General features: G+C 37.6%; 6 protein-coding genes across 12 annotated transcripts in view; 5 read left to right on the forward strand and 1 right to left on the reverse strand.

Annotated features, from left to right (window-relative positions):
- Positions 1-1,800: 1,800 nt before the first annotated feature.
- Positions 1,801-9,398, forward strand: LOC103719734 (ADP-ribosylation factor 2-like). Of its 2 annotated transcripts, XM_008809111.4 has the most exons (8): positions 1,801-1,959; positions 2,273-2,366; positions 2,489-2,648; positions 4,616-4,686; positions 4,875-4,994; positions 6,147-6,265; positions 8,613-8,694; positions 9,100-9,398. In XM_008809111.4, exons 3-8 carry the CDS (start codon positions 2,501-2,503, stop codon positions 9,103-9,105), a joined length of 546 nt encoding a protein of 181 aa, XP_008807333.1. In that variant the 5' UTR covers positions 1,801-1,959; positions 2,273-2,366; positions 2,489-2,500; the 3' UTR covers positions 9,106-9,398. The 2 variants fall into 2 exon arrangements, with proteins under 2 accessions (XP_008807333.1, XP_008807332.1); XM_008809110.4 differs by lacking the exon at positions 2,273-2,366 and having other exon boundaries at positions 1,803-1,959.
- Positions 9,399-13,337: 3,939 nt separating this feature from the next.
- LOC103719735 (vacuolar protein sorting-associated protein 36) lies at positions 13,338-23,241 on the reverse strand. 3 transcript variants are annotated; one of them, XM_008809112.3, is made up of 8 exons: positions 23,184-23,241; positions 22,391-23,093; positions 20,498-20,698; positions 17,864-17,957; positions 17,729-17,786; positions 17,449-17,518; positions 14,733-14,868; positions 13,338-13,952 (listed from the first exon to the last, which is right to left on the reverse strand). In XM_008809112.3, the coding sequence occupies exons 2-8, from the start codon at positions 22,988-22,990 to the stop codon at positions 13,801-13,803; spliced, it is 1,311 nt and encodes a 436-aa protein (XP_008807334.1). In that variant the 5' UTR covers positions 22,991-23,093; positions 23,184-23,241; the 3' UTR covers positions 13,338-13,800. The 3 variants fall into 3 exon arrangements, with proteins under 3 accessions (XP_008807334.1, XP_008807335.1, XP_026665284.1); XM_008809113.4 differs by lacking the exon at positions 23,184-23,241 and adding an exon at positions 14,559-14,643 and having other exon boundaries at positions 22,391-23,120; XM_026809483.2 differs by lacking the exons at positions 17,449-17,518; positions 17,729-17,786; positions 17,864-17,957; positions 23,184-23,241 and having other exon boundaries at positions 22,391-23,124.
- Positions 23,242-25,196: 1,955 nt separating this feature from the next.
- LOC103719736 (probable ADP-ribosylation factor GTPase-activating protein AGD14) lies at positions 25,197-34,997 on the forward strand. Of its 2 annotated transcripts, XM_008809116.2 has the most exons (13): positions 25,200-25,855; positions 26,010-26,071; positions 28,403-28,490; positions 28,566-28,627; positions 28,738-28,834; positions 28,997-29,443; positions 29,556-30,137; positions 30,313-30,450; positions 30,531-30,647; positions 31,034-31,111; positions 34,019-34,148; positions 34,223-34,268; positions 34,352-34,997. In XM_008809116.2, the coding sequence occupies exons 1-13, from the start codon at positions 25,760-25,762 to the stop codon at positions 34,404-34,406; spliced, it is 1,998 nt and encodes a 665-aa protein (XP_008807338.2). In that variant the 5' UTR covers positions 25,200-25,759; the 3' UTR covers positions 34,407-34,997. The 2 variants fall into 2 exon arrangements, with proteins under 2 accessions (XP_038988259.1, XP_008807338.2); XM_039132331.1 differs by lacking the exons at positions 34,019-34,148; positions 34,223-34,268; positions 34,352-34,997 and adding an exon at positions 33,704-34,012 and having other exon boundaries at positions 25,197-25,855.
- A 1,597-nt stretch (positions 34,998-36,594) lies between these two features.
- Positions 36,595-44,613, forward strand: LOC103719737. 2 transcript variants are annotated; one of them, XM_008809118.4, is made up of 9 exons: positions 36,599-36,901; positions 37,048-37,546; positions 37,628-37,716; positions 40,159-40,268; positions 40,353-40,429; positions 42,640-42,712; positions 43,035-43,125; positions 43,204-43,266; positions 43,521-44,613. In XM_008809118.4, the coding sequence occupies exons 1-9, from the start codon at positions 36,830-36,832 to the stop codon at positions 44,043-44,045; spliced, it is 1,599 nt and encodes a 532-aa protein (XP_008807340.2). In that variant the 5' UTR covers positions 36,599-36,829; the 3' UTR covers positions 44,046-44,613. The 2 variants fall into 2 exon arrangements, with proteins under 2 accessions (XP_008807339.2, XP_008807340.2); XM_008809117.4 differs by having other exon boundaries at positions 36,595-36,901; positions 37,048-37,716.
- Positions 44,614-46,026: 1,413 nt separating this feature from the next.
- On the forward strand, positions 46,027-56,267 carry LOC103719752 (bifunctional aspartokinase/homoserine dehydrogenase 1). Of its 2 annotated transcripts, XM_039132333.1 has the most exons (13): positions 46,027-46,330; positions 46,481-46,631; positions 47,207-47,284; positions 47,553-47,668; positions 47,823-47,876; positions 48,990-49,077; positions 49,166-49,258; positions 51,471-51,511; positions 51,937-51,990; positions 52,237-52,400; positions 53,268-53,337; positions 55,119-55,229; positions 55,900-56,030. In XM_039132333.1, exons 1-12 carry the CDS (start codon positions 46,235-46,237, stop codon positions 55,188-55,190), a joined length of 1,077 nt encoding a protein of 358 aa, XP_038988261.1. In that variant the 5' UTR covers positions 46,027-46,234; the 3' UTR covers positions 55,191-55,229; positions 55,900-56,030. The 2 variants fall into 2 exon arrangements, with proteins under 2 accessions (XP_038988261.1, XP_038988260.1); XM_039132332.1 differs by lacking the exon at positions 55,119-55,229 and having other exon boundaries at positions 46,033-46,330; positions 55,900-56,267.
- Positions 56,268-57,982: 1,715 nt separating this feature from the next.
- The window catches only part of LOC103698772 (mitochondrial import receptor subunit TOM40-1-like), a 13,506-nt gene continuing 1,711 nt past the window's right edge, over positions 57,983-69,777 (forward strand). Inside the window, exons 1-9 of the mRNA XM_039132334.1 lie at positions 57,983-58,348; positions 62,019-62,100; positions 62,186-62,285; positions 62,412-62,507; positions 62,592-62,642; positions 64,314-64,379; positions 66,199-66,300; positions 69,482-69,550; positions 69,635-69,718. Coding sequence (XP_038988262.1) covers positions 58,183-58,348; positions 62,019-62,100; positions 62,186-62,285; positions 62,412-62,507; positions 62,592-62,642; positions 64,314-64,379; positions 66,199-66,300; positions 69,482-69,550; positions 69,635-69,718 — 816 coding nt within the window. The 5' untranslated portion in view covers positions 57,983-58,182. The remainder of the gene's footprint in view (positions 58,349-62,018; positions 62,101-62,185; positions 62,286-62,411; positions 62,508-62,591; positions 62,643-64,313; positions 64,380-66,198; positions 66,301-69,481; positions 69,551-69,634; positions 69,719-69,777) is intronic.

The following is a 69,777-nucleotide window of genomic DNA, read 5'->3' on the forward strand; positions in this document are numbered from 1 at the left end:
AGCAGCAGTGTGGAAGTAGATGATTTACACTCTTCTAGGTTGAATCCATGAAAGGTGTGTCGGAAATATTTTGCCTAGAAACTATTATATCTTTATTTTATAGAAGTATTATAAAAGAATAATCTACTAGAATAAAATTAGAAGATTGAAAAGAGTTGTTCTGAATCGATGCGTGTGATATATACTGTCCTAAGAATATGATTCGCCTTCTACGTACAGGTTTGCGGCGATCTCCCTAAGGTGCAACAATCTGACTCGGTTCGATCCTTCTCTAATGAGCACGGTCGTTGAAGAAGCTTGACCTGACCGACTCCTTTGGATGCCCGGATGAAAAGAAAAACTTAAAAAAGATTTAAAAGAAGAGAAAAAGAAAAAAGGAGAAAAGAATTCTCCATTTCATCTCAGAAAATAGAGAAGTAGTAATTTAGATTGAGTTATCCAAAACATAAAACTCAGAGCCTATTTATAGACTATGTCCGGTGACGATAAGGTGCGGTATTTCCGAAGATACGATGTTTTAGAAACAATGCATCCATACAAAAATCGGAACTAACATTCTTTAAGTTTTTAAATATCTAAAATTTAAGAAATAAAGTTGATATTTTTTTAAAAAAATAAAACCTTTTTTTTAAAGTTAAAATTCCAACAACGTGCAACTCTAGTCCAACAACAAACCCTTCTATGGCAATAACTCCTTTACTTTCTCCAAAACTGCAGCCTTCCACAATGCATAACGTGGGCATCACAAGCCTCAGCCATTGACGACCTTATAGAAGGAATCCCTTACCTTTGTTTAGCTTCAGCAGAACTTGCTGTTAGAAAACTAAATTATTTCTATCCTGCCATTAAAAACACAAGATGGCATGCATAAATAAAGCGTTCCATCATCCATGAAATTGTTTAGTACAGATAGTTACTCTTGGTATTTCCTCCACGCGTATTGGCTATAATTAAACTAAACAGGCACTACTCGGAATAATAAACTTGGAACAATTCCCTTAAATGCTCTTAAACAGTCTCCTTAATCTTGTAAGCAGCTAATCTTGTTTGATGGTAACAAAATCAGCAATGCAAGCCGCTATATCTCAGCCATTATAACTCATAGCAATAAACCGAATTGGGTTCTCTCCTGCTCTACGCTGCCCATTCAAAAACAAGTATATGCAAACTATTGAGATAGTATGGTTTCTATTAGGTTACGTATGTCTATAAAAAAATTAATGGTGTCGCAGATTGGGTTGCCTCCATATTTTATCATTACCATAATTTTGTCTGGACCAACTACGGGTCCGCGCTGGAGCTACTATGTGATTTTTTTTATTTCTAAATTTTGTTAGCCCCGCTCACGTTAGTTATGTGTGAGCTCTTTTATTTATATAAAAAAAAAACAAGTCAAGCCTTACTCAAAACGCGTCCATCTCGTGGAAACCCGAGCCTGGAATGTTCTTCGTGCTTTGTTGACGCCAAAAGCCCATTTGGTCGAACCAGACCGGCTTCGTCCACTTTGGCTGCTTTTGGAAATGCGACCGTCGCGCTGGAGGCAGCTGGTCTCTTGCACCGACCAGACGATGGCATTATCGTAATATCATCCAAATCGATGGTTGTTCATATAATTGTACTAGGAATTATGTTGATCCGACGGTTCAATGATCCTGTAAGATTAGTGAAACCCGTATAAAATAATAAAATATCTTACGTGGGCCCGGGTGCAAGGAGGAGAGGGCGGTCGGTCGGTCGCAAGCGCATGGTCTTGATGCGGGATCCCATACTTCGCCACTTCACCCTATAAACCATTGTCCTCTTCCGTCGGTTTTTAAACTATCTGGAGAGAAGAAGCCTGGAGAAAGATTTGCATTTCTCGAACCCTCACCGCTCGCTCTCTCTCTCTCGCTCTCTCTCTCTCTCTCTCTCGCGCGCGCGCTTGCTTGCTCGCAGCTCTTCTTCTAAGAGGGTTCCCTGGTAATTTCCCGATCTCTATTTCATCTCGATCTCTCTTTTCTCCGACGGATCTGAGATCAATTTCTTGTTGCTCGCTTTCTACTTATCTTTGATTCGTTTTTCGTTGTTGCATGCAATAGATCGGTCTTTTTTTTGAAGTCACCTGTGAGATAATTTGATCAATTTCTATCTCTTTGATATCATTTTATCGATCTTGAAGTGTTTTTTCTCTGGATCTTGTCGATCCAGGTTTGGGCTCCTTTTCTCTCATAGATCTTGGATTCTTTTACCTTGTTTTTCTTCGATCGTGGGGTGATCTCTTTCTTTTTAACAGATTAATCCTTAGGTTGTTCCGTTTCGTAAGTTTTTCGTCCCGATTTCAACGCTTCTTGCCCTCGGATTAGAAGTTTGGGGTTACCTATCGAGAGGTGCGATTTCTTGTTGCATATCGATTGTTTGTCATGTCAGACTTTAGATCTTTGTCGATCTATTCGATTTTCGTTTTTATTTTCTGTATTTTGAGTTTGAGATGTGCGATTTGGCGTTTCAGAAACGGAGAAAGATGGGGCTTACCTTCACGAAGCTCTTCAGCCGTCTTTTTGCGAAGAAGGAGATGAGGATCTTGATGGTCGGGCTTGATGCGGCTGGTAAAACGACCATCCTGTACAAGCTCAAGCTTGGAGAGATCGTCACCACTATCCCGACAATCGGTGAGCGCTTGGTTTCTTGTCTATTTCTTTTTCCCTTTTCCCCAAATTGTCCGTCTCCTTTTTCTGTTTCTGGCTGCGTTCAGACGAAAAGGAAGATGATTGATCTTTCTGATGGATAAGCGATTTAATTTCGAGTTTTTTTGGTAAACTGATTCCTCATACATATTTGTTTATTTTTTTTTCCTTTTCCGAACTTGCAATTGTTGAAATGTGACGTTCTGGTGGTATATTATGTTGGATCATATGCATGTTCGATGTGATCTGCGCTGTTCACTATTTGGAGCTTTTTAGAAATTTTCAGGATCCCTTAAATCTGGTTGATGCAGTGTGTTTGATTACCTGATTGCTATCATATACTTATGATGCTGACATGGATGGTAAATTTGTGTGCATTTGTTATGGGGATAATTAAAATTGAGGGGATAAATGAAATTGAGTTGGCTTATGGTCCTTCACATTGAAGTTCTAGATATGTTCATAATTGTCCTTTATGGGATCGGCAAACTTGGAGGTACAAAAAGAACAATCTCCAAGTATTATCTATTGAGGCTGGTTTATACCAAAAGTGCAACATCTGCATGTTGGGAATGGTAACTTGAGGGCATATGGAAGGCTGTGATGCGGAAAATTACATTATGGAATCTATATTGGTTCTTTATTACCTAAATTAATGGTGTCATTACCTGTTTAGAGCCCTGTGCAAAGAGGTGTCTAGATTTGCCACCAACAAATTTTGCATTTTGGCATAAAGCAGCTTCTCTATGATTGGTAGGGCTGCAAATGACCCAAGCTGCTCCTGAGCAGCTCGGATTTGGTCGATTGAGGCTTGGTTCAGGCTCGGATCAGTTAGAAAACCAGCTGAGCTCAAAAAGTTTTTGGAGTTCAGCTCATAAACTAGCCATGTCTGATGGGGGTTAGATTAGAGAACTAAAGGGAAGCTTGGCTTGACTTATTAAAAACTTGGCTTAAAGCTTATATGAGCCAAGCTTGGACAGGATACATCAAGCTCGGCTTGCAGTCAAGCATTAGCTTGAGCATCTCCTCATACACTGAACCAAGCCCAAGCAGCGTGATACTTCGCTCAGCTCAGCTTGACTAGTTTGCACCCCTAATGATTGATGGGGAAGTGATATTCCATTCTAATCTTGTCACATATGGCACTACTGGACAATTCTGGTTGCTATGGTTTGGTATCATTGCTATTCTTTGGTATCGACAATTGATTTAGAGTCTCATGTATGCTATGATATTTTGTTATGTGCAATCACATGCATATTCATTTTCCATGTTCTTGTATGACTATATTAGGTAATGCAGGCTGCTTCTAGCTTAGGTTAGATTCTTCTATTTCAAGCACTTAATGGAAAAGAAAGGTTGATAGGATAGATTTTTTTTGGTGGTTGTAGTCTTGAAATAGGCATTTATCTCTCTCTCTCTCTCTCTCTCTCTCTCTCTCTATATATATATATATATATATATATAAGTATCATTCAAGATATCATCTCACCACCTTATGTGGAAATAGTTGGCACGACACAACATACAGCAAATGTACAGAAAATAAAAACAGGTTTCTTCTACCCATTTTTACCTTTCAAGAGAGATTAACTAATCTAAAGAAAAACAAAAAAAGGAAATTCTTGGAAATGTATCTTTATTGACCAATCAGAATTGCCTTCCAAGACCTTTATATATATGCAAAATAAGCTTGTTGTAGGGGTTTAAATTTTAGTAGTGCCAAAAGTGCTATACCCCCCCTTCGCGCTCACATTGCCCCTCTTTTTCTCTCTTATGCACATGTATAATCTTTTTCCCTTCTAAGACTTTTTAGTCTCTAAATGTTGCTAATATATTAGATTAAATATTCATAAAATCAAATATCCTATATTTTAGGAAATATGCTACAGCTAAGCTAGATGTGTCACAAATGCTTGTACACTCAAAAATTGATATCCAAATTTATGCAGGATTCAATGTGGAGACTGTGGAGTACAAGAACATTAGCTTCACTGTTTGGGATGTTGGTGGTCAGGATAAGGTAATGTGCATAATGCAAGCCTTTGTGCTGAAGCATGGGTTGTATTGCATAACTAACTAGAGGCAATCAAACTATAAACATGATTCTATATAGCAAATAGCTGATTATATCGCCAAATAAACTAGTTATTTTCATGATAGATGACTCGTGTTTTGATAATGTTGATGTGTTTAAAAAAAAAAAAACAGATCAGACCTTTATGGAGGCACTACTTCCAGAACACTCAGGGCCTTATCTTCGTTGTTGATAGCAATGACAGGGATCGTATTGTTGAGGCAAGGGATGAGCTCCATCGGATGCTAAATGAGGTAGGTTTAGTTATCTTGTTGACAATCCATTAAGATGGTTGCATGATTATGTTTGTGTGCCTGTCTCCTCAAACTTGACTTTAGGACATGCATGGGTTTATGTAAAACAGTATTTAAATCTGTGTAACCTGTGTATTATATTTCTCCTAGTGCACAAATACAATCTTTCAAGCACAAGAATTTTTGGGATATGTCATTTTCAAAATATTAGAAAATTATGCCTTCATGTAATCAATTGGCTATTATTGGGCTCGGAACAATGTTAGATAGTTTGCTTGTCTTCATGTTTCTTTGAGCCAAATTTTGAAACTATGCAATGACCTGTTACTGAATTGGATATCTACGGAGTTATATTTGGAGCTATTTAACCTTAAGTAGGAAGATTATTTTTTTAAGAGGCGTAACTGTTTGTAAAGTTCTTATCTGATTACCAATAGTATGCAAATATGTGGTCATATGTGGTGTTTCTTCACCACGTTATAATTCAGGTGATCATTTCTTGCTTTAAGTACTAATATCATGCATTTACATTTGTTGATTTAGTGACTCCTAGAACTTAGGCATCAAGTAACCATATTCTGGAGTGCTCATTAGCAAACATACCAATTAAAAGAATCACAGTAACACAGTGGATCAGGTAAACCTGTTTAAAAATTAATGAGACAAGCAACAGGTTTTGGCTGTCATTCTATCTCTATACACAGCTAAAACATTAGTTGTATCTTTAATTGACACGATAGGTTCCAGTAAAATGTTTGGTTTGTGATTCCTGTCATGATTCAAGTAACATAGACTTTAGAAATGACAGGACCTTTATAAAAACAGACCAAATTGTTTAGGTAAGATTCAATAGTTTCCTAGTCTGATAATATGAGGATGACTTTATCAGCTCAACTTGGGGTACTAGGGGAGTTATTGCTGACCGCAACAGTTCGGGCAGATATCTGTTCCTGGACCTGCTGTAGAAATATTTAATTTATATTTTACTGTAACCTCTCGTGTATTATCTTTTATATAAAAAAGTCAACCTCTTTTTTATTAATATGCTTCATGTTACTCAAGTTGCTGTTGAGACTTGCCTCATTGAATTAATAATTTCAATTTAGATGAAATTGGTAAATGGTGACTGATGTTTTTGCGGGATGGTGGCAGGATGAGTTACGTGATGCTGTTTTGCTTGTGTTTGCAAACAAACAAGACCTTCCTAATGCAATGAATGCTGCTGAAATTACTGATAAGCTTGGCCTTCATTCTCTGCGTCAACGACACTGGTATAGTGCTGGTCCATTTTATCATAATGTTCTATGGATCTTGATTTATTTTCCTGGTTATACAAATTAAATTGGTGTTATTTGTGTCTATAGTGTTCCTGTTAGGAGGATTGTGTGTGGTGCTAGATGACAGGCCATTAGTGTTACTTCGGTATATGGGAAAATTGAGACAAGGAACCCCAGACATGATTATCATTATTTATGCGAGCATAAGCTTGTTAAGGAAGGTCTATGAGATTGTTGCTGGCTAAGATATAGAAGATCATGTATATTCTTGTACTAAGGGAGCTTGATGTATCAGTTGCATTAAAAAAAAAAAAGAGTACCAGCTTTGGTCTTCTTGGTTAAAAAAATTACTTTTGATCCTGAATAAGCATAACCATGAGTTAGCTTCTGAAGTTACAGAAGAAAACAATATTATTCTTTGATGTCTTGTTTAGCTTCCAGATTTCTTTTTGACAGAAGTTCTAGTTCTGTATACTATGTTGATTTGTTGTCACTAATCTATTTAATCAGATGTTTCTGTGAATTGATGCAGTTACATGTGTGTGCATAATTGTAAACATAGATTCGACAGATTGAAGAATTATAGATTAAGGATGCTAAATTTTTAAATTAGCTTTAATGGTAATTGTAAGATATGTATCCATAATGTTGGCTGTAGTTTGGCAGAAAATATACCTTCTTTCCCCTGATTAAGGTGTTCCATATGATTGGTTGAAACAAGGCCTATTTGCTTGGCAAGGTTCTAAACAGGTTAGGAACTTAGATATATGCCCTTGTTTTCCTGTTTTGTCCATATCCACAAAAATGCTGGTATGTTCTGTACGGTTTTGTTGTGGATGAGATTTTTAAATTCTTTTTGGTTTCTAGTATGCATGTATTACATGTGCTCTATTCTCTGTTTCATACATAATCAAAATCCCAGTTTGTTGATATTAATCATATGAATTTGATTTCATGCTAGGCATTGGGTGACCAATGGATCCTACTAGATTCATCCTTCCGATCTCGTACTTTGACATGTGTCTTACATTTTGGCATCTATTATAGAAATTATTTTCTGGTTGTCTGTGGGCATTTTACGCTGTCTGAATGTCTTAGATATGGATGAATAGTCATACTTTATGAATGTCATGGGTGGACTTTCACAGTTGATTTGATGGTTGGAAGAAGGATCCAAGATAGTTCAATTTCCCTAGCATCTCATCTCACGTCTCATGTATGACTTAAATTACAAAATATCTGGGAACCAAAGAACATTCGCAAGATGACTAGCAAAACATAACAGCTCAGCTGCGTATGCGATGAATCAGTAAGATGTGTTGTAAAGGTATAATATATTTAGAATGGGATTTTTGGAAACAATCATGTATTCATAAAATTAAGCTTCCCTTCTCAGCTAATATTTTTTTACCCCCACATCTGGGCCATGATTTTGTGAAATTTATCTTTTATCTATTTCATATTTTATGATTGCTCAAGAAAACTTGAGTATACCTGATAAAAGTTTGTTGATTTGTAATTTGGAGCTTATTTGTTTAGAGAGTGTGTGTAGATGATCTTGTAAATGCTTGAGTGTGAATAGCAAATGAGTCTGTTTACAGCATTACATGGGCAAAAGCGAATATACTAAATATAAATGATTTAATAGTTTCTATCTGGATTTAGTACATAGCATACAATAAATATCAATGCAAAGTGAACTTGCTCACAATGTGAAAGTAAAGTAAATCAATTTTTATCATTTTTATTGATTAATTGCTATAGTCTAGCATTGTTTTTCTCGTGGGTAGGTCTATTTTTGTTTTTACAACTTGACCAGGCGTTCTGGAGGATTTTTCTGATATACAGATTTTTTCCTTCCCGTATCGATCATCTTGAAAAGGATTTTGCATGTTGTATGGTGTTGCTTAGTATGCTAAAATTCAGAGTCCAATACTGACTGGCATCATTGGAGGGGACTGTGCATGCCCCGTGCGAGTTGCCTTTCTGAGTAGGGAACTGCCTATATCTTGACATACCCCGAACATGTTTACTTAATACTGACAAAGTTTGAGCTGGTTGCTTATTGGCTACATTATGACATACTCTGGAGCATGTTTAGCTAATACTGACAAACCCCAAGCTGGTCATGTCTTGCTATGTTGTATCACCTTTAATGTTTATTACCTTTATTGCCTTAACCTTGTTTGTGCAACTGGATTTTGCTCTTCCGCCTTTTATTGTCTCTCTCTTCTATTTTTAAAGCATATATAGATGTTGTTTAGCCTGCCTGTTCATTTATTTTCTTCTGCCCAAATGAAGCAATCAGCCGCTTATCCAGGAAATGTATTTGTGGTTGCAGGTACATACAGAGCACCTGTGCAACCTCTGGTGAGGGGTTGTATGAGGGGCTGGATTGGCTCTCCAACAACATTGCCAACAAGGTGCACATCCATTGCCTCTGTAATTATTTATTATTTGAATTGTATCACTTAACTCTTTAATTAACTCACATGGTAGGGCTGCTCGCACAGCCTTGTATGTGGAGGCATGTATCTATCGAGTGCTTTGAGTCTACCCTTGTATGTTGGGCTCGCTTATTAGGATAATGCTATAATTCACATGTTTGCATAAAATTAGATTTGTGGGCCCTGGTCTAGCATATCAGCATTGTCCCTTTGAAGCCTCCCCATCCACTCATGTATGTGGCATGCATTGGAATGCATGCATTGTGATGTGCACAAGATTTACGTGTGGGCGCCCTGGAACCTTCTTAGGGTTGTGGAAATTTCTACTTGGTATTTTCTAAGTTGTGACGCATTCTGACTGTCATTTTTGTTTATTTCCAGGCTTAAAATTTTCAACGTTGCTGGGCAAAGCGTTTGAAATATAAATCTGGGTTATATATGCTTCTTGCAGTTGTGGTGGGTGTTTGGTGTATGACAGTCTTTTAGCCATCAGTTTGTTGGCCAAGGATGATTTACCCTCTTTTTTCTAGGTTTCTTTCATTTTATTGTACCTTTTGGGAACCTTTCTTTTTCCGTGAGCTTTGTAGTATTTGACTTATGCAGTCTGCAGAGTAGTGTTATATGTTCTCATTACATTTTCAGTGGTTATCGTACAGGGCTGTGTTCTATTTTGGGTTCTAGTAGTGGCTCTGCATAGATGTTGACCCTGCTATTGTTTGCCTTATCACAGTGGCTGCGCTGACAGATGATGTGCTCATATGCTGCGCCAAAAGATCGTGTTATGGGTCTGATTCATGTGTAGCCAATCTGTGAACAAATATTTCCACGCCATCTTAAATTTCAGGGACTGGATGTCTGCCCAACGAGTTGTGCATCAGACCTGTTAATATTCTAGATCAGCCATGCCGGATCCCTGAAACTCGGTTTACCTAGGTAAGGAAGAGGGTGACGGCGTGCAGCTCAATCACCATGAGTGTGAACAGTTTACGTCTATAAAGCCATGCACTGAAAACCTGCATCTGTGCGCTCTGACAAATGATCATGATCATTAAACTTTTTTACTAAGATGCAGAATTGTTCTGGATAAGAGTAACGACTTATCCCGTCGGTTGCATTCTTCCTCCATAAGGAGAAGGTTCTAAGTTCAAATCCTAAGCGCTGTTCCCCAGCTGTCTGACGTGGATAGTTTTTTCATCATTTTTCATGGTGTTCATGAAATGATTGTTGGAGATACTGGCTGTTCCCCAGCTGTCTGACGTGGATAGTTTTTGCATCATTTTCATCATTTTTCATGGTGTTCATGAAATGATTGTTGGAGATACTGGCTGTTCCCCGGCTGTCTGACGTGGATAGTTTTTGCATCATTTTCATCATTTTTCATGGTGTCCATGAAATGATTGTTGGAGATACTGGCTGTTCCCCAGCTGTCTGAGGGGGATGGTTTTTGCATCATTTTCATCATTTTTCATGGTGTCCATGAAATGATGAAATGATTGTTAGAGATACCGCCACCGTTGTTCTCATTTTTTTTTTAAAAATAATATCATATATTTCAAATATTATAGGTTTTAAGGGATAATGGTAAGAAGTTGCAAAAATGCAACATATCCTATTTAGCAATTGTAATGTGATTGTTTCTTGGAATTATATTTGACCATTCATTTGACATAATTATCGTTGCTGGTGCTATAAAAGCTTTGGATGAGGCCGTGGCAATAATCAAGCTTTCAAGTCATATATGAGTTACTGAAATATATACTTATTTTATATAACAACTAATATGAGAAAATCTGAAAAAGCTTGTAGAAAATGAACAGATTTTGAAGAAAATCAAGGCACTGCTTGAAGCATCAGTGTTGTTTGGGTATTTATAATGAAGAACAAAATTTCTATCAATTAGATTGTGATAGAAGTCAAAAAGGAAAATACGGTGGATTACGTGAGTTAAATAGATAACTTTAGCTCCATGCAGTCTTGGCTTGCGAAACCAACCTAGCAATTATTCAATAATTTCTCTCTCCACCTCTAATCTATCAGCTTCCTTGTACCGAAAAAAATCAATCAGCTTGCAGAATAGCATTAATGGAACTCCCCTTAAGATGGATGTGATCCTTGAACATGCCTACGAGGGTAAAATTTTTTTGGTGGAAGCGGCTATGGAACAGACTTCCATGAAAAGATCTACCTCACTAAGGGGAATTATCGAGGGCGGAAACAATTGCTGTGATTTATGCCATGATGTGGTTGAGGCCAGCAATCATGTGCTGAGTGAGTGCACGTTTGCTTCGAGTTGTTGGCACCAGCCGAGAAGAACCTTGGCAATCAGTTTTGTACCAACTTCTCTACCGGGTCTGGTAGATGTTATGTCTGCTGCCGGGGTCGAGGGGGAATGTAAATCCTTAATGGTTTTAATGGCTTAGACTGATTTGGACAGCTCGAAATGAAAGGATTTTTCAAAATGTCACACAGTCCCCTGCTCATTTAGTGACTAAAGCCTTCAGCTATCGTATTCCAAATGGGAATGCAAATGACCACACCAGTGAGTGTTCGTCCGGAACTGGGGAAGCAGTATTCTGCTAAATAAAGGCAGAAATCCATCTTCCCTTGTTACATGGCTACCTCCTACCCCTGAAACCTTAAAGGTGAACTTTGATGCTGCTGCAACATCAGATAAAGCGCTGCTGGATTTATCATTAGACATAGGGAAGGCCAATTAATTAGAGCTGGTGGAAAGATGCTGCCGCCCTCTGCGATCCCCTATGCTGAACTTGTTGCAGCATGGGTGGGATTGCGAACGACGTGTTATCGATTTAAATGCATCAAATATATGGCTGGAGGGCGACTTTATAAAGGTGATATCATGGCTTGCTAACTCTTCCTTGGGCAGGTCCTTGCAGATGCCACTGCTTAAAGATACTTTACACTGGAAAGCAAACTGGAACAGATTCAAATCATCATACGCATTTCAGGAGGCAAACAGGGCGGCGACTTCATTGCAAAATTGGCTCTACAAGGGGACTGCGGTTGGGGAAGTGGAGATCCTATTCACCGAGATTTACTGTTTATTTTGCAGGATGACGAGGTTGGCATAGGCTACCGGAGATCATAGCCGATAGCAAGAGGAGAAAGGATCAATACTTGCTGCTGCATAGCTCGTTTACTGTAGTAGACGGGACGATACAAGGAATTCGTTACAAGATAGGTTTGCTCAATGGATGGTGACTCGCTAAACACTGTATGAAGAAGCGGTAACAGGTCCACAGAAGCTTCTTCGTCCAAAGCAGGAACCATTATACCTGTAGACTGTTACATTTTGCTAGCAGATCTGATTTAATCTGTAACTAAGACAGTGGGGTGTCGATTAGCAGTGAATGGATTGTAAATTATAAACATGGGTTGTAAGAGTGTATGGACTGAGTTGTATGTTTCTATTACTAATGCAAGCGTCAGCTCCTTCCGTCACCAAAACACACACACACACACACACATGGTGGTCGTTTTTATTGCTACACTTGAGAGAGAGAAAGTCCTTTTTAGCATGATATTTTAATATCTTATCAATAACAAAGAGGAAAATAAACAATGAAATCTCTGTGCTCATGGGGCGCGCATCTCTTAATTACTCAGGGATGTTTCTTTTTTGGCGGGCAAATGTGCTCTTTTGAAGCCCTTGATTCTCTTCCAACCTTGAACTCCAAATGGTTTATTCTAATCTAAATCATCTGAACTGGTCACTAATATAGACAAACATACAAAACCTCATTTGTCCACGTTTCTAAACTGGTCACTAAGTCATCAGCACTCCTCATTTGTCCTTTCCCCCTTCCTTCCAAGGCAAAGGCCAGTCCCAATACTCTAGAATATAGACAAACATACAAAACCACTACAAAACAGTCGAGGTCCTTGGGGAGAAACTCAGTAATCAATTACCGGAAGGCAGTCAGATCATTCTTGGATTAGCTTCTCGTTTGATACTCCTCTTTCACGCAATAAGCTCTCCTGGTTGATTCTTTTTTGCTTATTGACACCATCCAATTAATTTTATCATACTTCAAAATCTCAGATAGTCTTGTAAGCAGAACCACTGATTGATCGTACAGATAGGCAATGCTAAACACCCACTGAAAGATTTATTCCAAAAATGGGCAAAAATGTAAAAGATGGTAACACTAATTTTTTCATGATAGAAACCCGGAACATAAAGCAAGCCTATTTGAACGATTATCTTCAGCTTCAAGAGACGCGCTTCAATTCTTCCTGTTCCTAAGTCAGATAAATCCCAAATACAGATCACCATACACAGAAAGAAACGACCAAATCCAAAAAGAAAAATGTCTAGTCGCAGTCAACAATTAGATATAATTTATATACCCTTTTCCTCTCACATAGAAGGTACTAGTTTCATGTATTGGTTGGCTGTAACCAGTAGATTCTTTTGGAGCCCCCACTCCAGTTGCTAATGACCAAAACAGAACTCAAACCTGGAGCTGTACAACTTGAAAGAGTATATACCAGTGCACCTTCTAATATTTAGCCATATAACTACAAACTTATCCCACCATGCAAACAAGAATGTTCTTTAAAAAAATCAACATAAGAGCCTCTATGAAAAACCACGGTTCCAACTTCCAAGTCATTCAAAGACCAACCAACTATTAAAGAGATAATTCAATCTAAGTTACATACAAACTAGAGATTGGAAAGAAAATCCAACTAGAGAAACACTCTGCATGCTTGGATAGATCACATGCACTGATATTAGTTTAACAGACGACAATGTTTCCTTTCTGTTTCTAAATCTACCCATTGTTAATGTAGACTCATGTACACTGGATATCTGAATTATACTTAATTTTACAAGCTTACAATAATCAACACAATGACTATTGACATAATATTGAGAGGTTGCAGGTGCTTCGAGCACAAAATGTGCATGCAAATATTGGGCAGCCTTATTTCTCGAATCTAATATTCTTAGTCTACTTCATGCAGTGAGCAATGAGTGTACCTGCTCCTCGCCTCAATATGAATGCTGTCATGAAGACAACAAAAAATGCTGTGAAACCAGTAAGACCATGTGCTTCAAGTCAACAACATTACTTTCACCAATTGCTGCCTTCTGGTGATCAAAAAAGATTCATCATCTGAAGAAAAATTAATTGACAGAATGTTATGTCTATCCAGAGGTAGACGTAGCAGAAACCCAAGCACCCACGAGTCCAGTAGTCTTAATCCTGCAAATGAACCAAGTGTCAATATATATGATTGTATATGATCCATTTTTCCTGACAATAATATAAAGCTGGAGGGTCAAAAAAGAAACACATCTCATCGATGATGCCCAAATAAAAACATAGGAAGATGAAAATTCTACCCAGTAGAAACTCATCTTTAAACAATACAAACTACTTCAGATGAATTTTTGGAATAGGTTAATGGGGTCAGGCTTTACTAGAAGACGGGTGACAAAAAAGAATGCAAAGCATGCCATCACATTCATGCATATTCATCATGTTAATCTGAACCACAAGCTACCACATGTGATGAAAACATGAAATTTTAAACCAGAATGAAAGGATCCACAAAATCTGTATGGTCCTCCAAATAGGAAATATGATTTTTGTCTCCTTTTAATAAATTGATCTCTATTGTCTGCAGAGAAAAGTAACCACTCCCAATGGATGTTGACGAAACAGGAGGCAACAAAAGATGCAGTCCTCGAATGTATAACTTGTAGCTTTTATAAAGATGGGGTGCCCAAACTTTAGTATACAAGTCAAGCACAAGAAACCTCATAGCAAAATTAAGATGGTATCTGAATTCACCATAACCGTACTTACGAATATATATCACTTGGATCTATTTCTTTGAATAAATTAATGTAAAAGCGGAAGCCATCAGGGCTAACATCTCTGCATAAAAGACCTAAAAAAATATTGATGTTAGCTAAAGCCTCGATAATTTTGAGGAAATAAGAATCTTTTGGGAAATATAGGCAATTCAACTATGCATACCTTTGCTTTCAGCAGTTAGCATGTGTTCCTTGGCCAGAGCTGGTGCAATTCCTAATGTCAATGCAGCATCGCTGGGGCTTATTCCCATCAGGAGGGCATCTGGCTTCTGTGCAAGGGATGTGATTCTTGCAAAAACCTATATCAGATAAAACTTATAACCATGAACCATGAACCTGCGAGCCAAGAGTAGGAAAGGCAAAGATACAGGAGAAGAAAAAAAAATAAACAGACAAATATATGATAACAATATCTACTCAAGTATGTACATTCTAAAAAAAATGAGTTAAAGATATGCTGGTTTCCCAATTATTTTCAAATTTGATGTTTCTCATGCCACTTTGTCTCTTTATCAGTATATATATATGTGTGTGTGTGTGTGTGTTTAGATATATATGTATATATATGCATGTATATGCATCTATGTATATATATGCATCTATGTATGTGTGTGTGTGTGTGTGTGTGTATTATGTATGTATGTATGTATGTATGTATGTATATAATCTGTTGGAAGTGTATTTACACACCAAAAGATTAAAATCATTAGATCAGCATGGTCCATCAAATCTACCATTTGATTGGCATATACATGGTATCTCGCCACATCAAGGAAAAGCTTTTCTCCTCACTGGATAAGTTGTGCCATGATGCACAGTAAGTGATGCAGCAATGGATCATTGAGTCATCTAGCATGTGAGTAGGTTGAGGATGGTGATGTTACAAGAGGGGAAATGTTAAAATTGTTTAAGTAATTATATTGCACTTAGAAATGGCAGTTTTGTAATTTCCTCATCTCTTCCTAGAGCCCAAACGGGAGTGAACTTTTGCCCAACAACCAGCTGGTATTTGAAACTGTGGATTTTCTCTAATTTTGAGCATAAATGATTAGCACTAGAGAAGGAAAAAAACAAATTAACTTGATTAGAGTCTAAATCTGATATGGTCGATTGGTTTCTCATTGGATCGAATAAAAAAGCACGGTTCTAGAGAGGTAAAATGCTACCCAACGAACCAGTAGCAGCCAAAACGCCTTCTCTTGTGCTAGACCTTGAAGGAAATCTTGCCTGGCCTCTTCTAGACTTCGGATTGATATGAAAATTTCTCGGGATAAGCCCATTAAAATTCGTATATGAGCAACATGGTCAACAGCTAGCATCCATCTGGGATCCCATTGCCTCTGTCCTCCTCTATATAAAGTGCTAGAGGCTGGGCTAGAGAGGCAGTGATCCAATCCAAGGTTCCGATGCCAAATGGACACTCTGTGCTGAGGTTGTTAAGGGTCACAAACAGCTTAACAAGAGAAGAAGACAAGGTTCTGCCAAGAGAAACCACTCAAGAAGGAAGCTGTGCACTCCCTGTTTTCGCAACTTAGCGAGGATGAGTTCAAGGAGAAAACAGATCTGGGAGATTCTACTCTCTTGTGAGTTCAAGAACAGAAGAAGAAGAGGGGGGGAGGGGGGTTGTTTCCTTTTATTCACACTATACATTTGCTTCTTCCAATTCTTTATGTTATTTCCCGCCCAATCATCTGCACCTTTTTTAAATCTAATATACAATACACTATTCAGCTTTTCACCAACAACATTTTAGCTACACACAAAGAAAATCATCCTAAATGTTAGCTCTGTTCACTTGGATATACGATGCTAAATAATTAATGTCATCAGATGCTATATCCACATTGGCTGAACATATGAACAAATCTATGAAGCTAATTGCTTGTTGGAGTTATCATAGATATAGCCAGGAGTAATGACTGTTTTAGATCCTGTCGTTTACTTCTTGATAGGCCCACACAACTGATCATTTTGTTGTTATTCCATGCAAGTCTATGAGGGCCATTGCTTGGTTAAATGGTAAAAGGCCTGGGCATACAAGTGCAACAGCACAGGTTCGAGTCCTAGGTTTGTCCCTAGTTTGCCCCTCCCAGGACCCCAGATAGCTATGAGCCTGAGATCTTTATTGGGTAATGGCCTTTTTCTTTTTTTTTCCCCCATGCAAAGTCCATGGTCTCATGTGCTTTCCTTGGACCCAAGATAATGAATTTGCATTGCTTGTTGCCATCCGATGTGCAGTTCATGAAGATGGCATGATTGAGTTGTAATAACATACCAATAAGCTATAACCCATGTTTGACAAGGTCCCACCATATATCAAGCATATTGAGCTCTCAAAGCAATAGTTGTTGTCATCCTAGACCCTATCAATTAGGGTTTGCAGGTTTAGCTCTTGCTCTACTATCTATTTAGATTGTGTCGTTGCAGAGTTGACATATGTAGAACCACACATGTCCATTTTCACAATATCTTTTGTTTATCAATTACTTTTGATTTTATTATGTGCAGTACATCACATGTATTCTATCATATTTTATCTACCATAGTTGCTTGCATAATAATAATTTGTTAAGGGATTCTTGATCACTTAGTTGTAGCTGTTCTTAGAAAGAGAATGTAAGTAACTGAGATTTCTTTAGAAGCCTCAAGAAACAGGTCACCCACACTACATATTCAAGTGATCAAAACAGGTTCAGATATCAGAAACAAGTGACTATCAAGTTCAGGCCATAATTATTAAGACAATAAGTACAGAAACAATTTATTGATCAGAAAATAACCAGCATTAAGTTATGCAAATGATACATGGGACACGAAAGTAGAATATTTGTACTGTAATCAAAACATGACAAAATATGGAAGAGGCAAATATGAAATACCTCGTCATCACTGTGGGCCTTATTCTGAATAACCATTACGCCACTATCAAATTTCCTAAGCATTACTGGGCTGTTAATTAGAAATTAATAGCTATAAGCACAGGCTGAAAATGAAAAAAAATAAAGGATACTTCAGGGAATCTATCACAGTATAGTAGCGGGTGGTAAAACCGTTGGATTTGACAATTTTGATTGTTTTGTATAGCTTGCTTAGTATGATGTCATTGAATCAACAGCAGTTTCGGAACCTGAAAAAGATTGAAGGTTCTGTCGTGCATACACATCAAATTTTTCCCAAAGTGCACAGGCTTGTAAAAGGTCCTCTGGCGAAATCAGTTCTAGAAAGAAGAGCACAATAATTAACTTTGGGAAACTACAGAACTATAAGAAAGGAACAAGCCAAAATCACAAATACCTGTTCCTCTTGCACGATTAAACAGACAGTAAACATCTATCAATGCAATCATCCCTCCAGCCTTTTCAAGTGGTAATTTGACAAAATCTGCTAGCTGACAGAAAATTAAACAGAACTGTTTCACGAAAAATGATCTGGCTTCTTATTACAAGTGCTTTCTACCCAAGAAGAAAGGAGCAGCTGATAACTGAATGATTACAGCAGGAAACATAAGCATTTTGTGCTTGAATTTCCAATTGTCTGTCTACCAAATTCCTTCGTGCTGGCAAGTCATTCACATAGGAATGGATGTTTATCCATGTCCAACTCAAGGATTTCGTATTCTATTCCAGCACGTGTAAGAGAGAAATTGAGCATTTATCGATCAGACTCAAACCACGCATATCCTGAATTTTTGTTAGCAAGAATAGCTAGGTATATATCTCACGCTAGGTTTAGTATTCAAGTATCTCTAAGAATCAAAATAATCATATATTCGCAAGAACAGATGAGCCATTGTGCCAGCTTGATAGATTAGAATTGGCATAATCATTTGACACCATACTTATGTTCTTCATCTACTAACTGCCACCTTAAGGCAATCTTGAATCTTAACAATATGTTCATCATTCTCAGATTAAAGGCCTTGAACTGGAATTTAGGAGGAAGAAATACTCTGAACAGCCAAAATTTAAAATTTAATTATTACTATCAGTTAGATAGGTACTGGATAAGGCGGTTAATCATTTGCATTGTTTCAGCACAGTGCAAACTCTCAGCTACATAGCATTCAAGTGGCATTTGCTATGAAGGATTCAACATACCAACTTTAGACTTTCATTTCAAGAAATGCACTAAAGGAACAAATTTTCTTAGTTGGATTTGTTGGATAATGATTCTTAGAAGTCAACCTGAATAAAGTCAAAATAACAAACTAATAAAGTAGCTTATATTGGAACACCATATGATAACATGACTGGAAATGTCAGTGTGAGTTAGAATATAAGCCTCTTCAGTTCTATTAACAAGTAATGTTTATCTGCAAACATCTGAAAATGTCATATCCAAGGTTTCAAAAACCTATAACGGAGGTGGTATCGGATTTTTGCTAGACCAGCAAGGAAGCAATTTGTCCTGTGCCAACACAAGATACAGGGCAGCATCCTGGTCTCATACCGGGACACCCAAAGTCCCTCCTTTTTCTAAATTATTACTTCTTTTAAATACTTTAAATAAAATATTTGTTTCTTTTGAAGGTATCTCCTCTCTTGCTGTCATGGTTAAAACGAAGACCCATGCACACAAGTGCATGGATTTGAATCCCATGTGCAACATTAGTTTTACCAGCCCTTAAAAAATAAATATTGTATATTTTTATCCTCACTAAATATACATATATTTTCTGCACAGAAAAACAAATATTATATATTTATCTCCTTACAATATATATAGATATGTATATTTTCCACACAGAAAATATTATATATCCCTAAATTAACATTTATATTGGTATTTTTGTTCAAGATATTAATACATTCATGTTAGCCCACAAAAGTAATTTTAATGATATGCCTTTTCCAAACTATTATGTATACTTTTCTGAAATTAGTACATTCATGAAATTGTTGCAAAATATACAGGAATTAGAAATGATGATAAAAATAATCTTAATGATTCATCCAGATAGTAAAGTAATGATTTTGCTGACAAAAATAACTCATCTAGACAGAAAAAAAAAATCATTATAATTTTACTGATGGCATACCAAAAACTATTGGGCAAAATACTTCTTCCAATGGCACAAAAATATGAAAACATGCAAAAAATTTAAATACGATCAGACAGAAAATAATAATTTTATTGAAAAATTAATATATCAGGATAATAGAAAATATTTATTATAATTTTAATGATGACATCTGAAAGGAACTCTCCTTTACTCCTCTAGCCCCGTGCAAGCATGTTACTTAAAATTTAAACCTATATATTTTCATAGCAAACATAAACCTCCAACCCTTGGGCTAAATGTCCAATACTATAATAGTTTGGTACTTTTTATGTAACTTTATTCTTTTACTGATTTATACTTTTTTTTTAAAAAAAAGGAACACTCTTTTACTCCTCTAACCTCATGCCTTAGCCCCTTTTACTCCTCTGCTCCTCCATTCACCGCCTTATGCTCCCCCTATCTGCTTCCATCCACTGTTCCCGTCTAAGGAGTCGTCGCCCTTCACCATTGTCTTTGACATCATTGTAATTGTCCTCTCAACGCCAACATCATGAATGAGGTCTACCTGCTTCTTCTTCTCTCTCTCCCTCTCCCTCTCTCTCCCCCACAATTTTTTATATATTAAGCCCCATCATGCCACCCTTCGAATTGGTTGAGCCAATCCCGGTACCCGCTAATACCAACTTGTTTCAACAAAGTCACACAACCCAAGCATTGTACGCAGCAAAACGGGCTTTGCATCAGCAGCCAAGATGCCCTATTTTTCAGATTTCAGCGATCCGGGGGCATCCCAATGCCAGAGTCATGCCAGAATGGTATAGTACCAGTTCTACCTCCCATTCCGATTGTATTTAAGTCCTTGGTCTCATCCAAGCTATAACAAATGAATGGAACTAAAACAAAGCTCTAAGTGTGCATGTAGGTACCTGACGAGATAATTGTTGATGATATAGAGCACCTGCAGACTCTTTTGTAACTAGTGACACAATACCAACACTTAGTAGCCAATCCTGTATCTCTTGCTTAGAACCCAACTCGTCATCATTTGCACTTGCTTGAGCATTTGAACCTAATAATAGCTTTTGCCTCATGTTCTCTGCCAGCTGCACCATCTCCTTAGCTTTACTCTGCACAAGTCCCTCGCCTTAGTCCTTCTAGAGGATGTTGGAATAGCAAAAAAAAACCCATGAAAGAGCACATAAAAAGCTATAGCAAACAAAACAACCATTAAAAGAGTACAATGGAAGCTTCTATTGAACTAGAATTTGTCTGGAGAACCTACAGAACAATTAAGAACTACCATTTTGACCCAAATGGGCTCAAACATTGGTAATGCTTGTTGAGTGCTGGCACTCAAGTCTCAGGAGGAGATGCTGCTATAACTGTTATTGAAAAGTTCTATATATTCTTATAATTCACTAGAAAAAGAAGACAAATCAAACTTGATTAACTCTTGTACAAATATATGCAACAGTTGTTTTTAGTCATCACATGATACATGGTTACATGAACAACCATGTGAAAAATATCCAAATGTTCAGTTTTTATGTCCAATAAACTACAACTACATACAAGTTGACAGTCATGTATGCACCTAAATTCCACAGCCCACAAAAAAGTATTGCAACATGCTATTTATAATACTGCCCATAATTAATAATAGTAGTTTAGCTAACTATGATGACAAAGACAGCACATGCCCAAAAAAGTGTTATGGAATTGATTCTTTCAAAATTAAGAAAAGAAAAAGATAACAAAAAAAAGAAATGACATGAGACTAAAAACAATAAATGATGTTACTGTTTGGCAGGAATATGAAAGTGTATACCTCTAAAGGCAGTCTCAAACATAATAACAAATTGTTGCCCTATCACATTTTTGAAGGTGTATTGCATCGAAAAAGTTATTGCTTCTCCTTTGGACTTATGTCAAAGATTCCAAAGAAATGTTATCAGAGGCGAAATAGTGCAATTTTATTAAAAAATTATATGACTCACTCATCTGTTCCATTAAGCATGTGTGAGGCAGTCAAATCATGTAGAGACAAAGGTTAGCATCTAAATGCATAGGAGAAGAGAAAAGGCAGACCACAAATGAGTGTCTGTAAAAAGTTTGTCAGTTTTCAAGATCGTGATTCACGCCCGTCTGTATCACATGGGGGGAGAAAAAGAAAAAGAGGAAGGAGGAGGAGGAGGAGGAGAAGGTGAAGTTAAACTGTAAAGAGGTTGAATTTTGCATGTTTCATCTGTTTTTACTGTCAGAAGAAGTTTAACTGGAGTTCTAGCAGCCATAATACGTTGTCATAAATTCGCACGTGATGTATTGAAGACAGTAAGCAAAATCACATGAGGATCTGGAACTAGAGAAGAAATTTAAAATGTGCATTAAAGGTGGGACGAATAATCTGGGATTCAAGAGTCTTAAGACATGTATCCTTAATTAAAATGATAAGGAGGGCCCAAAATCATATGTTCTAACTTATTATGTCCTGGAAATAGCTGCCTCAAATATATCAAAAATGTATTTCAACTTCAATCAAACATAACAAAGCAACGTACATCATTTCAGAACGTACCAGTGGAAAGGAACGTATAATCCAATGAAAGCAGAATACGGAAACAATTTATTGCAGCTTTGCATCATACGTCATTCATATAAACGAATAGCTATTACATAAGCTTCTGGATATAGAGTAAAAGATCGCAGCTTTGTACATTCAAACTAGTAAGATTACAGAATTCGGTATTCCAGTGGCTATGAGCTCTAACTTCAAACCAAAAAAAAAGGAAGAAGAAGAAGAATGGAAGTCAATTACGAACCATGAGAGCGTTCAGGTCGTGGAAGGCCTCCTGCAAGCTCTTGTCCGTGCTCTCCCACATCTCCTGCTCTTTCCTGAGAATCCCCGAAACCCCCACCACCGGCATCCTCACCCTCGCCGAACCCTCCCCCGATCCCGATCCCCTCTCCCTCCCCTCCGATTCCTCCGACGCCTCCCACGTCCTCGACCTCAGGACCTCCAGCAGCCTCCCGTAGAACACGTCGGGGTCGGTCTTTCCCCTCATCACGATCGTGACCATCTCCGACCGCGTCCCCTTCTCCCCAACCCTACCGTCCGGCGACGTTGACACCTGGATCCGGACCCTAGGGCTCGCGAACATGTTCCGCAGCGACTTCTTAGGGTGAAAGACGTGGACCACGGCGGCGAGGGGGATGGCGCAACCCGAGGAGGAGGATTCGTCGATCCACAGGATCCGGTGGGAAGTGAGGACGAGGAGGCCGGATCGGAGGGTGGGCAGGGCAGGATTCTCCTCGGCCTCGAGGTCGACAGCAGACAGGAGGCAGCGCTCGATCTCGCCGGGAAGGAAGACCGGTCGTCCGGAGGCAGTGAGGAGGACCGGCGGGAGCCAGTTCGCAGCCATCGTCTGTGTGAGGAGATTCGCCGGAGGCCAGGGAGAGAAGGGTTTGGATTCGACGAGAGGAGAAAACAGAAGCGGCGAACTGATCAGCTTGGAATTGGATTGCCTGTTTCACGACATGGTTAAATTGAGATCTAAATTTTTGACCCGCTTAATAAAATAGGTTCAGATTGGCAGATTTTTAATTTATTTGTACCCAAACCGATCAATGTCTGATCCTCCCCGACTTGGGTGCCACCCCGAGCAGTCCTGCCAGTTTCCGGCACTCTACATCTAAATTTTTATAAAAGCTCTACTTTAAAAAATTCTATTTTCAATGACACTATTTTCAAAAATTTTACTGTCAAGCATTTTTTTTTTTTTCAAACATAGCCTAAACATTGAAAATGTGAAAAGCACCCAAGACATGAATATTTACTACCATAACTTTGTCATATAATTAATATAGTTATTTTAATTATTTTATTTTTTTCAAATATATATAATAAATTTGAAATTTCAATGTAGTATTACATAGGGGCACCATATTGGTATAGTATTATTGTGCTCGATATAAGTCAATTTAGCATACCTACACTCGGTATGCATCCTGCACCGAATATCAATTCAATATTATTATGGTGCAATGCACAAATAAACCTTGAGTATATATATTATGTAATTAGTATTAAGGGGATCTTGGGATGGACCTGAAGAATTTGTTGTTTCGTTAGTTTGTAGTGTGGTGTTTAAAATATAAATAATAAAAATATATTTTAGTATATATAAGAATAAATATTTTTCTTTGATACTAGTTTTAAAGAAGTATACCAGCTTCTATGAATTTTTCACTAATTATTTATCTTTTGTGGTAGATTTGAGCTTGATAATTCTATCAACATCTACTATTTGTCTATAACATGCCTTATAAAATATTGGGCACGTGCAAGCCACCTAAGGTATGAACATATACTATGATGACTTGCTCGTACAATTAATATAGTTATTTTGATTATTTTATTTTTAGTCAAAATATATATATAATAAGTTTGAAATCTAGATATCAAATTATATATTGGTACAGAATTATTATGCTCAATGTGAGTCAATATGGTATACCAACACTTGATATATCCCTTTACCGAATATCAACTCAACATTGTTATGGTACAGTATACAAGCAAACCTTTATATATATATATATATATATATATAGTATTGAGTGGACCTTTGGATGGACTTGGAGAGTTTGTAGTTTCATTGATTTGTCATGTACTATTTGAAATATATACAAAAAAATATTTTAGTATTTGAGAGAATAAATGTTTTTCTTTAGCACTAGTTTTAAAGAATTATATCCAGCTTCCATGATTTTTTCACTGATTATTTGTCTTTTTTGATAGATTTGAGCTTGATAACTCTAACAAAGTCCACTATTTGTCTATACCGCTTAAACATTTTTTATGAATAAATTGATAAATAAATATATGGTTACATTGTTCAGAAACTTGATATAATTATGTCTAAATTGTTCCTATCAGCTAAACATGTGTTAGTGTTTCATGAAAACTAAAAGTTTTTGCTAGGTTCAAACTGAGCTACATATTTAAAAAGGTATGGTAATCAACTATATCTGGTAGGTGAGGAAAGAAATGGGGAAAATATAAGTATTGCTCTGGTGATTAGATGTGTTAATTTGTTTTGCAATTGAGCGGACTTCAATGGAGAAGATCTTTCACCAAAAGATCTAAATCCATGAGTATTATTTCTTAAAATATATAAGATCACTGAAAGGCCACTTAGCTATGCAAGTGCCAACAAATTTAGTTAACAATAATGCATTATGTACAACTACAAAGTTTGGAACTATATTGTTCTATGGTCAAATGATTCTATGGAATACCAAACAGATTATTTGTGAATATTTAGAAATTTTTAGTTACTAGAACGTAGTACACCAAATATGATGATCTTGAATCATTGAGAATCTAATTACTCTGAGATAAAAATTATCAATGATCTAAAATTATTTCGATGATCCAATCTAGGTCATCAAATGCTACCTCACAGAAATTCATAGAACACTGATAGGGAGACCTAAGAAGGGCCAGGACCGGACCGGTCCGGCACGGTAAAAGATTTTCCGGTCTCGCCCCGTCCGTTCTCTCACGACGAGAAATTAACGGATCCAACTCATAGAAACCCTCCATGTTCAAAACCATCGTCAGTTGTTTCTGTTCTTTGCCAGCGTTCCACACAAATTTCTCCCCTCTACTATTCGAGCTGTCCATCGTTGCACGACCACAGAAATAGAAGAGAGAGAGAGAGAGAGAGCGCCCATCGGAAGCCCCTCTGCTCTCTCCTCTCCTCTCCCTTCAGGCTTTCTCCCCGTCGATCACGAGCTCCCTCAACCCTACTTTCCATCCGTCGAGCTGGCGATCTCGGCGAGAATCCTCAAGAGGAAATTCTAGATCTTTGGGGCGGAGAAGCCCCCTCCACGCTGGAATCGTTGGAAGGGGTGGCGGAGGGGATCGGGTTTTAGGGTCTGATCGGATTCGCGCCTGGAAGCGACGCCAGAGATTTCAAATCGTAACTCTTTCTTGGTTGGATTGAAACCAAGGTTGGAAGCTGGAGGGTTTGGGTTTTTTCTAAGATCATCGTTTTGGAACCCTAGAGTTGGGCTCTGGGTGCTTGGCTTTCGTAGAATTAGGCGAAATTGGTTGAGATTTTTTTGTTGAAACTGGGAATTGCTATTTTATTGGAATTATTCCTTTTGTTATTGTTCGTGGAGAAATGAGTAGTAGAAGAGAGGAAGAGAGGAATGAGAAGATTATTAGAGGTCTCATGAAGCTTCCGCCAAACAGGAAGTGCATCAACTGCAACAGCTTGGTATTTCTTTTATTTTCTCTTCTTTTTGTATGTTAAATTCCACATACTATTTTTTCCTAAATTTGTTGTGCAATTTTGGATGGCTAATTTTGTGTTTATTTAATATATATTTTATCAAGGTAGACTTCTAAATCCTCGTTCTTTTCTGGTATAGGGTCCGCAGTATGTCTGTACAAATTTTTGGACCTTCGTCTGTACAACATGCGGCGGGATACAGTGAGTATTTGGTTTACTTTAGTACGAGAAATTAGATTTTTGATTCTTTTACCATCTTTTACCCATCGCCAGATTCTTTAATCACCAATTCATTCTTTTCTTTAATTATATTTTGTTGCAAAACATTATGTATTAAAAAGGTGAGTAAGCGATGAAAGTAAAGGATATTTCATGCTTTTTGTTTATTTTTTCCTTGATTCTGAAGGAATAGCTTTTATCATTTTGTCACTGCTTTTAGATTTGGTTAAGAGACATCTGAGAAGGTTTTCATATTTCCTTTTTATTTTCCTGACATGGATTTTAGACATCCTCTTCTCATTCCTTATGCAAGGTCACCCAATTCTATATGCCCTTTTGTGCTCAGTCAAGTCCTCGGACCCATTTGCAACGCAGCAAATTAGGGTTTTGCAAGGGAAAAGCAATATCAAGAATCATTCAATGGTTTTCACGTGTGACCCCTGTGTATACACTTGTTGCATAATGAAATCGACAGTAACTCTGAACTGAACTCTAAGGCTGTTAATGAGCCGAGCTGCTCGGGCCCGGCTCGGGCTCGGCTCGGTAAAAGCCCGGCTCGGGCTCGGCTCGTTAGTCAAACGAGCCCGAGCCCAATATGAGGCTCGTTTACATCCGAGCCCGAGCCCGAGCTCGAGCCCGAGCAGCTCACGAGCCCAAACAAGCTTGGACCTTTCGCTATTTGCTGAATGCTAATTGCTAAACAAGGAAACAACTCCCATTCTCTCATGACCCACGGCCCACGGGCCCACCCAGCCAGCCCCCTTTCGAGTGTGACTCCCGAGTCCCGACTCCCATGGCTAATAGCCAAATCCCATTTTCCCCAGCCCCCAGGCCCCCACCGTCGACCTAAATGCTCATGCCCTAATCTCCCTCAGACCTCAGTCCCTCTCGAGTCTCGGCCTCTCCCACTCCCAGGCTCCCAGCCCTCCCCCGACTTGCTACGGCTGCCCTAGTTCCTGGATCCGGCGTCCGGCGATCCCCTTCCGGCCTTCCCCGACTTCCTGAAGCCCTAGCTCCGCCGCGCTCCGCCTTCCTTTGCCCGCACGCCGCGCCGCCGTCCGTGAATCCCGACTCCACAGACAGCAGTCACAGGCTCACAGCACCACCGAAACCTCCCCTCCAAACCCTTCAAGGCTTCAAACCCCCCTTCACCCCTACCTCCCTCCAAACCCCTCTCACCCTCCAAACCCCTCCGCCTCCGGCCCTCCCTCTCCTTCGAACCCCTCACCCCTTCCATCATCTGGACCTCGACGAGACGACGACTCGACCCCTCGACTTGCTCCTCCCTGATCTTTTCCGACTCCGACTTGCTGAGTTGCTGCGGTGCTGACCCCCGACCGGCAACCGGCCGACCCCGACTTGCTGGTGAGTTTCCTCTTCTTTCCTCACCGTCCATCATCTCTTTGCTCGGTTGCTCCTCAGTTCTCAGTCCGCGGCCGAGCCTCCGGCGCCCACAGCGCCTGCGGTCGACCCGCGGCCGAGCCTCCGGCACCCGCAGCGCCTGCGGTCGACCCGCGGCCGACGTCCGTGCCGGTGGTGCTCGCGGCCGCCCCCTTCTTTCTTCTCTTCTTTCTTTTTTTCTTTATTTCCTTCGTTCTTCTCTCCTCCCGTCCTCCGACGAATGATAGGGATGGGGCGCCGGCCGCCGGAGCAGGCTCGGGCTCGGGCTCGGGCAAACGAGCCTCACGAGCTCGAGCCCGAGCCGGAGCTGTGCCAGGCGAGCACCGAGCCCGAGCCCAGTACAGGGCTCGGTACCGAGCCCGAGCCCGAGCCCAGACTTTTATAGAACGAGCCGAGCCGAGCCTGCTGTGGCTCGGGCTCGGCTCGGCTCGTTGACAGCCCTACTGAACTCGCATATTTGAAGCCCTTAGTCATCTGATATGTGTTTTTGTGGTCCGTATTTTGATAGTACTGCAACTCCACTGTCACATGAACTTTCTGACAATTTCATCCAAGGTCTGCATACCAACCTGTACCGTTCTGCATTGACCGCACCGTAGTGTTTTGGTAAGGTAGTATGTTACCAAGGCTTGCTTTGGTATATGAGCCAAACCAATTCATACCAGTTTGAACCGAACAATACCATCTTGTATCATCTGGTATTTACTCATACCACCCGATTTTTGGCGGTATTATGATTGGGAACGAGAAAAAAGTGTTGGGAGCATATTTTTGGTTTGGGTGCATATTGTACTTTACATCTGTACCATATGGAACTTATAATGTACTGAACTCGCATATTCTTGGTACCAGTTTTGCAGACTTTGATTTCAACTCTTGGTTTTGATGTAAATTGTTTTCTATAACATACAGCCGCGAGTTTACTCATCGGGTGAAGTCGGTATCAATGGCTAAGTTTACCAAAGAAGAAGTTGATGCTCTTCAAAGGGGTGGCAATCAGGTAACTGCCAGCCTATGTCCTTTCCGTCTAGGATGAGTTGTCAGTTCTACTCTCATGTGATATTACTTGTTGTAGCGTGCGAGAGAAATCTTTTTGAAGGACTGGGACATGCAGCAGATGAGATTGCCTTATAGCAGGTAAAAAATGAAATATTGTATTACTTGAACTAGTTAAACTTGAAAATTATGTTTTGTATATAACAGATGATGCGGGTTAGTAATTTGGCTTTTATGTTTTATCATTCCAGTAATGCCGATAGAATTAGGGAATTCATAAGAAATGTTTATGTGAACAAGAAATATGCTGGGGGGAGAACCTCTGACAAGCTGTCTAGTAATACAGAGGTAATGTTTCTGATCGAACCTGTACTTCAGGCTTGAAATTTTATTCTTTGTACATCCTATATTTTGAACTTTGCTTCTGTTTTCTTTCACAGTACTATATGCTGTTCATGCACCCAGATTTTTGTTCCAATTCTAACACTAAGGTGTTCATGCTTTGGACAGAGCCTCAAGAATCATGAAGAAAATCAGAGGAGGGCTAGTTCTTATCATTCTTATTCTCAGAGCCCACCTTATGATTATCAGTATGAGGATAGGCGTTATGGAAAACAATTTAGCATGCTTGCTAGAAGGCCAGGTTCGGATCGAGGGCATTATGAAGGGAAAATTAATCGCTTCATTTATAGTCCAAGTCGCTTACGCGAGCAGATGTATGATGACAGATTTGCTAATGAAAGTTCTGGTTCGAGATCATCGGACTTCTCTGTATCTAGCACAGGTGATCCATTCAGATATGATGGCCAGTCACCAAATTCTCAGGACGCTGAATATTGCAGCCCTCGTTTACACCAAGTAAGGAAAATCTTAGTTGAAGAAGCACAGCCCCAGATATTAAATAGGCAATCAGAAGCAAATGTTCAGGGGAACTTAGATGGGATCACACGCCCACAGGTTATTGATCTTTCTTTGTATTCACTACTCATGTTTATGTCCTATCCTATCATTTTTCATGTCATGGATAAAGTAGCTTTGGTTATAAATGAGAAATCATTTCTTTGTTCAGAGAACTGCATCTACAGGCAGCTTTGGATACTCTAAGAGCTTCTCCTTGTCTCATAGATCAGTTGATTCAGGTGGTTTATCAGATGATGTTGTTGAGCGTGTCCGTTCTACTGAAACTCATCAGGCAGTGCAATCTGCATTCACTTCTTCAACACAAACGTCTACTTCTTTGCATGCTACAAAGCAGGATCCCTTCAACTTAACATTTGTTGGATCACCAATGACTTCTTCAACTTCATCTATAGATTTGTTTGCTGATTTCAGTAATCAACATTCATCTGTAACTCCTCTTGATCAGAAACCATCCACAGCTCCCTTCTCAGAAAATGAAGGATGGGCTACATTTGACCTACCTCACCATGCTGGAGTTGCTTCCGAAACATATGCGATGGTCCCTGCTTTAGTTTTTCCTGGTGTTGGAGCATCCAAGGGGACTGAAAATGCATCAACATTAATGCAAAACAATTCACAGTGCTTTTCAGTTCAGAGTTCTGTAGCTCCTGCACCATTTACACCAACAGATGGTCAGTGGCATGCAGGTATACATGAAGATAAAAGCTCTGCAGATCAGAAAAGCTCCCAGGTGAAGAACTATTGACATAACTGCTTGCACTAGTGATGATAGATCTATTGTTCTTTCAGAAGGCTTCCTTGGGGTAAATGTTGGGCAAGCATTGCACCGTTGCCTCATGTATAGTAATAGAGCCTAAGACCTCTGTGATATTCTAACAATTTATTGTTGTTGTGGTTTGTTGCAGTTGTGGAATGCTTTTGATGATTCTACTGGGAACATGTCTTGTACTTTGTTTGGGAGTCTACCACAGAATAATAATTCACAGGTTACAGTGTCCACGTCTAAATTGGGTGATCCACATATTGGATTGAAACTCCCAGAGGTGCTACCATGTCTGTTGCTTTTTGTTCAGGTTATATAAAATCTCTGCATTCTATTCTTATAATTTTGATTCAATTGCAGAGCACTATTAACGATGGGCTTCAGAAGCCAGCTCTGGATGGTACAGCTACCCATTTTAATCTGCCACCTAGGGATGTCAATGGATCACCATTTTCTCTGCCAGTTCGGCCTTTGATGGTTTGTATATTTTCAAGCTTTCATCATGCTAATTTGGTTTTTAGTTGTGTGCCCGAGTGGTTGGTAATGCTATGTAGATGGTGTAAATATTCACCTACCTTATATTAGTGCAATTATGCCTGCCCTTGTCTTCATTCTTCATGCCCTACTTTACATGGTAATTGTTTTCTTTTTAGAATAGGAAAATTCTCATGTTTTTTTTCCCTTGCTTGTAACACATGAAGGACATGGGTGAAAGTATTGCAGTTGTCTTAAGTTGAAAATCCAAAATCAAATTCTGGATACACTCACACGCTCATAGTGATAGGCACATGCATATCTAGTATAAGAGGCAAATGCCCATACATGTTGCTCTGTCTTTTAAGTTGTTTATTTGTGTTTTGCAGGAAGGGTCTACTCAGGCAAAAAAATCAATAAATCCTTTCGATCTTCCATATGACTCAAATTTGGAAGCCAACAATTCGGTATGTTGAACTTTTGTGAATTCTATATGTAGATAATAATGGTAAAGATATGGAATTCTTTGTAACTTTCTTCTTCTATCTCTTAGTATGTAGTTAAGAGTATAGTATCATCTTAAAGAGATGATTAAAAGAAAAAAAGGCATCCCAGTGCACGAAGCTTCGCCACTGGAGGGTCAGATATATGGGGCTTTTCCTCTGTATGTGGAGAGATTGTTTCTATTTTATGAACCTATGACGTACAGGTCATGATGGAGCAATCTTACCATTGCTCCAAGGTCCGATTCAGAGAGATGATTAAAAGCAAGGATCACAAAAATATAGTAGTAAGTCCTAGTCAACCTAAGGGTGATTGCCGAGAAACACAACCCTTAACAGCAATACTACCCTTAGCAGGATCATCTACAATATCATTAGCTTGCATAAAACAAGGGAAGGAAATGATTCGATTCAAGGCTTCCATAATGAATTGTGCTTTAACTGTAATCTATGCATTTGAACCAACTTTATGGTCAAAGTTCACTTTCAACATTCTTTTATCACTCTGTTATTTTTCCACATCAATCAAGTTATTCCATTTTCTCTGGATTTGTTTTTAATTTTCAAGCATGGGAGGTTTTAAGTCTTCTATACTTCACACATGGTTTGTCAACTTTATGGTTGGGCTCTAGACATGGTCATGTCAAACCTGGTTAGTCCAAATGAATGGATTTTGGATTGACGTGTTCGAGCTGTAAGTTGACTTTAGGACAGAAGGCTGAGAGTTTAGTGAATTCATTGAAAATCTTAAGAGAAAATCTGAACCCGAGTTCTCCAGACCTGAATCTTGACACGATTAACTGGTGTTCTTCTAGTGCTCCTCCTAAAAAAGAAAGAAAGCAAGCAAGAAAAGAAGGAAAAGCAAAAAGAGAAAAAAAGAAGAGGGAATGCTTAACTGATAACCATATTCTGCTGCTGTAACATTTTTACTGCAATTTAGTGTTTAAGATAATGTCTTTCGAAGTACATTAGATTTATTTTGCACTATGCTTATGGAGTTGATGAATGTTTTTATCAGCATTGCGCTGTCTGCATTAGCAAACTAGTTTCGCTAGTGAAACATCATTAGAATGTCTTTTCTTATTCATATTCTGAATGAATGTGAAATCCTGGTAATGAAACACATATTCTGTTGTATTTCTAAGTAGCTAATCTCTGAATACTTATAGAGTTGGTCAAAATATAGTTACTATAAATTTTTAAACTTAGCAATCAGGTACTTGATTGTATAATTATCAAAAGAATTGCTATCTTGGAGGTTCCAAATTATATCACAAAAAATAAACTTAATTCTTTGTAAAAGATAATGTATTATATTTGTAACAATTATCTATCCTTGATGACTTGACCTGGGAAACTTAGTGAAACTTCCCTGACTTTTCAAGTTGACATGCTCCAGGATTCCGTTTATGCTAAGCTCAAGCTTGAAGCTCTCATGCCATGCTTTAACCCTTGCCATTTTGCTATAGTGAAATTTAAGCTTCATTGATGTTATTAGATGTAGTAAACAATGATGTAATATGCTGCAGTTCTATCATCTAGGATGTCTATCATATATGAAAACCTGAGAAATTTTAACAATGATGACACTGATATGGGTATATAGACATTCTGTGTATGCATGTACATGACATCATTCTTGTTCTAACACAGTAAATGGGCTCATATTGAACTGTTATAATCTTTTAATGATAGGTAATTATACCAATGAAGTGACTTATTATGTGCTCAAGTGTCTTGAACCCAAGAAATATTGGAATTATTTTTTTATCAGCTCCGATTGCAGTACTCTAGTTTGTGCCTCATGCCGTCTTCATGAACTGTCTACTACTTCCATTTTTAGTGTCCTCCAGTGGTTAAAATGCTGCTGTATATTGTTAGTTATGGCCTATAAAGTACAATTTCAGTTTGCTTTGAATATGGATGGGCATTAAACATGGTTATTGAGTGGCAGGTGTTTATTTGGTTGACCAGAATATCATAATAGATAAACAAGTTGTAGCGAGTGATTGTTTATTTGGTTGACCAGAATATGGGATGATAACATGGAGTACATTTTGTGCCAAAGAGTTTATTGGTTACCTTTCTCCATAATAATAGTTACACTGTTAATTTGATGCCTTGAATATGGATATTTGAATTGCTTCATATGGTTTAAAGATGGTTAAAAACTAAGAATTGGAGGCTTCTGTACCTTTTCTTTTGACAAATAAAGTAAGCGGGATATTGTGTTGAGACTGAAAAGTACAATTTTTATAACATTTCAATAAAGAGCAAAATCCAGTAAGTTCTAAATTTCTACTTATTTGTTTCTTTATTGTCCTTTTTTTGTGCAGATTCTTCTGAATATGATTTATGGTTTTCCTCATAAAAATGATTTATTGTTTTTTAGTGCAAATTGCTTGTTTTTAGTGATTGTGGGTCATTTTGTGGTCTTTTGGTAATTGCTTTCCTTTATTTGTTCGTTTGGATAATTGTATTTTTATTGATGTAATTATGGATTTGTTGCAAATGTTTTTTTACTTTTTTTTTTGCCATTGCTCATTTGTTTCTAAGATTGCAGGCCAGTTCGTTGCATTTTGTGCTCAATGCTCAACATTTGTTCCATGGTACACTTGTTCTTAGCGAACATTTCTCATCACTTGGACTTGTGGTGGTTTATCTTTAGTTAGTTAACAGTCTGATGCCCAATCCCAAGGAACCAATGTAGCTCTGATTGGTTTTAGTTGCAATCATTTTAATGCTGCGTGCTTGTAGAGGATGATTATATGCATATACAACTTGAAAGTTACTGAAGCCTCTCTTGAATGCGAGCTCTTGGAATACATGACCAGTAATTTAGACTTTGGCCTAACAGATTTTCTTTTGCAGTTTTTGGACATGAGCTCTTTAGAAGCAGCATTACCAAATCCGCAGTTGCCTACTGATTACATTGGTGGCTTAGCGCAACCATGGTTTCCTCAAAATTCTGCTACAGCATATATTCCTTCCTTGCCTGAAGGTAAGTTTCTAGTGCTGCTTTTCAGTCATGGCTTATCATCTTCCTAAGATTACTTGATTTTCCACCATGTTCAGGAGGGCTGGCATCCATGGCAGGGCAAGCACCAAGCTCTCAGTTGCTGTAAGCTTTCTTGATATCCTTATGGTTTATATTATTAGAGAAGCTGTTTGCTGTAATCTGACGTAATATAGTGATAATGGCAGGAATTTACCTTCTCAAGGCACTGTTAAATCTCTCGGTGGTAATCCATTTGCATGAGGTAGTGCCGGGAAAAACATCCTCCGAGCGGACCTGTAAGGTGGCAAATGACGTTGTCCCACTGTCATTATCCTTGCATTGAAATAAGGCCAGTGGTTCCATTTGCATTCAGTATCTATTGTGTAACAAAACCAAAAATTATGGGATTACTGCAAGAAAAGTTGCAAGCAATTGTTAGAACTGCTCCAGCAGCCCCTACTTTTGATGGCTTGTGGCTCATTCCTGAATCTGCTGGAGGACATACATGGAGCCGTCTAGATGATGCCATCATTCCTCTCATGCCATTTTATGAAGCCCATGTCTTCAGTACCATGTTGCAATAGGCTGCATGAATCGGAAGCCTTGTTACCGCAGGCGATACGAATAGTCCAGTATGGTTTTTTTTTTTTGGTGCGCGTCGGTGCTTGTGTTTTGGTTAGTTTCTCTATTCTTGTAGCTACAATCAAGAGTGTTAAGGCGAAAACAATTTCTCGTACAGTTGCATCACGAGATTATTCTTGTGCCATATATATGGTTCGACGTTGTTGTTACTTGGATTCGTTTGAAAGAAAATAATCCTGCCTGCGGGGGGCAAAGTGCTAATTAGAGCTATAAGTTATTGCATTGATTTTCTACAAAATGTTGAGGAAGTCCGATCCTTGGAAAGATTGTTTGATTTTTTTTTTTTTTGGGTACAATAGCGATTCACATTTTATGGATGTGAATGCAGACAACAAAATTCGAAAGTAACAAAGCAGAAAGAAAAATCGGCAATGCTTCCTCCAAATAAAATCTTTAGGATGATGAGCCGCATAATTTATTTGGCTATTTAACAATCACTAGGCGAGATTTTTTTTTTTTAAAAGAAAAGATGACAATAATTTTAAGAGGAAAGAAAAAGGATAAATTTTTCTTCAGCTAATAATTTGGTCCAGCACTCCTTCTGACGCCAAAGAATGCAGGATTTGTGAAAGACAATATGATTTAAATGAAAAAAAAATCCTCTGTTATTGAATTAATGAAATCACTCACTCTTTCTAAAAAAATAAGATCAGTATCTACAAAATTTATTCTTTCTCCAAAAAAAACAAAAAATCAAAAATTTGTCTGCGATTTACCTCGCAGGGCTCGTTTGGTTCGCGGGAAGCATTTTCCTTCCTAGGAATATGATTCCTGGGAAACAAATTCCTAGGAAGAGGATGCCTAGGAAAGTACTTTTGGCATGTTTGGTTGACCATGGAAAAGTGACAAATTTCCAAGGTGCTTATGTTTGGTTGGCCATCCACTTTCCTAGGAAAGTTATATATAATTCCTATTATGCCCTTAATAAAAATTAGGTTTTTAATGCCTCTTTAATGCTTCTTTAATGCTGAAGGGATTTTTTGGGAAAAAGTAAAAATGGAGTGATTCCCGCCTCATGGGAAAGTAACTTTCCCATGTTTCTCATGGGAAAGACTTTTCCATAAAGGGCTCGTTTGGTTCGCGGGAAGCATTTTCCCTCTTAGAAATATAATTCCTGGGAAACAAATTCCTAGGAAGAGGATGCCTAGGAAAATACTTTTGGCATGTTTGGTTGACCATGGAAAAGTGACAAATTTCCAAAGTGCTTATGTTTGGTTGGCCATCCACTTTCCTAGGAAAGTTATGTATAATTCCTATTATGCCCTTAATAAAAATTAAGTTTTTAATGTCTCTTTAATGCTTCTTTAATGCTGAAGGGACTTTTTGGGAAAAAGTAAAAATGGAGTAATTCCTGCCTCATGGGAAAGTAACTTTCCCATGTTTCTCATGGGAAAGACTTTCCCATGAAATGTGGGAATCATATTCCCATGGGAATTCAACTTTTCCTTCTCTCTCCTTTGAAAACTCCAACCAAACAAGAGGCATCTCATTACTTTCCCATTGACCACACTTTCTCCCCTTCTTTTCCCGCGAACCAAACGAGCCCAAAATGTGGGAATCACATTCCCATGGGAATACAACTTTCCCTTCTCTCTTCTTTGAAAACTCCAACCAAACAAGAGGCATCTCATTACTTTTTCGTTGACCACACTTTCCTCCCTTCTTTTCCCGCGAACCAAACGAGCCCTGAATGTTTTTTTTCCATTGATAGTGGTAATTGGTAAACTAAAGGGTGACCTCGATCACATACTCCGGTACAATTTTCACTAGAAAGGTGTTGTTTAATGAAGCAGTGTGGTGGCACCTGGCAGCCTATACACGGACACCTTACTTCTATATTTCTAAAACCCTACGCTAAATCTCTTCTGTCTCGGCTTCTCTCCTTCGGCGGGAGATTACTCATTCTAGCCTTCCTAATCTCTCTTCGACTGGAGGAAAAGTCCTCCCCAAACGAGTTCCCACACTTTACTCCATTCTTTCCGCCGAAAAAACAATCACCCTTCCCTTGTTTTTCTCTTCTCGGAGAAACCCTATCGAACGAGATGCATCCCTTCTTCCCCTCCCTCCCCAACCAAATCCAACCCCAAGGAGGCGCCGATCCATCTAATCAACAGGTAATTTTTCCTTTTATTTATTTTTGTTTGAAAGGGGGAAGGGAAAGAGGACACCACCCAAAAAAATGTCTTTGAACCAATTTAAATAATGTGTTCTTTTTTCCTTCAAATTTTAACGTGGATAAGCGTCCTTGTAATTGAAACAGGCGATGCTGTTAAACCCTACTCAGTTCCCATCCCATGGCCGAAACCCTCAATTTCCAACTCCACCGATGGCTAATTTCAACAATCAAAATTCCAATTGGAGAAATGTCAGCGGAAACCCCATGGGCATGCCCAACCAGCCTCTTTCGATGCCTTTTCCTTCCTTGCTGAGAGGTCCCAACGTGCCTCCAATGGCCCAGAACAATCAGATGGGAGTTCTTCCCCAACCAGGGCCGTTTGGTATGAACCAGGCTGTGCAAGCTCTGAACCAGGTCATGGCGATGCAGCTGCTCGGACAGCAAAATCTCAACTTTCTTGCTTCGTTGCAACCAGGCAGCCTGTTTTTGGCCAACAATTTGCCTCGCAACATCAACCAAGTTGCGCCTCTGTCGAATGAACAGGTTCGTCTGCAAGACCTAACGATGCAAGGGAATCAGATCAGTTCTCTCAACTTTCCTCCGCCCTCTCATCCTACAGGATCTAACAACCCTGGCTTCGTTGGTACTCCTCATATGCCTACGAGTAATTCAAATACTAATATCGGTAATGTGAAATTAGCTTTTAATGCCACGAAAAATACAGTGGGTCAGAATGGCAAGCCCATCTTCCGAGGTCAAATGCAGAATCATCAGTATGGGAAGAATATGCAACGAAGTGGGCACTGGCCTCAGGTAGTTATGATTTATTCTGTGATTATTTTTGGATAAAGAATGCCTAAATAGGTGCATTGTATATGTCGTTTGATACGGTAATTCTCAATTTCTTGTTTCCTTGTGCTGTTGCTTATTTTTTTATGTTTCCAGTGCTGCGTGAGTGGAAAAGAAACTCTCTTTTTTCTTTGCTTTATTCAACTTTTCTTTTATGTCAAATGCCGAGTCTTTTACTGATAATAATATGGCCATCTCATCTTCATTTGATAAAGCAGACCTACTGCTTAACTGGGATGAATTGTTGTAACATGATTTTTCTTTCTTCTTCTTCTTTTTTTTTGCATGGGTGCATGTCATTGCTTTGTTATTCAAACTTTCAAGTTTGTTATTTAAACATTTAATATAAAATTGCATAGAAATTTAACTATCTAACTACCCATCTTTACTTTCTCCTTCTCCTTTCCGTCTTCCTCCATCTGAGGTTAAAAGGCTCAATTTTGGTTTTTGTTCAAGCCTATCCAATTTTGGCTTTGGTGGTTTTCACCGGTTTTTGTCCAAGTCTTGTACTTACGTCAAAAAGTAGAAAAATAAGAAAAGTTAGATGGATAAAAAAAAAGGGCAAGGGAATATATCACAAAATTTTGAAATTTGTATTGTTTGGAACCATTGGATATATGTTACAATTTGATTTTTCCAACTTAAATTCTGAGATTGTAATTGAAATTTGAAATTATATTAAAAAATGATGAACATGCTAAAATATTTGTTACACATAAATAAAGTATCACTCATGTATATACATATGCCTATATGCATATATATGTGTGTGTGTGTGTGTACATATACATATTATATATATAATATATTATAAAATGCACAAAACTAGAATTATAAGAACTTGATTTGACAGCGACCATCATATCAAGTGGCTAGTGCCAGCATATACAATATGTAAGGTTCAAAAGTAAGACTATAGTTGTCAACTTTTTATGAGATTTAAGCTATCTTGTAAATCTGATCAAAAACTTTGGGATGCATGGTACCAGGATTTAACCCCTTGGTTGTCGTTGGACCAGAGATCCATGATGTGTAATCTTGATTGATCATGAAGAAAGTGTGTAAATTATTTTCAAGGCAAATTCTTTGCCTCTGCTCCACTATGAGTTTTGAGTTTCACCGCTATCTCCTTTGTCTCGAATTTCAAATGGAGGCCCAAGATCTTGGAAGGAGGCAGCAGAGCGCCTCATGAGTCATTATTTATTTATTATCTTCTTCTTCTTCTTCTTTTGATATCAAATTAGCATGGAAAAAAATCCTGAAACAAGATTGGATATATCAATTGCAGATTTGTTTTTTAAAAGTTTTAAAGCCTTTGAAGGAGTACTATTGATCCAACTAAACAAGTTCATAAGTTTGCTGATCAACCAATTATTCTTTGAATTGGTTAAGAAGAACATGAATTTTGCACTGCACTCCAATTTTTTTGTCATTGAATAGAAGGATGCAAAAGCCATTTGGGATTTGCAGAATCCTTTTGGTTTAATCAAGATTGTGCTGAAAACAATTAATCTAAAAGGAGATTTTTTACTTTACTCTTTTTCGATAAAAGTCGTTTCACATCATTTCCCCATGAACAACTGGTTTAGATGAGATCCAATTAATTCATGTATCGCTGTTTCTTATGTAAACCTACAAATATTGAGAACTCCCTCCTCAGCTTCCGCTCTTTCGCTCTCCTCTCTCTTCACACAATAAGCATTTTGCTTGTAGTGATAGAGTTTAAGGAGCTTCTAAACATCCAGACCTGACAACTTTATTTGTCCTGTGGTGATCTTGTTGATCAATTTTGATGGGCGCAATCACTTGGGAAAGTGAGTGTTTGCATGCATTGATTTACTGTATTCCTTTTTTCCCTTACTCTTTCCGCACATGTGTGCAAGAACTATTTTAACATTTGCTTTTTAAAACATCTGCAAGTGCAAAAACATCAACTTTTTATCTGTGCATTTTGTGACTTCTGTTGCTATATTTTTCTACTTTTGTTATCTGACATGTTAAAGCTGATGTATTCTGTTTGACAACAAAATATAATTAGCTTGTATAAGGAACAAAATTGCTAAATCCCCCCTAGAGTTGCAAACTGGTAAAATGTAATATTCATCTTAATTGCTCTTTGGTGTCTGACTTGCCCTGAGTTTTCAATATTATGGATATACCATATTATCCATCTAGAATACGCATGATACTTCTATATCCTGTCAAAAACATATGTTTCCCCCTTAAATATGTTGTAGTTTCTTTTTTCTTCAGTTATAAGTTCTGCTATGAATTTGATGCAACGACTCTCAGCTGAATGAATCCTTTTTCCAGATTCTGTATTGGATTGCTGACAAATCGAATAGATATCCAGGGTGGCTCTCTTTTTCTTTGCCTTTATGTTTTGTGTGTGAATTTCCATTGTAGGTGAATTCAGTTGAAGATGGTAAAAGAAATATCAACTCTGAAAATTCATCTAGTAAGAAATTCACAAGAAATCTTCATGGATATGGAAAAAGAGAATCATCACATATGAGGTAGACCAGCCTTCTATTTTATTTCAGTACTTTGCTTCTAAATCTTCTAGCTTGAAATTTGTCTTAAACTCTTAATATTTGCAGATTCCAGAAATCTCAACTTCATCACTCAAAAAATCCAAATGGAAGTAGGGGACCATTTAACAGTCCTTGTAGAAGAGGTCATGTCTATTGCAATTTGCAGCATATGTTTTTCAATTGTTGATAATAATTGTTATCATAATTTAAAAGTGTTCTTTTTAATATCCAACAATATGATGGAAGGGAAAATGAGGCTGTAAACTTTACATGGTACAGTGCTGCATGCTCCTTAGTAATAAACTTTTAGGCTTTTAATCTTTTGTTTTGTTGATGAAAGACACAAACTACACACCTATGGTATAATGTAGATTAGGTGAGATACTGTTCTGATTAAATTTGTCGTATCACATGAGCATGATACATGTAAGATGAAATTACTGTGTTGTTTGGTTGGCATAATCCTGAGGTGTAAGTGTTGAGAAGTAGCAACAATTCATTATTGTGGAGCGACAGGCCATTGCATATTTTTTCAATAACATGGGTTCTGATGCAATGCATGAATTACACTATAAAAGCAATGATGTATTCTTTTAAACAATCATAAATTCACCTCTCTTTTTCAACTGCACTATAGATTACAGACCGAGAGTTCTCCAATAAATAGATTGGCAGTGCCTGGTGGGGTGAGTCACCGTGATGAAATTTGTTAGCTGCTCAATAAGTAGGAAGTGATTTTGGAAGAATTGTTTGAATTCCCTGAAGAGACCCAATCTGGTATCGAGACCTAGCCTGGTATAGAAGCCCAATCTGGTATTAAAGTTTTGATCCCTGGATTTGAATTTTGTTTAAGCATCTTTAGAAACCCAATCTGGTCTCCATATAGCATATCCTTTTTTTGATGTTCTTCTTCTTTAAGTAAATAGTGTTAGGGGAATAATGAATGTGCCCATAGGGCACCCACTTAAATTGCTGCCCCAACCTTACTGCTCATTAATCTTCAATATTAAATCTGGTTGAGCATGCCGATAAGATCCTGTGCATATTACTGGAAAATGTACCAAAATTGCCTCCTTGCCAGCAGGTTTTCCTTCTCATTCCAACAACACTCGTGCAACTTGAAGAGGGAAACATCCTGTTTAACTTTATATTATTCAGGAAATCCATTGGGATGATGATAAGACATGGATCATGATCAGATTATTTTTATTCAAAATTCTGTTAAATCATGGCAAAATGAAAAAGAGAGAAACCAGCAATTGGGTAGTTTTAGTTCTAGACTTCTACATGCTAACGTATATAGTACAAGAAACATTTAGCAGTTCATCTTCTCCATATTAGTATATGCTTATCTGATACCATTTGTTGAGGCGTGAAGGTGGTGGAAATAATAAGACCTTTTTTCCCCCGTGTTTCAAAACCCAACTAGTTATGCGACGTTGATTTTTCTTCTGGTAGCCTAGCCGGGTTTTATGATCCCATCTGTTGGAAAGTACTAAAGAATTTAATGCACATGAGAAAATAGTGTGCATCAGGGGTTTGATCGCATGCCTTCTGGGCATTTGTTATAATTCTTGATATTTTCATCATTTATACAATTGGGCTTGCAGATTGAGAGTACTAATATTAGTTGTAGAAAAGTTTTTGATTTCTGACATTTGCACGCAAATTACTCTAAGCTGCATTTGTAAAACAAGTAAAGTGAATTCTTAAGGTACGCAATTATTTGGGAGAATGAATTTTTGTTATTTATTTCCTTGTTCTGTCTAGAATGTCAACAACCGGATCAAAGCATGATCAAAATTTGCCAATATGTCCCTGGAACCCCATCCTGAGGATAATGTAAGTTCAGGCTGTGATACGCCTTAGAATCCAGCAAATTGACTTTAGTCCGTGTATCTGCACAAATATGCGATTTATTGTTTGAGCAATTCTCTGGAGACCACTGGAATTTTTAGGTAATAAGTTGATACCCTGACCACAAATTGTTGGAGTATCATTCACCATATACCTATATTAGAAAACATCTGTTGAACTTTTGTACCAGTCTTTTTATTTACCTTTGTTTTGTTTGCACTAAATGATATTGGCTTTGCCAACTATTTTTTATCAAACAAATGAAACTACTGAAAACTATTTTTGGTTCTATCTTCTTAGCGATGCTACTTGCTGTGAACGGGCATTAACACAATGTTGTCATAATTTGTAGATATGGTGCTTGCCATTTTGCATCAAAGCTTTTCCTATACGGTTGGAGAGTTTAGATTGTGGCGAATTTCAGGATGGTCTCAATCCTTAACGAGTATCACTGATGTCAAATCTTTGTTTTTGTTGCTTTCGTTGCTTCAAGCAGGACAGGACAGATGGAGAGAGAGAAAACCTCAGCTTGCAAACTGTAGTGAACCAGCTACAGCTGGAAGCAAAAGGTATCCATTTTCGGTTTCGTATGTTTGTGTGTGTGTGTGCGCGTGCGTGTGGGTGCTTGTTGTGCATACGTGCGTGCATGCACATTTATGGGTGTCTACGCATGCGCATGTGCTTGTGCATGGGTGTTTTGTGTCTTGCAAACTTGCAAAAGCTTAAGCATTCATTGGGCCTGGATACTCGAATTACAAACTTGCGACTAGTATTTGTAGCATTTACGAGTTTGCTATTCAATATGCCTTCAATTTTACATGTTTGCACACCACAATGCATTTTCCTTTTCAATTTTCTCAATTGTTTCTTACTATATGAATTCTCTTGAAGGTGCCTTCCTGTAAGCTATGCTGAAAATGAAATCCAACAATGGCGTGAAGCACGCAGAAAGAACTTTCCAACCAGAGCTAACATAGAAAGGGTAATATAACAACACAAGGGAGTGTTATGCATTTTATTCATCATAAACAGTCAGTCAGACAGTATATTTGTGTTGCAGAAATTGACTGGAAGCGGCACAAGTAATGAAGATGCTGATAGTGATGCCAAACTCCGCTGCCAGGTATTCCGTTGCATTTCCTTTTACCTTTCTTGTGGCCAAAACTGGTTCAGACAGACTGTATATGCTACACTAAGAGAATTCTTAATACCAAGAGAATTCGTACTTCTCCCATTAGGGAATAGTGCTCAACCATTGAAATGGTCAATGGCATTTTCATCCTCTTATGTGGATTTTATTCTTTCTATTTTTGAATAAACAACTTTAGGTGCTTGCAAATTCTTCTTGTAACAAACCTATTTTTACCTTCTGTGCAGCAATTGAAGGAAGTTTTAGCCAAACAGGCAGAACTAGGTGTTGAAGTTGCTGAAATACCTCCCAATTATCTTTCTCCTGAAAATGAAAATGAGAGGAAAGAACTGCATGTGACTGACCGATTTTCCAATAAATACAATAAGAAGAGAGGTAGTCATGGTCGGGATAAGTGGAATGCTAAAAGGCCAAAATTTAAAAATGAGGTATCCACTGATTCTTTTCCCACTGTTAAGAAAAGGGAACCAACCCTTCTGCAGAAGCTTCTGAACACTCAGATAAAGAGAGACAATATCCAGCTGTTGCAAGTTTTCAGGTTTATGACCTTAAATTCTTTCTTCAATGGGTTGCGTGATAGGCCTTTGGAATTTCCAGAGATTACAGTAAAAGATGCAGGACTGGAGAATGAAATTGGTTTAAAGAAGAATCCATCCTTGAATAGTGTGGACATTGATGATTCCAGAGCCAGCAAGAATTTCTTAATTGAGGAAATCAAATGTCAAAAAGATTTGAATGTAGTTAACAATTGAGAAAGTGGATCCAGCAAAGACAACAGTGATAGTGTCATTGATGAGGATGAAAGTGGATTTTAACCATGTGAGCAAGGAAAATTCTATTGGAGAGAGTTCTAAAAAAGCAGGAGGAGAAGAGATCAGTGATTAAAGAGAGATCTTGCGGTCATTTGGTACCTAATATGGAATAGCCAATATATGACTCTATAGCTTAATTTTCATGTCGGACTAGGGTTTTTGAAAGGTGGGTTTTATTTATATTTTTTTCCCCTCTTCCTGTTGAAACGTCTGCTGCTTTGCATGAAATGCCAATTGTCATGAATTTAGAGCTTGAGTTTTACAGTAGAATTCTTATTTAGCTTGCTGATAGTTCTGCAGAATGGTGACTGTGGGCAATATTTGTTCAGGCTCATAGTACACAGAGCTATGACCTGTAATTCCAAGTTATCTGCAGGTCAACAATTGGATGCAACATCGGATTATTAAGCTTATGATTTGGATCTTAAGCAATGGTCTAATTTAGGAGCCTGGGTCTGTATTCTCTTTTGGTCTGAAAATGTGAATGGAGCATGGTTAATTTTCATCATATTGGCACTGCAGGATTCAAGAACAATGTCTAATGAAGTCTGAACGTTGTCTTTCTGATAGCTTCATTGTAATTCTCCTTTTCTTGGGCTGGACGCCGTGCAAGCTAGATTTGCAGCTGAAGGCGCTTTGTATGGATGCGTGCCGATTATATCCCCGAGTTGCAGAATATGCTTTACATTAACTTCTTGAAAAAGAAGTTAATAATTGGAAATCAATTATGAACTACTCAGATTCAAAATTTATATGGTTGAATCAACACTATAAAAAAATATATAGAAATCAAGATTTATTAGTTTTAATAATATCTAATCTAATTATCAAGTAGGTATAGAAATATATTGTTTTAAAAGCATGATATTATATTTTACTATTATCTAATTATTAACTTTTTTTCCCAAAAAGTAAACATAAAGTGTGTAGTCAATCAATCTCTCTCTCTCTCTCTCTCTCTCTCTCTCTCTCTATATATATATATATATATATATATATAAAGGATTAGGAGGTGATTAAGAGTCCACCTAATTTTTTATGAGTCAGGATTTTTTGCGGTACATAGTTTGTGTTAAAGAAGATTTTATCGTTCTGAATGGTTGCTACATTATTTATCTCGAAGAGGGATAGGTTGTCTTTCATCTTTTGAGGCGTCATATTTGTCACGTCGTGAGATGAGGGATGATTGATTGTTCGCCTTTGAGATGATTGATTGGTGGTTATTTAAGGTGCTTAAGGTTGTGGAATCACATTTTGCTAGATAGAAATCGAAGCAAGGCTTGAAATCACACCCTAACTTTTTGCTCAAAGGATGACATGTAACATAATTCGGGCATGTGGTCGGTTTCTTCTACACAGTTGGAATTGGTTGTTGAAGAATGGTAACGAATATCTAAAACCACACATTAGATATCCAAAATCAGGCATGTTATCCTTTAATAACATACCAGACCATCCAAAAGTTTTAGAAGGTCACTTAGAAGCGCCATCAATACCTGAATGAGCTTATTATTGATGTGTCCGGTGAACATATCTCCTATGGTTTTGTTTAAAAAATTTGGACATCTTAAAAAGATTTTTTTGTTAGTTTTCTTTCTACCACCTTTTATGTCATTCTACATGTCATTTTACATTATATAAGCGAATGACAAGAAATTATATAGCAACATCTGATTACTATTCTATTACAAATCAAGTCATTTTATAACAAAAACAATAGTTGTTATATAGCAATCCACTGATGTAAAACAATATATATTTTGTTAAATTTAAAATCTTTGCCTTAACAGTTATTTGAAGAATTCATGTTTGTCATTTTTGTATTTTAATCTTTATTTTTCATTACAGTGATGCATAACAATAAGTATATAAGCGTTATATAAATTCCAAATAATACTAAATAAATCTGGACAAATAAGAGCCATTACACGGCCGCTATAATGATCAATAATGACGATTCTAGTAGATTTATTTGCGACGAAGACGCTTCCTAAGTGATCCTACGCAAACTTTTCTCAGACACCGTCCCATAAATCGACAGCCCCAGACATCAGAAGCGGCGGGCAAAGCTTATGGCAAGCAACTAGGCAACCCGCTGACGGAGAGAAAGGAAAAAGAGAGCGGAGAAGATGAAGAGCATTCCGGTTCTGCTGCTGGGCTGCGGCGGCGTCGGCCGTCAGCTTCTCGAGCACGTCGTCAACTGCAGAGCTCTCCACTCCCAACAGGCACTCTCTCTCTCTCTCTCTCGCGAGAAAACCCATTGAATCCAGGGTTTTTAATTTGAATCGCTTGTTCTGAAACCCTGTCCGAGTTTTAATACATTGGCTTCTCTTCCATCCATTTTCTTTCTTCTAAAGTAATCTTCTTTTGATTAGGGTTTGGTACTACGAGTGTTGGGGGTCTGCGACAGCCGATCTTTGCTCGTGGTTGACGACGTTGCGACGAAGGGAATGCAAGATTCCTTTTTGATGGAAATTTGCCGTGCGAAATCTTCCGGTTCTTCTTTATCATCCCTGCTTAGACTTGGTATGTCCCGATGTAACACTATTGCTAAAAAAAAGTTTTTAACTTGTTGATTTTTCTTTATTTTTTTGGTCATATTGAGCAATCCCATTCATATTTCTTACGGTACTGGAATTTGTGAAGTTTTCAGTCTGTTGGCTTTAAGAATCGATTCATATTCCATGATGTCATAATGTTTTCAAAGCAGTGACTGACCATAATTTATTGGTTTTTCTGAGAATATTAGCTAATTAACTCTCACTGTGCCTGGCCCAGTTCAGGTAAATATCTGACCATTTTGTGGACTTGCATCTTAGGACTGTGAAATTAATCTAACGGTATTAAGATAACTAATATGATTATTCTAGAAATTGTAGAAAAAATGGTCATCTAAGTTTGAAGCTGTGGGCTTGTGATTTTTTTGGTCTTATACTGTTTATTCTATAATTTTAGTACATGGATCTGATAGTTGATTATTGGCACCACTATGCATATGACTTGCTTTTGATTGAGTATCAAACTAACAGTGGAAAGTAAAGTTTACATCTTTTATTGATTTCAGCTGTTCTTGTTTTGGGCTTTGGATACTTTGATTTCAGGTCAGTGCCAAATATTTAAGGACGCAGAAATGATGGATAAGGTTATTGATATTGCTGGCCTTCTTGGCAGATCCACTGGTTTGTAGCTTCTGAGCTCAGGTGTTGCTCGGTATTTTTTGAATGTTCTGGTTGTTTCCAATGTCTGAAACTACTAATCTGGCATTGGCTGATGTTGCTAAACTTTAAGCATAATGTTAAAGGCATACAGGAAAAGTTTAACATCTGGCATGTTAATCTGTGCGAGTCTTCCATGACTGTTAATATTAAACAAATGGATCCTTCATTTGTTACAATTAGCTCTGTTGTTCGACTCTTCTCACTTTGGGTTCTTTTACTTTCTTGACAGGTCTTGCAGTAGCTGACTGTTCTGCCAGCTCTGAGACTGTCAATATATTGAAACAAGCTGTTGGTCTTGGTTGTTGTATTGTGCTGGCAAACAAGAAGCCACTAACTTGTGGAATTGTATGGCCATCTTTGATTTCTTCCACAATTTATCATAAATAGTGAACCTTGTGTCAATGTATTAAACGTTAGATCTAGATCATATCTCTCTATCTTCTTCCCGTTTAAAGATTCGTTGCTTGCTATATAACTAATGTAGTTGCATTTACTGCAGGAAGCTTATGAAAAGCTAATCTCAAATTTCCGCCGCATTCGATTCGAGTCAACTGTATGTGCTGATCTGTTTATTTGATTTGATTTTCTGCCTCATTTAGTGATTAGATAAGTCCTTCTACTTGCTGTTTTCAGCTAGATCTTTTACCCCCCAGCTTGGTTTTTTTGTTTGAGTTTATTGACCTCTTAATATGAATGAACATTGCACAAAACTACGTAACAGTGCAAAACCATTTTTTCTCCTTGTTCAAGCTAATATTTGTGTAACTTAGAGCATTATCATATATGTTGGATAGTGATGTTATCACCTTCAATTTTTTTCTAGATTCTAAGAAGAACCATTTTGCTTTATGGATACTTCTAGTTGCTCCCAAGGTTAAAGTTTTAGATTTTCGTTCTGCAGCACAATATTGCTGACAAGATGTTCACCAAAATACTTGCTAATAACATTTCTCCTCTACATGACACAGACTTTTCTTTTTCCTAAGATTTTTGGGAGTTCACAAATTCCACCAACTGTACTTGTTCTTCCTCTTGTTTGTCTGTTCTTTTTATTCTTTTTGGATGTCAAATACTCTAAAGGCTCTGCCTCACTGTTCCTCATGTTATAATAACCTTTATCATGATGAATGTTTGTGATGTTATTTAGATATTGTTATAATTGTGGAATTCTTCTGTTCTATTAACCTTTGTATTTCTTGGTAATTATGTACCTTATCCTGGTCAATGTCATGTATCTTATTTTGGTCTACATTGTGTTCATGTTGTGTATATCTCTCTCTACTCTTCTCCCTCCCTTCCTCCCTCCCTCCCTCTCTCATTCTCTCTCCCCCTCTCTATACCCACACACACACGCACATTTTTGGTCTTTTAGCATTTTTCTCATGTGATGCTTCAGCTTTCTGTGTGGAAGCCCATCAAAACTTGTAAATATCAACAATTTCTGAGCAAGTGAATTGGTATTTTCTTCTTCTTCTTCAATCCTGGCAGATAAATGCATACCATGCTATTTGTCCACACACTTCCTCTTAACTTTTATGAGGTGTTTGTTAGCAATCTTTTTTGGTATGTGATCATTTAGTTTAGTAGTTGTATCATGTATGCAGGATATTACTTGTATAGAGTGAAAATTCTAACCTACAGAACTTTGTAATCTTTTGATTTCTAGGTTGGAGCTGGTCTTCCAGTAATAGCTTCTGTTACCCGTCTACTTGCATCAGGGGACCCCATATATCGTATTATTGGGAGTTTGAGTGGTAATTATTTAACATAACTGTATTGATGCATCAAATCCATTCTTTTTGTGGTTATCATATTTTTTTTTACCCTGCAACTGTTCTAAAGGTACCCTAGGGTATGTTATGAGTGAAGTTGAGGCTGGGAAGTTGTTCAGCGAAGTTGTTCAAGCAGCTAAAAGTCTTGGATTCACAGAGCCAGGTAGGATTTAAGATACCTTGTAAATCTTAGTTTTGAGCAGTGAGTAATGTTGTCTCATTCATCACAACGATGTTTAAATCATTTTTAACATGCTTGATACTTGCAAAAGTTCTAGAATAGGATGATTTAATCATTTGAAAAGAAAGGTATTATTTCTCGATACATATCTGTCTCCCTTCTCCTTTCACCATGTCAAGTACACCTTTCTTGTGCCTTGATCTCTCCTCTTAGGAGAAAATGATGTATCTATGGTACATTTGATGAGCTTGTTAATGCTCATCTAAAGAGGGATCAAAGCAATATTTTGTAAAGTGGAACAGAAGTCAAAAGAGCCAACCTGAAACACTAGGCCACAAAATTGCAGCAAGTTGATTTCAAATTTCAAGATTGTTTGCATGCACAGGTACATGTGTGTATGTGCACATGCACCTCCTTGAGACTTGCAAGGTGGCCAAAATACCTCTCCAATATTATGAGGTAAAAGAGAGCAAGTCTGATGTTGTACATATAAAAAGAAGAAATGCTATTTTATGATCTCCCATGATTAAAGTTCGTCAAAACAAAATATTCTGGTTTTCTTTTGTTCAACTCAACTGGAGTGGAGGGCTGAATTGGCATAAGATATAATTTTTTCTCAGCTGGAATGGGGTTACTTATCTTTCCCAACAATTGTGGTACAAAAGCAAACTACTTTACTGTGTTTGAATTGTTAAAACAAATTTAAATTCTGTGTAGTATGGATAATGGCTTGATTAAATGAAGTTTCTACCAGTCATATAATTTATTCTATGCATTTTTTGACAGCTTAGATGTGCACAACTGATGGCTAGTTTATCGTTATTACTTCATAAAAATATCATTCATCACTTTTGCATTTTGTTCTTAAAAAAAAAAAAATCCATGGTAAGGTATAAAGCATCATTATCATGCATTCATTGACATAATTTGTTACAAAAATGCCTTTCCTGATCCAATTATGACCACACGTATAGTTTATGTACTATATGTAGCTTTTGATTTCATGGTTAAATTTCAACAGTTTATTTAATTGTTTGTATTTGCATTTCTGCATTCTTATTTTATTACTTATTAAAAAATAATATCTCCAATAATTTACAATTAGCAGTTATCTTACATGATTAATACAATTTTTGTGAAATATATCTTCCTCACATCATGAGATAAAGTTATCTATTAACTGTCATATTGGACCTTTGAGTGGTTATAACCTGATACATGATAACATATATTACCCATAACATGATCTCAAAATCTTTAGTTGTAATTTATATTTTTCTTTTCACAAACACTTATTTTGATTGTTATGAGTTTTATTTTATTGCTTCATGAAAACTTTTCTACATAGTCTCTTTACATGATTATTATAATATCTGCTAAAAAATTCCTACTAGTTTTTTCACAAAGTATTAATGGTTTTAATTATTTTATTTGCCAAATAATCATTATCATTGTACTGTCTTGACTTTTTTTTTTTTTTTGAAAACTTCCTAATGTAAATGACGTCAATTTAAGAAAACTGAAATTTTTGGCTTAAAGCTGGCATTAGTGCCACCCTTTTGAACCTAGGATACATCCCATCTAATGTGGTTTATTGACTTGTCATGTATAACTCTTGGACTGCATTTATTTCTTAGAGCTACATGACAACTATTCTATGTTCTGTATAATGTAAAGTCGTATCTCAGCATTTACTTATGTTGTTTTTGCTATATAACTCCGCCTTATATTTATCAGTCTATTATTTGCAGATAAATTCATGAATGCTTCACTCCGGTAATGTATATTGTGCTTTATATGTCCTATTTATGATATTGTTCCTGTCATGCTATTCTTATGTTTTTTGATGCACATACTATGTCATTATAAAATGATTGCCCAATGAGGTCCTTTCAAAGTCTTTTTTTCCCTTTTTCGTGACAATGTGTATATCATTCTGTACTAAAGGACTCTTTAGTTTGTTTTGTTTGGTCAAATGAGTTTGAAGCTTTTATCAAATTAGCTGAATAATAGAACAAGAGAGAGAATCCCTCCTTAGTACATCCCCATTTTGTTTTACTTCCTGCTACAAGTATCAAAGCACCATGCCATTCTTGGAGAGCTGCCTTTTCATGCTATGTTTTATGTTTTGCTTGATTACTGACATAAAATGGTTGATGATGTTATTGACAGTTGTTACTTTTCATGTTGACAGATCCACGTGATGACCTCAGTGGGATGGATGTGGCCAGGAAGGTCTGAAAATTTATCTTCTATATATTGCACTAGTTGAGGGTTTCTGTGGTTAATTACTCTTCTAGCTTTATGTAGATAAACAAATCATTCCTCTTCTGAGTTATACTTGGACCTGAGTCTGTCTTTCAGCTTAATATGTGAGTCATGCTTGAGCTCGACAACAAAATCTATGTTTGTTTTTTAGCTTATCTTAATACTTGTTTGTATCTATTAATCCAAGATATTCAAGCACAACATTTTTATACTTTTCCTTGCTTGAAAGAGCTTAGCTGTACTAGTAGCTAATATAAATGTTGGTTAATTGCAAGCGATTGGGCTCAATTGATTGGTTATGAATATTTGGAAAATCAGGACGTTTATTTTATTCCTCGTCCAAGAGGAGTTGGTACCCCAGATAATATTTTTCATGGTTTGTATGGAAACAGGCTTTGATCCTTGCTCGACTTCTTGGACAGCAGATTAACATGAATGACATAAAGGTTCATGCAACACCCTACTTATATTTGTTCCTTCAATAGGTTTTTTATGAATCTGCAACCTATGAAAGTTGAGTTTGAGGCTTTATTGCAGTTATGGACTATGTTTGTGCAAACTTGAGGTTATGGGACTCAGCTTACCATAAGCTCTAGAAATTACTTGAATAGAAAGCTGACTGACAAAATAATATTAAAATTAGCCATTATAATATATTAATATATTTTTTCTTAATCATTTATGCTTTTCAGGTTGATAGTTTGTACCCTGAGGAACTGGGGCCTAACTCGATGACCGCAGAAGATTTCCTCAGATGTGGTCTTTCATCAATTGATAGAGATTTTCAAGAAAGAGTTAGAGTGGCTTCTTCAAACGGGAAAGTCCTTCGCTATGTTTGTATGATTGAGGGATCAAGGTATTCTTCTAGTTTACTTAAAAATGATTTTCAATGAGAAAATAAATGTGCCAAGTTTCATTATATTTCCATGTATCCTAAGACTTCATTAAGACCTATTTTGGGGGTTACTTCATATAATCATAAAAAGATTTGATGTTCTCTTTAATTCTCTGGGTCTCCATTATATTTATTTGTTACACAGCCTAAAGATAGAAAATGAAAGTGGGATGCTCCCAAGAAATCTACAGAGCACAAGGTCCTCAGTGGTGCATGTATATAAAACTTCAATATGCCTTACCTTCATGGCAAAGGTGGCTGTGGTGATTGACGGGAGAGCGATGGGTAGGTGGCTCTAGAGAAAGATTTGGTTGGAGGATCACTATAATCAAGAGGAAAGAAGGTGGCAATAATTGTGGTGGCCTATGGGAGGGGCTGTGGTTTGATGTTGGAGAAGAGAGGAGATGGACAAGATCAGGAAAAAAGGCTAGGCCCCAATAGTGAAGATTTTTATGAGAAGTGTGCCGACTAATGTCTCTAGCAAGGTTTTATGTACCAAACCATACCAGCCAGTATGGCACATACATTACCAACATATGGTACATGTGCTGTGTTGACTACAACATTGTACCATGTGATAGTATGGGGGGGTGTACCATACTATACCAACCTTTGCTTGTAGGGTACCATTGTAGGGTCTGGTACCGAGACAATATTAGTCTATAGTATGTCACTTCCTCAACCTAGGTAACTTAATAATGAAGTTTTATCATTTGATTTTTTTATTGTTAGGTTGAAACAAGGTTCAGTTTAGACTTTAGATGAGTGATATGAATGTCAAAAATTGTTCTCTTTTCTTGATATTTATGGCTCATTTTCTCCTTGCAGGTGCGAGGTTGGTTTACAAGAGCTTCCAAAGGATTCTCCATTGGGGAGATTGAGAGGAAGTGACAATGTGGTATGCTGTTTTCCTTTTTATGTTCCTTTCCGTTTTATGTTGTTCATGCAATAACTATTATTTGGTCATTTTTCTTTTGTCCGCACTTCATGTACAAACATATGTCATGTTCTTTTTCTTAAACATGGATGTCATTAGGTAAATCTTGTAGACATTGCCTAAGACAGTTACACATCGCGAAGTTGTGGAGTGTTGGCAGAATAAAATGGCAAGTTCGCATGTTAGTTTCTTTACAAGGGTATATCTCAAAAATCTTTGTACGGGTGTAAGTGTGGAACTACGTTCTTATCACAGCAGATAAGCTCTGCATGCTGCATATGTGAAAGCTAATTCATTCCTGCTCAACGAATTTAATGGAAATCTACTTAAGGATTTCAATTGCTAGTAGAGCTGTTAACGAGCCGAGCCGAGCCCGAGCCTTCGCAGGCTTGGCTCGGCTCGTTTCACCAACTCCCCGGCTCGGGCTTGGGCTCGTGAAGCTCGTTTGCCCGAGCCCGAGCCCGCCCCATCCCCATTCTCGTCCCTGTCTCTGTCGACCGTCGGAGAGAAGAACGAGCAGCCGCCAGCCGAGCTCGGTTCCGGCGGTTCGTCGGAGAAGAATGAAGGAAGGAAAGAAAGAAAAGAAGAAGAAGAAGAGAAGAAAGAAGGATAGAAAGAAAGAAATTAAAAAAAGAGAGAAGAATGACTTACCTCGTCGCGTGCGGCGGCCGCCGGCATGGGCTTCGGCCGCAGGCACGGCCGAGGACGCCACGGGTGCCGCGGGCTCGGCCGTGGGCGTCGCCGGCCGCGGCCCGACCTTCCCGTGCGAGGGACTCCCCTCCTCTGTCGCAGTCTCGCCGTCGTCGCCGGTGGAGGAGTCGGCAAAGAGGGGAAAAGAGAGGGAGAAACGGAGAAGAAAGAGGGGGAGGGACAACCCTATCCAGTCTCCGATCGAAACCTCCGGAACCGAGCTCGGCATCGGTGGCGGAGGGAGGCAGCGAGGCATCGGCGGCGGAGGAGGAAGGCGAGAGGGGAGGGGAGGGACACCCGGAAGAGGGGATGGGAGGGACACCCGGACGCTTCTGGAGAAACCCAGAAGAAAGGAGAAGAAAAAAAAAGAGGAGGTGGGAGGGAAGGATTAACGGATTGGGTTTGGGTTAACGGGCTAAGTCCGAACCCAAACTAATTCAATTCGATTTTGGAGCCCTCTTTTGGGCTCGCGAACTGCTCGGGCTCGGGCTCGGGCTCAGATTTAAACGGACCTCATTTTGGGCTCGGGCTCGGGCTCGTTTGACTAACGAGCCGAGCTCAAGCTGGGCTTTTACCGAGCCAGGCCCGAGCTGAGCCCGAGCAGCTCGGCCCGTTGACAACCCTAATTGCTAGATCTTGAATCAACCTGATTCTTCTTGTGGGTCCTTTCATGTTACATTTAAGCAGGGTAGGCCATGAGGATGTTATGTCAGATTAGACATCATTAAAGTTGGAACACAACAAAAATTTCCTGCAATGCATTTCTTTAGTGCCTGAGATGGTTGACTTGTGAACTGCACAAAGTTCTATTGGATATTGAGATGGTTATACCCAAACTCTAGAGTCTAGACAGAGATTATATTTTACAGGCTTTTTTGTCTGCTTTGTTTAAGAAACTACTATACTAGACATTGAAAATGTGCAAAGCCTGTATTTTTTTTTTCTGAAATGAAATCATGATTGATTTTAGAAGTAACACTAATATTTAAAACTATTAAAAAATTACATTAACTTCCCGAACGATTACTGAAAACTTCCATTATGCCTGGCAGGATCATACTATTTGGTGTATTTTAAATATTGCAAGGGCAACTTTGTCAAGACCATTGGCAAAGATTGTTTAAGATATCTTCTCGGGCTCATCACCTTTTTAATGTTTTGAGGTAAGTTGGGGCCCAGCAATAAATTCTTAAAATCTCTTAGTAGACCTAGCAAGAAAGTAGTTTTTTTGGGCCTGTTAATTTGTAGATAGAAACTTAGAGACAAGCCCTACTCACCCCCCTGCCCCCTAAAGAAAAAAAAAATAAAAAGAGAAAATTGATGATAAAGTAGGAATATTGTACAAGGCGAGTTCATTAGTTTTCCATTATTATTATAATTTCTTTCAATGTCATACACAGAAATCCCTATTCAACATCTATCTCCTTAAAGTTTTCAGTCTTCAAGTTGTTAAGCTGTAAACTTTCCCATGCTGAAGTAGAGGGGAAAGCTAAAATCCTCTCTATCGATATTTCCCTTGGGGCATATCTAGATCTTTGAAATTTTAAGATTTCTCCTGCTGGGAAATCGTCATACAGATTGTTTTTTGCATTTTAGATGTTTCTCAATAGTCGTGGCTCTCCTTTTCCCCTCCCTTTTTCCCTTTCTTTGGTCTTCCATCATGTTATATCAACACATCCGTTAGCTTGTTAAACTGTATGCTAATTTAGCCTTTCGACATTGTAAGCCCTAGTTGTGTGCCCATACTTCGTGATGCCGTGTTCATCCTCGATCATATAGAAGAATTTCCTTTAGACATTGCTGACTAAACACAACTTACATTCAACTTTGCAGGTTGAAATATACAGCAGGTGTTACAAGGACTCACCTTTGGTGATCCAGGGAGCAGGAGCAGGGAACGACACTACAGCTGCTGGAGTCCTTGCCGATATCATCGATCTTCAAGATCTTTTCCAGTGAGACCTATTATTAAGGAGGGGCAATATGACGATGAGTGTGCACGGAATCCGACAAGGGCATCAATAATTTTTGTCCTCCATTTGCTGGGTGGGAATCAAGAGTCTAATTGATATTTGGATCGTTGCCTTATTTTCTCTTGTAAGCAGTTCGCTGAATTTTTTGACAACTATATGGTCTAAGTGATGTTCTGTAATCCTGGGATTGGCGTTCACCAAGTCATTCACTTCCTGAGCATTTAGTAATTCTGTGATCTGTATGCCATATCGATCTTCAACTGCCACATCAGCTCGCCATATCAAATCTCCAACTGCCACATCAGCTCCATAAGCTGAGCGGCGATCTGATGGTTGACAGATATCAATGCTCCAAAAAACTATAGCAAGAACATCCAAGGCATATCTAGTGAAGCATTTTGTCCATCTATTTTAGCCAACCGTGGGTTGTTTGTTAGACCTGGCAATATCTGTAGCCACAACGAAGATCACAAAACCTTGTCCTAGCTATTTGTTGATTCTGTAACCTTTTTCTTGTGAAAGGAAAAAGAGATCATAAAAAATAAAAAAGTGAAAAATGAAATCATAAAACCGCCATCGGTGGCATTAAGCTGCATGATAAAAATCTGAATGGCATGTTAGCATTTATTATAATTGGAACTGGAAAAAAATTTTGAATTCATCATTTTACCATCGGTTACATGATTGGGTAAATACTTGACACATCCATAGAAGCCAAAGACGACTTGAAGGCCAAGCATTATCATACACGGTTGAAGACACTAGTATCGGCCCATCAGTCGCTTTTCCTTAAGAGTTTGTCTAGTATCCACAGTAACTGTATCCTCATTGGCATCAGCATCCAATGATTCTGATTTCTTCATCTTTTGCACTGAATCTGATTTGAAAATAATAATAAAAAAGATATGGATGAGCCGGATTAAGAGGAGTAACTTGGCCAAGGAAATGGAGATTTACAGTAATATTTCATGCACTAAAAAACAAAAAAAACCTATTTTTCCAAAGAAGTAAATCGTAAATAAATGCTGAGGAAACGAAGTGAATACTTATCAGATACTAATTTTTCAAAAATATATATTTTACTCTCTACAAAAATATTTTTTGAGACTAAAAAAGTTGGAAGGAATAAGTTCTAATTCAAGACAATACCGTCCCTCACAGCTTTGAAGTGCCTACTTGTGCTGGTGGAGGTGATATTTATTTATTTTTTTTGCTAAAACGGGCGTTTCACTCATTATGAGTATGAATATACCCAATAAAATTAGAAAACAACAAGTCTTAGGGTGTCCTAGGCAACTCTCCCTTTCCAGCCCATAAAGTATCTCTAGAGTGGCAGGCCACATAAGAAGTCACCTAGTTCGCAGCTCCGTTGGCCTCTCTGAACACATGCTTAGCTTAAAATGCCATCCCATTACTCACCATAGCCAAAATATCCCGGTGTCCTCCTCCGGATGGTATTTAGGGCTCGTTTGGTTCGCAGGAAAAGAAGGGGGGAAAGTATGATCAACGGGAAAGTAATAAGATGCCTCTTGTTTGGGCGGAGTTTTCAAAGGAGAGAGATTGGAAAGTTGTATTCTCATGGGAATATGATTTCCATATTTCATGGAAAAGTCTTTCTCATGAGAAATATGGGAAAGTTACTTTTCCATTAGGCGAGAATCACTCCATTTTTATTTTTTTCCAAAAAGGCCCTTCAGCATTAAAGAGCTATTAAAGATCCAACTTTTATTAAGGGTATAATAGGAATTACACATAACTTTTTTAGAAAAATGGATGGTCAACCAAATATAAGCACTCTAAACTTTTTAGGAATATTTTTTTTAGGAATCATATTCCTAGAGAAAAAAATATTTCTCGTGAACCAAATGATCCCTTACTATTCACCATTCGCCGTCTATAAAAGTCGGCAACGTGGCTGCCAATTCTTATCATTTTGCACCCATGTCCGTTACCGATACCTACGCTATAGTCGGCACAATCTTCTATTTTTGGCCCAAACAAACCAAATCACAGTAAAAGAAACCCTCCAAAACCCCCCGTCTCCGCAGCGGCCCAGCTCACTACCCGCCGCTCCTTCTCTTCCATCGTCTCGTTGCTCTCCCGATCCGCTCTGCTCGATCGGGACGCATTCGTTCCCCGAGGGATGGGATCGTCCGTAGGCGACGCCGCCGCCCCTCCGCTGCCGCCGCCTCCGGTCGGCTTGGCGGTGGCTCTTCCACCGAAGGCGGAGGATAAGAGCGAGAGGAAGGTCGACTATCTGAACCTCCCTTGCCCCGTTCCCTTTGAGGAAATCCAGCGGGAAGCTTTGAGTAAGTTCTTGGCGTCTGACGGTTTCTCCATGTTTCTTGTTTTTGATATCCATTTTTGATTCTTTTCTAATCCGAGGTTTAGGTTTCTGTTAATTTTCCTGAATGCGTGTCATATTGGCAGATTATACTTGAAATTTGTTAAAAATTCTAGATCAGATTGACGATGCATGTCTGTTCGGTGGACTCTTGAAGGAAAATGACAATTTATTCTTCCTACATCGGTTATCCGCGGGTAGATCTTGGGTACTTATACCAGACTAAAGAATCCAAAAATATCTTTTGGATAGTTTTTTTGGGTGAAGTCTTGAGTTACGACAAATGGTACGAGTATGGGCTCAATCCATAGTCTATGCGGACTAGGAGACACAACAACATAGGTTCATAGAGATTGACCATAGGCCTATCGTGGTACTTATGATTAAATTTGAATGAATTTGAACCCTTAGCCTGCTGAGAGCATCAGAGCTTGAACAGGGAAGTATGCGAGGACTCGCCCCAAAATAATACCTTTGAGACAGCTTTTTGGGGCGAGGTCCTAGATTGTGACAGTTGCATTTTGATGGTTAAACTTAATATTAATCAGTTCCATTGCAGTTGGCTGTGAAATTGAATTTTTAAGAAAAAAAATCGAGTCTTTGCTGCGGGAAGGACATGAATGTCAGACATTGTCGTTAACTACATAGTATTGGCTTTCCAACCTTCTTATTTTGCTGTCCCTTGTTGCAACTTGTTACCTTGTTCATCTGCAAACTTATCCGAGTCTTTCCCCGCAACATCCACTTGAACTTGTAGGAGTTTTGTCTTTCTCTCTTCTAATCCTTGACACAGATTCTGAGCTCTCTTTTTTATTAGTTCCTTTTCATGCTTGAGCTTTAAATTGCACTGTATTTGCTCCAGATTTTCTTTCTTCAGATCATGTGCTCCAGCCTTCTCTAGAGCCCAACATAACTCTCTTAAAGTTTGCTGATTTGCTGATTTTGCTTTTAGGTAGATGCCAGAGTAAATGGGGAAAAAGCCTCTAAGGCGTTCATGTGGTTTTAATCTATACTAGTAAGTTGCTGACTTTAGATGAAATATTTAAAAGCTAGGCGACTTTGTGCTTATGTAATGTGTACATTGGTCTAGATGTTGGATTGATGAAAATGATGCTTATCCGCAAGTCAGATTTGTAAATGTGAAAAACTGAAAGTATGGAAGAATCCTCTCTAAAGGGGACTAGGAATTACAAGCTACAATGTTGTGACCATCATGGGTCACAATGTAGAAAAGAGTGGATGCCTGTATTTTGTGGCAATCTCTACTAAATTCTTCTCTCTAATTAATGGTGTCTACAGATGTTATAGAATGATCTCGAAGCATAAGTGGTGATATTTTCTTAATGTGGGATTCAAAATAGGACGCTAATTTTTTTCTCAATTAAAGGACTCCTAAAACTTAAAATTCAAATGGCTTATTTACAAAGTCTAATGTTCCTTCCAAAAAAAAGAGGTCTACTGAGAACCTAGGAGTCACATGGTAGGTCAGTCTAATAACTATGATAAGAAAAAGATTGTCTCATATTTTTTAAAATTTTGTGATGGAGTTCATGGAGAACAACTTTCGTCCCCATTCCATTGGTGGTTAGATGATATTTCAATGATCAGATAGCTGAAATTCTAACTTAACTTTTAGCTGAATAAGGTATATTCCCATAGTTCATGACCACTGAAAAACTTGCCATTCCCTTCATCCAGTATAAGACTCGTACAACCTATGTTGTTTAGTTTTTGATCAAATTTCCAGTACCTATAGTCTGGTTCATTGCTCCAATTGCATCTCATAGCTAAAAGACGATGTGAAGAAGATTGAGGGTTTCAGAGCATGTTAGTTTCTGAGGTTAAAGTTCTTGTGTAGTCTTGATTGCAAGACAGATATGTGCAATGTTGCATCGGATGGATTTTCTTGGATTCAATGTGATCTAGTGTTAGTAATTCGGGAAGTGGTATGTTGCAGTTAAGGGTTTCTTCACTTTCTTGTAATGCATGTTATGCACCTTGGTCTAGTTTAACAGGAATGGGATGGGAATATCGTTTGTGCGACTCATATTGAGTGATATCTTCATTTTTGTGGGGCCACTTCTCTTCAAAAATAGATACACTCACTACATAGTAAGACACATTTTGTGGGTCTAATTAACCAGAGATATTATGTGATTCAACATTTCTATATGATAGTTTGGATTTTGATTAGTAGTATGTGAGCAAAGCTTTTTCATTAGTGTGAAGGTGCTCATTGATACCTCCATTTTGTGAGTTTGCATTAATATTGCATGGATATAGATATGAGAATCAAACTTGGGTGTGTATCCAAGTGTTTGAGTTGGCAAGATGGAAAAAGAAGATACGGGGATATGCAAGATTATAATTTTTAACTAAATTATATAATTTATAACTTTAATTTGTTTAATATTTCAATATACATGTTTCCCATTCAAATTCCCAATCAACTTAAAGATATAATAAACATAAGATGTTGTAAAGGTATTTTAATATCTACATCCTTGCCCAATCACTAAAGAGAATGTATACTCACTTCTAATATGAAAATGGGAGGTCAATCTCATTGTTGGAAGAGTTCAACTCTTTGCCCCTTTAAAAGTGATAAATCATAGAATTTCATAAGTATCCAAGTGTCCGATATGTGTCCGACTCAAATACATGTTCAACACTGATATTTGGAGCCAAACACAAATGTATAGGCAAGATAGGTTTGCACCTCTAATAGGGATGTTTGAGTATCGTACATTGTGCAAAATGGGTTTTCTGGAACCACTATGTATGGCATTTTTTAAGATATTTCTTTGGCTATGCTAATGAGCGTATAAAGGGGATAATGTCCCTCCTAGTACTTTTTATATATGGAATTAAATGCCACTTTCTAGGGGGGTAAATTTTAGAGTTTTTGATAAATTTCTTCTTCCAAAGTTGTATTTGGAGAGGTGCTCGAGTAGTCCCTTGATTTTGGAAGCGATCTTCCTGAATGCGATACTTTTTCCTAAAAAAAAAAAAATCTATACGCAAAACTCATGCGACATCTGAATTTCTTTTGTGAAGCTAAAACTTGGAGAATGGCTGCAGTAGACATTCAAAATCATGTTGTCGTTTACTATTCTAGAGCCAAGATGGTGCAATGTTAATGTTATTTTCCCAGGACATTGTTAAAGAAATGGCAGCCTTACGTTCATGATGTTCTGAAGTCATTTACTGATTGTGCGAACCAAGGTTTTCAATCTTGATAGTGGACCTCATACTGGTAGCTTATTGGTATGAGTTGGATTCGTATGGTGCACTGCACTCCCATACTGTCACATGATATGTTGTTGGGGGTTAGACCTAGTTGCACAATCTGGCAGTATATCGAGTCTCCATACAGTACTGATACCTTCTTGGGTCGATATGGTATAGCTGGTATGGTTCATTATAAAAATTGACCATAATCTATTCGAAAGATTATGTATAAATATGCCATAGCTAAAAAAATATATCCATTCTGCTTAAAAATTGTTTATAAATAACTATGGTGCACCAAACAGTTAAATATAGGTATGTCATAGGAAAGATAATGATTATCAAGGTGTCACCAGGACATTTTCCAGTTCTCTTTAAACATTCTTTTGTAATTACTGCTGCAGTGTCTTTGAAACCAGAGCTCTTTGAAGGATTGCGATTTGACTTCACAAAGGGACTCAATCAGAAGTTTTCACTCAGTCATAGGTGGCTTTTACTCTATTTGTGTTGGTTGGTTTGATATGCTGCTGGTATTAATTTTAAGTCCTTTGACCTAACAACCATCTAACAGCGTGTTTATGGGATCCGTGGAAGTTCCTTCTCCATCTTCGGGCGCTATCAAAGTCCCTACTGCACATTATGAGTTTGGTGCTAATTTTCTGGATCCAAAGGTTGATATCTGTCCCTATTCTCAACTGCTTTTATTTAACAATAGTGTTAGTCTTTGGAGGCTAACTTTTATGTGGAATACATCTGATACATCCAAAGTATGGGAACATTTATTGACATTTCTATAGTTGATGCTTATCGGGAGGGTATTGACTGATGGAAGGTTGAATGCACGGGTCAAATGTGATTTAACTGATAATTTAACTCTGAAGATTAATGCCCAGGTATCTTATTCTTCTTGATGGTTTAGCGATGTTGGGCGTATTCTTAACCGTTAGGTTAGTGACTCCTGTTGTGTTTTTCTTCAGCTTACAAATGAGCCGCATTTCTCTCAAGGCATGTTTAACTTTGATTACAAGGTTAGTCTTCCGTACTTAAATGTTCTCATATTTCGTGGTTATACAACTTTGTGAATTTATTTAAAAGAAGAGTTTATCAACTCTATCTATGGCTCTTGTCTTATTACTTGTAATTTGAGTATCAACATGGTTGGTTGGTGATGTTAGGCACTTTTTGTTCTTGATACTTACAGCAAACTAAAATAATCTTATCCAGAAAGTCCACTACCTAAGACACCTATAAGAGGGAAAGATACAACAATTCTGATATGTCTGTAACTATATGATCCTATGCCTTTTCCAAGAAGCTCCTGTTGATCTCTGTTTGATCCGCAATCCATTTAATGTATGATGCCATATTTTCTTTCCACATTTTTGTACTCCCAACATATTTACCAGATGGATGTTATTGAACTCAAAACATTTCTAGGACTATTTGTGCATATGATTGGGTCATTTTGTGAGGGTGCATTCTCTGATACTTGACATCTTTAATGATTGACATGAATCAGGTTACAGTAATTACTTTATGTTGCTACCTGATTGGTTGCTTCTGAGTTTGACTTCATTGAAGGCTTTCTGCCTACTTGCATCACTTGGTAGTAGAATCTCTCTCCCTCTCTCTCTCTCTCCCCCCCCTCGCTTTTTGAATGCGCACAAGCACAAAATATAGAAGCAAATTTCAGCTTTCATATTTTTATTCTGTGTTCTTTCTAGTACTTGAGGGAAGTTTCTACTAAATTAATACAACATTGCAGATAGGTCTGATTGCCATCTTATAGAGAATCTTCCTTGAGTCACCGTGATATCAATTAGTCATATAAAATTAAAACATTATTCACCAAGGTAAATGCTTCAGATTCCAGCTTCTGATATTTTCTGGGTCCTGCAAGTTTTTTAACTAAGTTGAGGCGAATGCAATCACCACATTGTTCTTAAAGATAAATTTGCTTGCATGATGTATCATCATGGTGTGTAGTCTGGTGATTTGGATGGCAATATAATGCCTCTTCTTATTTAACAATTCTGCTGCAGCATCAAAATTTGCATAAGTAATGCCAATTTTTATAGCAACATGAGCAGCAGCCCTTGTTTGACCTACATAAATGTTGACATTCAAAGCTACAGACATTTCCCTTTGCAAAGGAATCGATATGTTACAATTGTAAATGTTAGTCTAACTCAGCTCTTGGAGCTGAACTTGATGCAATCATTCTGGCATGATGTCTGCTTTCAGAAATCTGGATTCACTTAACTATATGGCTCTTGTTGCTTGCAACTAAAGAAATATCTTCTTGGGATATCTGATCTTGGTTGTAACCTGCCTTTTCCCTCTACTCTGTTGACAAGTATAAGTATCTTATATTTCTGTGGCCATGCATGTTTTACATCTGTCAAAGCCATTGATTGCATTGGGTCAAGTTTTTTGTTTGGTTGCTTCCTATTGCCTAGGCTATCTGCCCATATATATGCAGATTGTGTTCTTCATTCTCTTTTGGCTTTACTGTATGCAACATGAAGTTTCTTATTTATTTTGAAAACTGGTAAGACTGTAAAATGATTGTTTGTGCAACATGAAGTTTCCTGAATGTAAAAGGATTGTAAGTTTGTGAAAGACAGCTAACTTTATCTATTTTAATATTAAGTTTGGTGCATTTCAATTATCTTAGTTTTTGTTGACTCTTTGTACAGAGTAAAGATTTCAGGGCTCAGTATCAAATGGGGAACAATGCCTTTTATGGGGCCAATTATATCCAGGTAACTGATCTACTTTACTATTCATTGTATTTTTCAATTTTGGGGGACACAACGGGATTGAATTTGGTACAATTTGGAAGAAAATCTACAGTGAATTCCTTAAACTTTTTTATACTTTGGAAAGAAAATTAAGCACCAGTTCAGCAACAAATGTTTGCTACTAACAAAATGGTTGGTTAAAAATCAAAAGCAATATCTTTATATGGGTTTGTTGCCTTAGCTAGAAATTAATATTGTCGATCCTGATTAGTGGGATGATCTGGGTCTTGTTTCTGGAAAAATGCTATCTTTATTAGGAGGCTTGCATTGAGGGCTTTAAATGCAGGTCCCAGATCTGCTATCAGCATTTCCGCAGTGAAGCCATCAAGTCCACAACATGGATGGAAATGATGGATTTTGGCAGCCAAATTTATGGGTGGATCAGGACATATTTTGTATTCACACATGCTTGCTTGCTCTGAATGTGTTGGATTCTGTGCTTACATCATTTTAGCAGTAGACCCATGGACTCATCAATTCCAAGAAGAATTTTGTTTTATGTTAGCATAACATCATTATGCTAGAGTACAGTGCACGGACATGTAAAGGTGATGACATAATCATTTGGTGTGAAACAAAGAACAGTCTGTTGGATAACAATTGAGCATCCTATACATGAAGCTCAAACTTTGGCATATGTAACATTATCCAAGGTGGACATAATATATGCTAGCTTCATGAAAAAATGCACTCTCAACTTTTTGAGCTTGTAATAACTCTAACGAAGATAGTAAATCAACTCTCTAGTTCAAAATCCACATGCTGTTGTAGTAAGGTGGTGTAATTTTATCTAGTGACGCGTATGCAGAATCCTTTATGCTTCTTTTTTTACAAACTAATTTTCGGTATGCCTAAAACCATATGTACTATTGATGTGATATGGGCTGTGGTCATCAACATTGTTAATTAAAAGAGTATATGATATAGGAGTATATGTTTTTGCTCATCAAAGGTCAAAACTCAACAAAGCCAAAAGGTAATTAATTATCATTTGCGGAAATCTGTAATCTAACTGCAAAGTCTGCCAGAAAGCAAAGAAAAGTTTATGTTTTCCTAATCCATCTTTATCGAGAACAGAACTTCAGGAAGGGTTGGGGTTAAGAATTCTTGAAAAAAATCTGGAAAATAATTGCCAATTAATCCAGAGATTATACCACTGGAGTTTTATATATAGATTGTCAGTTTTAAGTCTCTTTCACTCTGTCAATCATTAAATTATGTATACAAGCTGAAATGATGAACAATGTTTTAAAGTCCATTTACTCATATGTTGATTGCATGATGAAGTTGTGTCATTTAGATCATTTCACCCATTTTTCAAGTGCCATTTTTAGTAATTAAATTTGTCATGTATAACAGCAAATGACTAAAATGGAGAGTTAGGTCCACTTGATTTATGACAGCGGACACCACCTGACACCTGATAAATCACATCTCAAATGGGCCTTACAACTTGTGAGCAAAATACTTATGGTAGCTCAGGTAAAGTAAAATAGTGATTGGGGATCCCATGGACTATGTGAAAGGTCACAATTAGATCAATAGATGCATTCACTCAAATCGTTGTCAGGGACAGATAGATTATCCTATATGAAATTCAGGAACTTTGCAGCTTCTGCTCATTTAGCAGTTTCCTTTTCTTTGTTCATGGGTTCTGAAGGCTCCGTTGTGGCTAATCCATGATATTTTGTTTTTCCTTATCTGCTAATACTTTTTTTTCCTTGTCTTATTTTTGGTATTGACTTATCCTTCTGTTTAACCATTTTTCCCCCATCTGCAGAGTGTCACACCAAATTTATCTTTGGGAAGTGAAGTTTTTTGGCTTGGTCATCAGAGGAAGTCTGGCATAGGTTTTGCTGCTCGGTACAACACAGACAAGATGGTATTCTGGCTTCTAATAATCTTGGTTGTATCTTTTGTCTTCTGGGTGGTTTCGTTGTTCAATAATATTACACATTTAGCTTATATGTTCTTCCAGTGTAGTTTCTGAGTATCTTTATCTTTTCACATGTTATTCGCTTCGAAGCAGTTTGCAATAATTTCTGATAGACTAGCAATTATTGTCAACAAATCGCCAATCTGGCCCAGAGCAGTTGAGAGAAAGCTTGATGATCATGGCCTTTTCACATCAAGTAGCTTGAGAGAAAAAAGTACTTCTAGTTAAATCTAAATTTGACTTACATAGAACATGCTTAGAGGATAAAAATTGATACCAGTAAGATATAAGTGTAGCCTTAACTGGAGATTAACAAAAAATAAGGCCACTTATAGTTGATGAATCTGAAATTCCCCTGAATGCCTATTTGATTATTTGAATTTATTGCATAAAAATCTTGAGAGTTAGTATTTTTAAGAAGATAGAATACGTCTGATGAGTGGAAGCGTGCTATTGTGGTGTTGTGTTATTAATGCATCTTAGGGAGATTTTTTAATAAAAAGGAACCTGGCTTTGTTGTTTTTTTCAGAGTATTGGACACCAAAAAGGGTGAAGCATTGAGGATGGCTGTATCACAGATGATGCGGTGAGCATGTGATAGGTGATGCCGAGGCTAATTGCAGTAAAATTATGAAGGGTAACATTAGAAAAGATGAAGCTAAAGGAGATCGATAAGTTTCACTGTGTATGAAAAATCGCCAGAACAGATTGTAATCATTATTTAACGCAATGAAGAATGGAGAATCTCCTGTGAGAAGTGGGACAAATAAAGGCGTAAATGGCACATTAAAGGGAAAGAAGATATGAGTTGAGGTGTTATGAGAGGATTTGAGTAGGTTTGCCTTAGCAAATGCCTTAAACAATGACATTGCAGAAAGATCTCAGGATGAAACTCGAGTGGTAGGACAACGATGTTAATGTCTAATGGATGTAGTTGATGGTGTGGAGTCTAGAGTTGGCGAGATGGAATAATATTAATAATAATGAATTTGTAATGAGAGACTGGGGTGGGTTTTTGTGTCCATTTCATTTTTAGTTTACCTTCATAACCCAGTGTTGCATGGACGTAGATATGAGAATTGTTGGATTCAGACATGTATTCAAGTGTCCGACTATGCAAGAGGGAAAAGGGAAATATAGGAATACATAGTATAAAATATAATTATAACTAAACTATATATTTAAAACTTTGAATATTGATTTTAAACCTTAAAAAGAAAATATTAAAAAGATATTGTTTATTGAGATCTTTAAATATACGTGTTTCTCATTCAAACTTTTTAATTTACTCAAGGATGTAAGAAAAATAATATTCTCAAAGTTGTTTCAATAGCTACATCTTTGAGCAATCTTTAAAAAGAACAAATACTCTCTCCTAACATCAAAATAGGCTACCAAACTCATTGTTGGAAGAGTTCAATTCTCTTCCAATCTTAAAAGGTGGCTACAAAGAACTTCATAAGTATCCAAATACCTGATACGTATCCAACATGGAATTTTAGAACTAGATGCCAGTGTCTAGTAACATAACATAACACCCCTATATGAACTTATGATTAAAAGTGTACACTAAATGAGATAATTTAAAGTTGATTGTTGATGCAGGAGCAAGACTTCAATCTGAATTAAAATTGTGGAAGGCAACTTTGGATGTTGAAGTTGAAATTGCAACAAAAGTGAAGACTAAGACAAATTAACATGATGAAGAACGAAAAGATTGAGGACTCCATATCTTATAGTTTTAGACTTAGATGGATGAGTGGAAGTATGAGAACCTTCTGTGGTGTTATGCAGTCAATTCATGCCATTGGCCTACCATGAAAAAGCGATTAATTTGAAGAAAACAAGCAATCAATTTGAAGAAAGCACGGTGCTAATTTATGAAAAGTTCAATAATTGTATTAGAAATAAATGTTATTTCTATTTGAAAGTGATACGAACATAATAAGATTATTTATTCAGGTTTTAGCATCCTAAATTATGATCATCTTGAACATTAGATATCATTTTTACATCTTTCTAAGCATGACACTAACATACCACTTCTCTTCACACGTTTTTGAACAAAAGTCAGCAAAAAAAAAGGAATTCGATATTCTAAAAGTGGCTTCAAGCAAAATACCACTTCCCAAAACATAGTTTATGTTTCTAACTAATACATGACACAAAGACCACTGAACATGCTAGAACAGCCCTCTATTTACGAGGGTTGGGCTCCAGTAGACGAAAACCAACATCATAATAAAACTAACAGAGCTCTAAAAGAATGGTGAAATAGGATAGGAAGACTATTGCTAGACGTTAGGGTTGTGCTTGCCTGAATGCCTTTCTTTGTCTCAGGAACTCGCCTTGGTGTTGCCTTAGTAAACCTGCCTTACCCATGGATTGTTAAGGTGCTCGGTGGTTTCCTCACCTTGCCAGAGCGCGGAGGCAAGCACTTGGAGCACCTTTGACAACACTAACTATATTACTATTAAATGTATTAATTTAAAGTGGCTCTTTCTTTCTTGTTCATTATGTTATTATAGTATGAATATGAGCTTTCTTTAGTTTAGTATTACTGTCCTCAATCTTCATAGATAGATAGATAGATAGATAGATAGATAACCAAAAAGATACCTCATCCCTCCCCCCCCCCAAAACCCCAAAAATAAAAAATAAAAACATGGGGGTTGACTTTAATGCTCCCATCGCATAACTTAGGGGTGCCCTATGGCCAACTGCTCAACTATGTATATGTGCACTGCCATCTTATTGACCGTTCCTGTAAGTGCTTGTCTATGGCCAAGAAGTTGGAATATTTAAAAGATAGAAGCTATATTTTATCTATCTTGAGATCTGGATGATGTTAGCGGATACAATCCATTTATGTATAATCGTTGCCTGTATTGTTTCAACGATTTTATCTCTAATTTTCTGAAGGATCTTTTCCCCATTTTGTTACTACTGGGGATATTCTTTTTACCTTTTTTGATAGTTCTCACTGTCAACTAAATCAGGTTTCTATTTCTTTTAGAAAGTGATAGATATGACTGTTCATAAAGAGATTGCTTGCTGGTTACTTGGTAGCTTTTTATTTTTTTTTTTGGGTGGAAGTATCTTCATTGGTACTGATTCAATTATGCAGGTTGCAACAGCACAAGTGGCAAGCACTGGAATAGTTGCGCTGAGCTATGTTCAGAAAGTTTCTGAGAAGGTAGCCATTTAACAAAATCAGAAGATATTACCTGTTCTTTTCATCTTTTGTGATATATATCATAGCTCTATAATTTGCCTGCAGGTTTCCCTTGCCTCTGATTTCATGTACAATAGCATGACAAGAGATGTAATTTCAAGTTTTGGTTATGATTATATCCTTCGGCAGGTAGCTTATTACTGGTTCGGTTTCCTTTGTATAGCATTCTATTTCAGTCTTGATCTTGA

This window comes from Phoenix dactylifera, chromosome 12 (genome assembly GCF_009389715.1).
Source record: "Phoenix dactylifera cultivar Barhee BC4 chromosome 12, palm_55x_up_171113_PBpolish2nd_filt_p, whole genome shotgun sequence".
NCBI lineage: Eukaryota > Viridiplantae > Streptophyta > Magnoliopsida > Arecales > Arecaceae > Phoenix > Phoenix dactylifera.

Bases quoted from the DNA above. Each gene is read 5' to 3' on its own strand.
- LOC103719734 (XM_008809111.4), top strand. From the start codon at position 2,501: ATGGGGCTTACCTTCACGAAGCTCTTCAGCCGTCTTTTTGCGAAGAAG. The intron at 2,649-4,615 runs GTGAGCGCTTGG...AAATTTATGCAG, and splicing joins CACCACTATCCCGACAATCG to GATTCAATGTGGAGACTGTG. The intron at 4,687-4,874 runs GTAATGTGCATA...AAAAAAAAACAG, and splicing joins ATGTTGGTGGTCAGGATAAG to ATCAGACCTTTATGGAGGCA.
- LOC103719735 (XM_008809112.3), bottom strand. From the start codon at position 22,990: ATGGCTGCGAACTGGCTCCCGCCGGTCCTCCTCACTGCCTCCGGACGA. The intron at 20,699-22,390 runs GTTCGTAATTGA...GGACTTGTGCAG, and splicing joins ACGACCTGAACGCTCTCATG to AGTAAAGCTAAGGAGATGGT. The intron at 17,958-20,497 runs GTACCTACATGC...ATTTTCTGTCAG, and splicing joins ATCAACAATTATCTCGTCAG to CTAGCAGATTTTGTCAAATT.
- LOC103719736 (XM_008809116.2), top strand. From the start codon at position 25,760: ATGAGTAGTAGAAGAGAGGAAGAGAGGAATGAGAAGATTATTAGAGGT. The intron at 30,648-31,033 runs GTTTGTATATTT...TGTGTTTTGCAG, and splicing joins TGCCAGTTCGGCCTTTGATG to GAAGGGTCTACTCAGGCAAA. The intron at 34,149-34,222 runs GTAAGTTTCTAG...CACCATGTTCAG, and splicing joins TATTCCTTCCTTGCCTGAAG to GAGGGCTGGCATCCATGGCA.
- LOC103719737 (XM_008809117.4), top strand. From the start codon at position 36,830: ATGCATCCCTTCTTCCCCTCCCTCCCCAACCAAATCCAACCCCAAGGA. The intron at 36,902-37,047 runs GTAATTTTTCCT...TAATTGAAACAG, and splicing joins CCGATCCATCTAATCAACAG to GCGATGCTGTTAAACCCTAC. The intron at 40,269-40,352 runs GTAGACCAGCCT...TAATATTTGCAG, and splicing joins AGAGAATCATCACATATGAG to ATTCCAGAAATCTCAACTTC.
- LOC103719752 (XM_039132332.1), top strand. From the start codon at position 46,235: ATGAAGAGCATTCCGGTTCTGCTGCTGGGCTGCGGCGGCGTCGGCCGT. The intron at 46,632-47,206 runs GTATGTCCCGAT...CTTTGATTTCAG, and splicing joins ATCATCCCTGCTTAGACTTG to GTCAGTGCCAAATATTTAAG. The intron at 52,401-53,267 runs GTATTCTTCTAG...TTCTCCTTGCAG, and splicing joins TGTATGATTGAGGGATCAAG to GTGCGAGGTTGGTTTACAAG.